The following is a 72089-nucleotide window of genomic DNA, read 5'->3' on the forward strand; positions in this document are numbered from 1 at the left end:
GCTCTCCTACATTAATCTTGCTTTTTTGTCCCCTAGTGATACCTTTAGGCCTGGTTGTTATGTCACTTGTCTTTGGGGTTTCATTAGATTGTTACCTGGCTGAGCGGTACCATAGTTAGCGAAGAACTCTATTAGGGTTCAGTAAGGTCTGTAGAATCAAGCAATACAGGCTGACTTAGGGGAAGTTGAGGCTCTAGTGACAGTCTTCGCTCCGTAAGAACGATTTCATGGATAAGGGCTGACTCTGCCCATAACAGAAAGGCATCCAATGTCCCCACCCCTCCCTGGCCTGTTAATGATTTTCGTTTGCTCAATATTTACTGTGCCATTTTCCCATATTGGCGTAGCAGTAACAGTCTATGACAAAATTTGACAATATGTACCAGCACAATTAAGATTAGACCCTCGGGCCCCTGTACCTTGGTCCCAGTTTTCTAAATGTACGTCCATGTAAGTCTGTAACACAAGATGGAAATAATATGGCCCTCTTCCGGTCTTGGACGGGCTCTGTTTCTATATGATTCAATATTGCCACTTCAAGTCAACTCAAGTACATGTCTATTAAAACTATGACATACAACAGTACACTTGTACTCAGCTGTAGTGGTTCCATGACATAGGCAATATCTTCCCATAACCACACGGTAAAGTTTTCTTCATCAAGGGTTATCTTCCAGTTCTCATCATTTACAATACAATCCTTACAATTTTGACCCATCTTTTTAACTTGTAAGTAAAGGCCCAGCAAACAATATTAATTTCTGAGTCTTTCTTTATTCTTACAATAAACAACATGACCTTCGTGTGCTCTTTCGATCAACCTTTCACATATAGGGGAAGATGAGCACTCCTTTCTCAGAAACTCCTGCAATGTCAAATATTTTCCTGTGTCCTTGATCAGTTCCTCATCCTTTGTTAAAACTTGAAACATCATACACCATGAAATTATTAAAGTCTCCATCATCACCTATACCACTATCCTCTACAGCTTCTTCAGTTTTTCTCTGAATCAACCTACGACAACATGCAACCTGATGCTTTGCCCCTGGCATATCCTCAAATTCTTAGTCTCATTCTTGTAATGCTACCACCCATTTAAAGATTTGTGAACATCGCCTTCAATTTATGATCAGTCTTCCCTTAGAACCTGTTGTCTCATATAACCATCTTCAATATTGTTACTGCCCCATAAAAATGCTATCGCCTCTTTCTCTATGACAGAGTGATTATTTCCTTAACCCTTCCAACACTTTGAATTGAAGGCTATAGTTCTTAATTTTTGAAGCAAAGTGACTTCTTCATGCTGGCATCTGATATGATATGGAATATTTCATTGGGATCGAACCTCTTCAACCTCTGGGCACATTTTTTACGTTATTATATTTTTCTATTTAATTTTAATTAAATATTATTATTGATAATATTATTATTCTTTTTATTATTATTCAACCTCTGGGCAAATTTTTTACATTATTATTTTTACTATGTTTTATTATTGTATTTTTTATTATTATTATTATTTTTTACATTATTATCTTTTACCTTTTTTACATTCTTAAATTCCTCATTACAGACGTCATTCCAATTGAACATAGCTCCTGTCCTTAACAGATTTCCCCTCTCTGCTTCTATCACCAAATTTTCAGCATAGATGTACCGTAAAATTCAGCCATACCTAAATACTTTATTAATTCTTCCTAATTCTCTGGTATGGGTATGTTGTAATGCTAATACTCTCTCTGTTTCAATAACTTCACGTCAGTCTATGACCCAATTAATCTATTTCACTCAAGCAGCCACATTTAAATATACACGTTTCCACTTTCAGGACCAGCCTTCTTTCATAAAGCCTAATCTGAAAGAAACACGTTAGTTCGATTCCTTACCTTAGAATATCCCCAGGCGTCGGGCTCGATCCGGAATGATTTTTCGTCAGCAATACCCTTGTGCGTCGCTAGGCGTCGGCTGCGGCTCCGCGTCCGTCGTCGGTGTCGTGATCGCCAGGATGATGTCGTCGGAGTACTTAGACGCCACTCTCGCGCGCTGACGTCAGTTCTTCTTTTTTCCGCGCCAGCAAGCGCAGATCCGGGAAGAGCATACCCTTTAGTCACTTTTTGACTAAACTTTTTGGACTTTTTTGGTCTCTTTTTTCGAGTCGACCACGGTGCCGGTAGGGATGCCCGGTTTCTAGCCGTGCGACGCCTGTAACCGACTGATGTCGGTTACGATCACCACCGTCGGTGTCTCTACTGCCTTGGGGCCAAACATGATGACCAGTCGTATCCTGACTGCCGGGCCTTGACCCTCGAAGGCTAGGCGGGAGCAGTCCCGCAAGCTCGTCGAGCTCCAGCAGTCAGCTCGGCGCCGCTCGAGGTCCCGGTTGAGGAGGAGATCGAGGGACCGGTCGTGGAGCCGCAGTCATCACCGCTCGTCGGGTTCGAAGTCCTCGCATTCAGGTAAGTCGAGGCACAGTAAGAAGAAGTCGAAGAAGCGACATCGCTCTTCTGACTCCCCTCGCCGGTCGCATGACTCGGCTAAGGATTCGGGTGGCACCACCCGCGCAGCTCTGTCGGAGCAGCAGGAGTCGCATCCAGCCCCATACCCTCCGGTCCCTGGGCCTAATGTGACTTCGGGCGAGATTCAGGACTTCCTCGTGGACATGAGGAGTCTCATTCTGCTGTCGAGGCCTGCCGGCGTGCCTTCGAGCCCCGCAGGCCCGACTGGGAGGCCTAGCGAGCCGGCAGCTTCGGCCCCTGCGCCGTCACCGACTTCGGTCCCGACTCGCAGGCCCCCGTGGGATCCAGGCTTGGATCCCGGTCGACCCCCATGGTGCCGCCCCCGGCACCATCTTCGGACGACGTTGTCCCCAGTTTTAGCCCTGGTCCAGGTCAGGCATCGGAGCGGCGCCGATGGATGAGCATTTCATCTACCGCCCGGCTCTGTCCTTTCTACCTGTCTACCAGGAGACGGATGACGGGGACGACTGGGAGGGGTCTGAGGACCCTCTGGCACAGCAGTGCCAGTTTAGTCAGGACTGGGCAGATGAGCTGGGGGATGCCAGTGGTCTTGACACCTCGCCTGACACTGGCTTCATCTCTCCTCCCTCTGTGGCTACGGAGGAGGGTGCAACCTATTCTGTGGGGCTGCGCAGGGCTGGCGAAGCCCTTCACCTGGATCTCCCTGCAGCGGCCGTGAGGACTAACCTCCTCACTGAAGTGCTTCAACCGCCAGTAAGCTCTTTGGAGCCTCTACTGCAGTTCAATGAGGCACTCACTGACGTTCTGATGGGCACCTGGTCCAAGCCCTCCACAGTCACTCCTGTGGACCGGAACGTGGCCCGGCGCCACCGCCCTGCTCCAGGCAACCCCAGATTTCTGTCAGCGCACCCCAACCCTGAGAGTCTGGTTATCCAGGCCTCTACGTTCCAGACCGCCTTCCTGTCCACTCCTCCGGATCGGGAATCCAAAAGGTTGGACCAGTTTGGGAAGAAACTGTTTTCCTCCCTCAATTTGGGGTTGCGGTCCATTAATACCGCGTGCCTTTTGGACCGTTACACCCACTCCTTGTGGGATACGGTGGCGGACGTGCTGCCCCAATGTCCGGAGGAGGCCCGGACACGGCTCGCCCAGGCTCTTACTGAGGGGCGGGATGCAGCACGGTACTCCATTCGATGTGGGCTTGACACCACGGACTCGCTAGGTAGGGCGATTGCAACGACGGTGGCGATTCGTCGCCATGCCTGGCTGAGATCCACGAATTTCTCCGGGGATGTCCAGAGCACACACATGGACATGCCCTTCGATGGCCGTCGCCTTTTTGGCGACAAAGCGGATAGTGCGCCGGAGCGCTTTAAGGACTCCAGGGCTATGGCCAAGTCCTTGGGCCTCTCGGCCTGCGCCTGCAAACTTCTGCTTTTTGCCCCTTTCGTAGCCAAGGAAGGGGTGCCCCCGCACGTCCGTCTAGCCACAGGCCGCAGAACCAGCCTCAACGCAGTCGCGAACGTGGATTCCGTCGAGGCGGAGCAGGGGGACAGAGAGCCGGTTAGCCCACATCTGCTCCCGCAGCATCTGCCTCAAAGCCTTCCTAGTCCGACCTTTCAGGCACATTCCACCCCAGTGGGAGGCAGAGTTCGCCATCACCTGTTCCACTGGTGTACCATCATGCCGGACAGGTGGGTGCTGCAAATCGTCCGAAGGGGCTACTCCCTCCCCTTCGAGGCAACCCCTCCAGCCATGCCACCGCAGTACCACCGCATGTCGGGGGATCACTTGCAACTTCTGCAGGAGGAAGTCACGGCCCTCTTGGCCAAGGGGGCCATCGAGCACGTTCCTGGCCCAGAAGTAGGTCGGGGTTGTTACTATCACTACTTTCTGGTTCCCAAGAAGGCCAAAGGGGGCCTATGCCCTATCTTGGACCACAGGAGCGTCAATGCTTTCCTCCGGACGGAGAAGTTCAAGATGCTCACCTTATCTCAGGTTCTGACTGCCCTGGACCCTGAAGACTGGATGGAAGCGTTGGACTTGCAGGACGCGTATTTCCACATCCCCGTCCTGCCTGCCCACCGGCGTTACCTGCGGTTCACGGTAGGCCAAGAGCACTTTCAGTTTACCGTGCTCCCCTTCGGCCTCACCTGTGCCCCTCGGGTGTTCACGAAAGTGCCAGTGGTCGCAGCTCATCTGCGCAGATTAGGGGTTCCAGTCTTCCTCTATCTCGACGACTGGTTGTTGAAGGCGGGCTCGTCCCAGTCAGTCGTCTCCCACCTCCAGACTACGGCCGACCTCCTGCATTTGCTGGGGTTCTCCATCGACGTGCCGAAGTCGCATCTGAGTCCCTCCCAGAAGCTTCTTTTCATTCGAGTTCTGGACTCGGCGCTGTTTCGGGTCTATCCTCCAGAACAGCGGGTTCGGGATATTCAGGCTCTGATTCCGATCTTTCAGCCTTTGTCTCGAGTTTCGGTCAGGATGCTCCTGTGGCTGCTGGGTCTAATGGCCTCCTGCATCCTGCTGGTACATCACGCCAGGTGGCGGATGCGGGCTCTGCAGTGGGACCTGAAGTTCCAGTGGGCTCAACATCGAGGCAACCTGTCCGACAACGTCCTGATCTCGGAGGGCACTGCAAGACAGTTGCAGTGGTGGCTCACGGACCGCAATTGGGTCAGTGGCAGATCCCTCTCCCTACCCCAACCGGAGCACATAGTGGTGACGGATGCGTCCCTCCTGGGATGGGGGGCCACATGGGAGAGACAAAGATCAGAGGCCTCTGGTCTCCGGAGGAGTCCCGGCTCCATATCAACCTTTTGGAGCTGCGGGCGTTCCAGCATGCACTGAAGGCATTCCTTCCCTCTGTACAGGGAAGTGTAGTGCAGGTGTTCACGGACAACACCATTGCCATGTGGTATTGCAACAAACAGGGTGGGGTGGGGTGGGGTCGTGGACCCTTTGTCAGGAGGCTCTGCGCCTCTGGACATGGCTGGAACATCAGGGCATCACCCTGGTGTTTCAACACCTGGCGGGCTTTCTGAACGCCAGGGCGGACAAACTCAGCCGCCGGTGCATGATGGATCACGGATGGCATCTGAACTCGGACATGGCGCAAGGCCTCTTTCAGCGATGGGGAGACCCTTGGTTAGATCTATTCACCACCAACGAGAACGCGCAACGTCATCAGTTCTGCGCGTTGGAGTTTCCAAGGCGGCGCTCACTCGGAGAAGCTTTTCGTCGCGAGTGGAGTTGCGGTCTGTTGTACGCCTTTCCGCCTATACCACTTCTGCCCAGAGTGCTGAAGAAGATCAGGTGCGACCGGGCCCAAGTCATCCTTGTAACTCCGGATTGGGCACGAAGATACTGGTATCCCGAGTTACTCAGTCTGTCAATCGATCCCCTGATTCGACTGCCTCTTCAGGAGGACCTTCTGTCGCAGCAGCAGGGGACGGTCCTCCACCCGAATCTGTCCAGCCTCCACCTCCATGCGTGGAGATTGAGCGGCGACAGTTGATGCCATTTGACTTGCCTCCTGAAGTCTGTGATGTCATTCTGGCAGCCAGGCATCCCTCCACTAAAACGGTATACGCCTGCAGGTGGAACAAATTTGTGGCATGGTGTACAGCAAAGGCTGTGGATCCCCTTTCCGCCCCTCTTTCTGAAGTTCTCCTCTTTCTTCTTTCCCTGGCCCAACAGGGCTCTGCTCTGGGCGCCCTCAAGGGATATCTTTCGGCTGTTTCTGCCTTCTTACGGCTTCCTGATCAGCCTTCTCTTTTCAAGTCCCCTATTGTTGCTAGATTCTTTAAAGGCATTACTCGCATGTTTCCTCCTGTCCCTTTCGTAATGCCTCAGTGGGACTTGAACCTGGTGTTAACCTATCTGATGTGCGCTCCTTTTGAGCCACTTCATAATTGTCCTCTTCTTCTTCTGACTCTTTAGACTGCTTTCCTGGTTGTCATCACCTCTGCCAGAAGAGTGATTGAGCTCCAGGCTCTTTCTTCTAAACCTCCTTCCCTCTCTGTCCCTCCGGACAAGGTTGTTCTCAGGACTCGTCCTTCCTTTCTCCCTAAGGTGGTTACTGCCTTTCACATCGGACAGTCTGTTACATTGCCCACCTTCTTTCTGCCTCCGCATCCCTCGAAAGAGGAAGAGAGGCTCCACCGTCTGGACCCAAAACGTGCTCTCTCCTTCTATCTGGACCGCACAAAACAGTTCCGGGTGGATGACCAACTCTTCGTCGTCTACGTGGGCGCTAAGAAGGGGCGGGTGGTGCACAAGCGAACCATCTCTCGGTGGGTCGTTTTGTGCATTAAGGCCTGTTATTCCTTGGCTAAGAAGGAACCTCCAGTAGGGCTGAGGGCCCATTCCACTCGGGCCACAGCGGCTACTACTGCCCTGGGACGGGGAGTCCCTCTGCAGGACATTTGTCAGGCAGCAAAGTGGGCCTCGCTGCACACGTTTACCAAGCATTACTGCCTGGAAAGCCAAGTCTGGAGAGACGGCTTCTTTGGCCGTTCCGTTCTCTAGGACTTCCTAGTGTGATCTTGGTTTGCAGACCCACCACTGTGGTGGTATTGCTAGAGTATCTATTCTAAGGTAAGGAATCTAACTAACGTGTTTCTTTCAGATGAACAAGTTACTTACCTTCGGTAACGATATATCTGTAAGAAACATTAGTTAGTTAGATTCCTTACCGCCCCACCCATCCTCCCCGTTCTGCGAACTGATATCTAGGGTTAAGGTCATCCCTATCAGGCCCTTAGATTCATGGCACCAGTGTCGGTTTCTTGCATGGCTCTGCGTTCCTGGTGCGGAAAGCTATGTACAAGAACTGACGTCAGCGCGCGAGAGCGGCGTCTAAGTACTTCGACGACGTCATGCCGACGATGCCGATGACGGACGCGGAGCCGCAGACGACGCCTAGCGACGCGCAAGGGTATTGCTGACTAAAAATCTTTCTGGATCCAGCCTGACGCCTGGGGATATTCTAAGGTAAGGAATCTAAATAACTAATGTTTCTTACATTGTTCTTTAATACCTGTCATGCCCTCTCATTGTGTTCCCTCGCAGTACTTCCATAAATAAACCTATCATTTTGGTAGATCCTCACTCCCATCATGCCCCTCAGTACAATCTCCATAGCCCTCTGGATAATCCATGTGGCTGAATACAATCCAAATGGCATCCTCAAGAATCTAAAGGTGCTGAAGGCAGTCACTAATGCATTAAATCTCTACAATCTTTATGTAATCTCACAGATGATACAACAATGCCAAGTCAAGCATCTGTATCATCTCTATTATATTTAGTAGGGGATACTTATCCACAAGCACATATTTATCTAATACAGGCAGATCAATGATTAACATTGCATTCTCATTGACCTTCCGTGCCATGACCACAGAGGCCAACCACTCCATTTCCGCAAAATTCCATTATCCCCGCTTCCATCAATATTGCAAACTCTCTAATAATTGCTTTTCAACAGTAGTTGGTAGATTTCTAACTTTACTTATTTTTTGAAGTAACCCTTCCTTTATCTTGATCAGATATACATACTTTTAAACAACCTAATTGATCACGATCTTCAGAGAATTCATTTTCAAATTAGTCCTTCCCATTATTACTGTTAGAAATCAGTTTCACTTCTTTGCCATTCCTTAATCTTATCAGAGGTATTGAGACATGGCTGTTTCCTGAGGCTTTATTGTTTATATTCTACATCACCTATATAATATCCTAGGAGTTTTATTGGTTTCCACAACCCATGGGGGTTGTGTTTGGTTTAAATAGTTTACTTTTCCTTTTATTTATGTATCATGCATTTCCTTGGAAATAAATATCAGCTTTAAACTCATCTCTTTAACCATTTTCTCTCCTTTCACACTCCTACAAATTGTGGTATAGAGCCTCTGGCATCCACACATTATGCATATGACTTTACATTCAAGACAATCCTTTTTTTTATATATATTTTTTTTATTGAGCACTGCATATAGTATACAGGTGTACACAGTAAGTTATAAGCTTTTTGAAAACATTGTAAAAGAGCAATTTGGCATGAATCTTGTCCACATGTTGCAACCAAGCATACATGAAGTGATAGGACTTTACAGAAAGTACAATTCAAGACAATCCTTATTTTTGGCTATGTGACCTTATGTCCCACGGCAAAAACATTTTCCTGTACATTTTTGTATTACCGGTTAAGATGCTTTAGGGCTGCTTTAGATTTTGGCAGAAGGGCTACTCCTTCACAACAGTGATGAATATCCCGTCCACTGGCATCTAAATGCCATTATGCCCTATGGGATTTAGATTTTGGTGAACAAGATCTCCATCCGTCACTGTTGTGACAGAGAAACCCGTCCGCAGAAATGTAAATAAGGCCCCTAGTTTTCATTTATGGAACGTTCTCCAAATGCATATTGTATTTTTTTTATCTCCTCCACAAAGGCTTGTTCAAGATTCTTTGCAATCAATAATATTTCACTGATCATTGGATTGACCCTCTGCCATAACTCATTTCTTGCCTCTTTCGGATTGCACCCCACTGTGAAATGATTATTTCTTCTATGCTTTTTCCAAACTGGCAACAAAAACTTGTAACATGTACCACTCTTATCCCGTTGTCCTTTACCAATGCAATAGCAAAATGAGCACTTGTTCAAAAGTCCTGAAAGTAACTCACATTCAGCTTCAGTAATTCAGAAGTTCAAAATGTACCTTACACTCGGCTGCAGCAATAGTTATTTCATCTACTTATTGGATAGCGTAAATCATTTGCAAAGCATCTAAAGTGGCTCTAGTATTTGCATTTCTTGCTTTTTGGTTTGAGGCCTTGTTTCCATTGTCAAATTTTGGTTGTAGAAGCTTGTAGTGTCCATCACTGGTACTTAACACCAGTGTAAAAACGGTTGTAAATGATCCATTCCAACAGGAAGATAATTCATAGATGATATAGATATTACCACTAGTACAATAACTCAGCCACTAGCTTCTGCCTTTTCCTAGGGATCACCCTAGCATTAGAAAGATGCTTCTCTAACATTCTACTGACACCGTTGCATTCCCTAAGTGGGCATTATAAATTTAAAATCAACGTGAGATACCACAGTTTCCATGCTTGAAGATCTTGTTGCCATACGGAGGGATTGAGCGGGCATGGGCCAGAGAGCTTGGCAGGAATTACAGCTAGTGTCTTTATATTCGCAACTCCAACAACTTTGCTCTGTGTCTTTGTCAGGGAAGGGAGTGGGGGTGTCTGGTATCTGTATGGCACACTCATAACTGACTGCATAGCCATAGAGCCTTCACCCTGTCAGCTTGCTGTGTGCTAAGGAATCACGTCAGCAGTGTGGGTGAGAGCAGAACTGGTCACCTGCTTCCGACTGCCACCTTCACTAGGAACATGCTAAAAGTGACGAGTGTGACGTAGGAAGAACTGTTTTTTGATTGTGATGCGTGGAAGAGGTGTGGCGCAGCAGCGGCCAGGACAACTGACGCCGGAACCGGGGGCTCACGGTTCGATCCCCGGTGCCAGTGGCAGATCAGCCCAGCACCATGTGACTTTGGGCAATAGCAAAAGTGCTTAATCTTTCCGAGGGCACCCAGCGCCTTGACACCTTCGGGTAATTGTTCCCGCTTTACAAATACTGGACATTTGGATTTGGACATTTGGATTAAATGCAAAATTAAATATTTACTAACTGATTTTACTCTTCAGACGTATATTAGTTCTACATGCATTCTAACGGAAGAGAAGGACACTAACACCACCAATAAATAAAACACTCCTGTTGGATTAGCCAAGATTTGATTGATAAGGTTTCAAGCCAGTGGTTGTAGATTTTTGGGCCAAAAAAAGTATTAGCTGATGGAGACTGACCAGAAGTCTCCTACAATACAATATTTTTTCAGTAATTGTTAAAGCACTGTTACACAAAAAAGAAATTCCCAAACAGAAATTTTAAACCAATGGTAAAATAACATTAACAAGAAAAACAAAGTGCATAAAACAAGCATTTGGACCAATGCAAATAAAACTGAAAAGAACTAAACAAAATAATAGGCTAAATAATCACATCTAAACTATTCTTGAAACAAATGAACTCCCCGAACACATTCTTTTAAGCGGGTTAGCCCTACCTCACCATTCAGCAACACGAAAGTAGGAAGTTAAAAGCGTTTAAAGGGAGCCCTTAATCTCATCACAAACAGCATGAGTGAGATTTAGGAATTATGATTGTGTCACGAACAATGTGAGATTTCGAGGAGATCCGCAGGGACGAAAGTAACTGACAACGACAGGCCCCATCTGAATTATGAGAACTCTGCAGATTTCTTAACTTTTAATCCAAATATTTTGGCTGATAAAAGCAGCCAAAACCCTGGGCCAAAGTCTGCCCAAAATGTCGAATTATGGTGGGCGTCAAACCCAGAATTACCGGCTTCCCCAATAATTCCTCATGTATAAGTGAATCCACACTCTTAATGGGCGGCATTATACCCACCCCTGGAGTTACCAGTACCCTCAGAATTGGCACTCTGGCCCGTTTACAGGGGGGACTCATAATGAGGGCCTGAATAGCACCCACTAACCTGGAAAAGGCCCATGTATATTTGTGGGTACATTTCTGAGAGACTCGCGTAGCCATACTTGTGATTAACAAAATTAAACTAAATATTTAAGACATCCCCTGAAAACATGGGAAATATTTAAACATGTTTATAATAAAACCAACCTTGTTTAGCACATACTTATGCTGAAAAACGAGAGTATGTGCCATTGTGCAGCTACTGCTGTGTCACAACCAGTGAGCATTTTAACGAATGAAGTGTAAAATGCAACTCCATTTCAGTTACAAACATGTATTACATTTTAAAGTTGTTTTGCTGTATTAAAGCCTCTAGAAAAATGCATGTTGTGTAGTTCAAGAGAGTAAAGTCTTTTATTTTATTATATGAGGCTCTGGAATCTACAGGGACTCTGATTTTGGCAGCATTATATGCTCATTTTCAGAAGAAATGCAATTTAATTTGGTAGCTGAGAATAGGATTACGTCCCAGCTGTGAATTGTACAATAATTCTGTTTACAAGGCAACACTTACTGTAGGTCAAATAGAATATGATCATTTAAAAGTCTCCAGGGGTTAGAAACAAATAATATTATCACTGACATTTTTATTAGTTATTTCTTCCCCAAGCCTCCACTCAGCTAAGGTGTGAAGTAATACAGAGGAATAGGCTGTTTGTCTCCCTGCTGGTACTGCTTTGCAAGGGTCAATGGGAATACTCATCTCAAATGAAATCAGCATTCATGTGATGTGCTTTTAAACTTATGGGCATTTTGTTAAAGGCCAAAGGTAGTCATTCAACAATATGAATGTCTTTTACAGATTAATGTCTACAAGAGACATGATCATCCCATCTAAATTAGTGGAGATGGTCCTCATTACTCCCTGAGTCAAACCCCTCTTCTCTATATCACACCTTGAGATCATGTAATAGGAATTTCTCTCTTCATGTTTGTACTTCAGGGGTCATATCATGATGCTGTTTCTGCGCCAGCACAGAGGGGGTCTACGCAATTTTTATGCGTATTGTGCGCAAATGTTAACTTAAAAATCTCCAAATGAACATATTTTGATAATGGCAGAGTTAAGAAATGCATGGCAGTTTTTGATGTTTTGCTCTTCCGAGATTTGCTGTCAGCAAAACATTAACTCGCTGATATTGCCCCAAGTCAGAGGGCTTTTTGCTCATCCCTAATTTGTGTAACCTTCTTTAGGAGTGCGATACCTTGTGTAGAACAGTAGTTCATAATCTCTCAATTTTTGTGGACCCCCACTAAATCACTTCTGGAATATGGAGACCCTGAACTAAGCAATTTCTACATTTTGAACCCAGGGTTGGGTTGGTCTAAAGGGCAATTAGTCAGTGTCCAATGTGCTGGTCTAACAGATCAGTGTGTGGGCAGTTTTATTTAGTAGTTTTGGAGAGGTTTTATGGCTATGGTCATTTATAGTTATAATAATAATAATACTTTATTCGAGTTCAAGATTCATGAAGTCATAAAAGTAACATGTTCATACATAGACAAAAGTAAACCACAATAAAAATATTATTAAGCAGTACCTAGATAAATTACCTAAAAATTGATTAAACTTTTCCTTTTTCTTAAAATACTTTTTAAAAAGCCCAGCATTATTGACACACAGTATTCATCCTGTAAAGATACTAAGAACAATAAAGCGGGCCGGCAGTGTCTCCATGAACCATGTTTTTTTAAAAATGGCTTAATCCATCTAGATCTTTCCATCGAATAAAATTTACAGAAACAGATTACATGCACAGTTGATTGGGTAGACAGATTGTCACACGGGCAATTACATAGTTTTCTTGCCCAATCATTAACTGCGGGGAAGGATACTAGACGGAAGAAGACGTCGAACCTTAGCCTAGTTAGCAAAAAACAATCAAAGCCCACCTGACACCATGTTAAATAGGGCTGAATGTTATAAGAAACCAGTATACGTTGATGTTGCAATACGTGGTTCTTATTAAATTCAACACCTAGTCTGAGTGATTCAACATGAGACCAACATAGCTCCTTCAAATCCTTTCTTGTTAAGCCGCACATGGACTCTGGTTGAAAGTAAAACTCGGGTCTACCAAGATCCCTTGTGAATTGACAAATATACTTCAACCAGGGTATCCTAAGTGCCCTATCCAATCCCATGCAATCCTTGAGGATATATAGTTTTATGACCAGGTGGGCTGTTTTTGCTGTTTATATCCCATATACTACCACTTTTGGTTAACAATATGGTCTGTTAATGTGGGCCACTTTTATTTTGGGGACCGACATTGTGTGATCCAGTCCGACGCTGTTTGAACCTGAAAGTAATACACAAATATACCCAAACAAATACAGAGAAATTATGGAATGATATTTAATTACAGATGAAAAAATATACAAAATGTGAATTTTTATTTTAATGTGATGATTTTAGCTTTTAAAAATACGTTTTTATTTTTTAAGAAGTTGACATTATATTCTTGATGCTACCACTTTGCTTGTACTTTGTTCGCTTTATTTGTTTTTGTCTTTGTTGTTTTTTTTTACAATAACTATAATTCACCACTCTACCTTTCACTGTGTTCTCAGAAATGATGGGAATTGAGATGTCATAAGTGTTGTTATAAATGTTATGATTACAGATGGTATAAGTGATGTTATATGAAAGGGTATAAGTAGTGCCATGGTAGATTGCAGAGTTATAGTTACTGTTGTAAGCTTAGCAACCTGAAAACAGTATGTATGGAGGAGCGTTAGTTATATCGATGTCAAGGTGATGCATAAATTATAAATTTAGGTATAACTGTAACTCTTGAATATTTAGGTGCCAATTACGATCCGGTAAAAAAATTCCCCGTGCGACTCGTATCCGGTCTTTTTACCGTACGAATCGTACAAGTGCCGTACGAACTGGCAATCACGATTCGCATGGTAAAAAGTCCATACGAACCGCATCGGGAATGATTTCCCACACGTCCTCGGGTCGGAAAATGTGTCCGACACGTCCTCGGACGATGTACCGTACAAATGTGAAAGGTGAAGTCCGACCGAGGAATCACGATCCATCCCGTGCGTCCGATGTTACAACCGTATGGAAAAAACACCGTCCGCACCGAACTCCCATAGCAACCATGGAGACATGTGCCCGCATACGTGCCCAACACTCCCCCCCACCCCCGTACGTCCGAGACGTACCCCCTGTGTATGTACACCCCCACCCGTGTATGTACACCCCTGTACGTCCGAGTCGTACCCCCACCCCTGTACGTGTCGTACCACCGTCTATGTACACCCCAGTACGTTCGAGTCGTACCCCCACCCCTGTACGTGTCGTACCACCGTCTATGTACACCCCAGTACGTTCGAGTCGTACCCCCACCCCTGTACGTGTCGTACCACCGTCTATGTACACCCCCCCACCCCTGTACGTGTCGTACCCCCGTCTATGTACACCCCAGTACGTTCGAGTCGTACCCCCACCCCTGTACGTGTCGTACCACCGTCTATGTACACCCCCCCACCCCTGTACGTGTCGTACCACCGTCTATGTACACCCCAGTACGTTCGAGTCGTACCCCCACCCCTGTACGTGTCGTACCACCGTCAATGTACACCACAGTACGTTCGAGTCGTACCCCCACCCCTGTACGTGTCGTACCACTGTCTATGTACACCCCAGTACGTTCGAGTCGTACCCCCACCCCTGTACGTGTCGTTCCACCGTCTATGTACACCCCAGTACGTTCGAGTCATACCCCCACCCCTGTACGTGTCGTACCACCGTCAATGTACACCCCAGTACGTTCCAGTCGCGCCCCCACCCCTGTACGTGTCGTACCACCGTCAATGTACACCCCAGTACGTTCCAGTCGCACCCCCAACACAACCTCCTAAGTACGGAGCGCACCCCAGGCCCCAACATCACAACCGCATGTACGAGTCGTACCAAGCCACACACAAGAACAGCACCGTACAACCAAATGGCCCATGTACACACCGTACACACGCTCAAAACGCACGTACACAACCAGGACAAAACAAAACAACACAAGAATACACTATTCGAATGGCACAAAGCCACTAAACATGGCCAACAAACACTAAAAAAACACATTCACTGACCTGCAACTGCCAAAAACAAACAGAGGCCCTAAACACCACCACTCCTTATAACACACTCACCCAAACTTCAAACACAGCCACACCCACCAATTGACCAATAAAAAGGGCCCACACACACAAACCATGAGCCTTTGCAACAGACTCACTGCTGCCAGACACCACAGGACCATACTACAAGCTTCACCACACGTTACACTTGCACACCTTCACACAATCACCTTCACAAACACCCCCTCATCACATTCACACACACACCTGCACAACCACACCCACACACCCACAACCATCCACACACCCCCCCACCATCCACACACCCCCCCCCACCATCCACACCCACACCCCTCACCATGCCCACTACCAAGAATCCAAAGTTCAGTAACCGAGAGTTGGAGGTCCTTGTCGATGAAATCCTCAGAGTCGAGCCACAGCTCTTTGGAACATTGGTCAGAAACACCAGCATGGCAGCAAAAACAGCCATGTGGCAGACCATCATCGATGCTGTGAATGCTGTTGCGGACACCAGAAGGACCAGGCAGGAATGCCAAGCCAGGTGGTACGATCTGCGGAGGAGGGTCCGAGCCAAGATGCTGGAGGAACACAACCAGGCCAACGCCACTGGAGGAGGGCCCTGCCGCAGACCCGTACACTACCAGCCCTGGGAGGAGAGGGTGATGGCCATACAGCCGGTGGAGGCAGTCGAAGGATTAGGAGGACTCCGAGACCCGGGTGAGTACACAAACAACGCACCTCACATGGGGGGAACGTCATCCACAACCAAAATCACTAACAGACACGCAACCACCCCAAGCTATCGCATGACTCAACCACACTCCATGAACACGCACATGCCACTGGCGCCACCATGCCCCATGCACCCAGCTGGACAATGTCAAGTCACAGGCCACAGAAGACACCAACACATGACACGGTAACCCGGATGGCGGGAGGGTGGGCCCCAAAATTCACATAGTGCAACTCAGTAGCAGATAACAATGCCCTCTGCCCATATGGCCTAGGTCACAGCCAGACAAACAGTGTGTCCCCACACAGGAAAGACTTGCCAGCAAATGGCGGACACCTTGCATCAACACATGGGGGTGAAGGCACTGTTTTGCACATGACAGCAGCTAATGAACAGCTAACATTGTGAAAGAGTGGCAGCACACACCACCACAGCAGCAGCGCACACACAGACACTACACCCAATGGGTGCCTGGAGATCAGAAACAAACTCACATCAACAAGCCAAGGGCCATTCAAAGATCTGCTAACAGTGTGTGCCCAGGAAGCTGGCCTGAGGTGACAGAGGGTGACACACAGAGGGAGGGAGAGGGGGACACAGAGGGAGGGAGAGGGGGACAGAGAGGGTGGGAGACACAGGGACACGGACAGAGGGAGGAGGCTGACACACGGAGGGAGGGAGAGGGGGACAGAGAGGGAGGGAGACACAGGGACACGGACAGAGGGAGGAGGCTGACACACGGAGGGAGGGAGAAGGGGACAGAGAGGGAGGGAGACACAGGGACACGGACAGAGGGAGGAGGCTGACACACGGAGGGAGGGAGAGGGGGACAGAGAGGGAGGGAGACACAGGGAGAGCAAATCAGCCGTGTGGTGTGTGGGAATGTCTGCTCGTCAGCAGGTAGACTGCGTGCATGTAGCCAAGGGTGGCCAGTGCCAGAACCCCCCCTCTTCTCCATGGCAAAACACAGGGCCATGTCACAACCTGTGCACGAGCACAACGACAGCTACCTGCATTATATAAGTGTGTGGATCCACTCCATGTGCACATGTACAGTGCTACACGGAAGGCGCCAATGCATGGCTCGCCACACCTGCCCACTCCACTGCTGACTGCAGTCACACTTGACGCAGCAAGTAAGACTGTGCCACACATAGTTAAAGGGGCCAAAGTGGTGCCCAAGGGACACACCCATGCACAAGTGCACTGTGAGTGGAATGCAAGACAGATCCTAATTCCAAGAGGAAAAGTGCCAACTTTGAAACTGATGAAACATGGATGTTGCATGGACCAAAATTAACATTGTCTCTCTCACACACAGGTCAACGTCGTGGTTCACCCCCCAACACTGGGGGGGAAGACTCACAGGACCCGGATCTGCGGGAGCCCGATCCCACCGGCAGCGACGACTCTCACCACTCTGTGGACGACCCCGACCGACCTGGCCCCTCTGGTGTCCAACCACCTGCAGCACCTGCGTCAGGTACAACTGTGCCAACCACCACCCCCACTCCTGCCACATCCCAGGAGACACCCAGGATCCCTGCCCCACCACCACAATGCAGCCAGGCTGGCCAGGAGGGACACGGTGTCCCGGGCACCCAGGAGGAGGCAGGCGACAACGCCAATGCCACCCCTCAGGGGTCCCGGAGACCCGATGTACCCACAAGGGCAGGCCAGGTGCAAGTGGGCAGGGGTGGTGGGAGTGGAGGACGGCGAGCCTGACCAGTTGGCTGGGGAACCGGTATTTGCCCATGTCCGTAACATCATGGACACATACCGGCAGGACACCACGGGCATGGCCCAGGTTGTGTCCACCCTCAATGAGATCAAGGGGACCCTCGATGAGATAAAGACCCAGCAGGCCCAGCAACATGCGGAGCAACATGCCTGTCTACTGCAACACCAACGGAGGATGGAGGACAGACAGGCTGAGCAAGTGACGGTGTTCCAGGGGATTCATGATACACTCCGTCGGATGGCCGACAACATGGGCAACCCTCCCTGTGTCAGACGGCGTAGAACATCACCACCCACAGGGAGGGATCAGGAGGAGGAGGAGACATCCGACGGAGCATCCCAAACATCGTCACGGCCTGCTGCTGAGGGTCCCCGCAGGAGGCCGGGTCGTCCACGGAAAGGACCGTGAGGGTCGGCGCTACATCACCATCTCCCAGGACACCTGGCCTGGCACCTAGCCCACTGGAGCAACAGCATCACAGCATCAAGAGACATTCACTGCCACATGGCCCTGCTGGTCACTGTCTGACCAATGTTGACAAAGACTGTGGCATGGACTATGAGGATTTCCAATGGCAAGGACACCAACTCCCCTACTGAACTTTGGATTCCAAACTCCCGGAAAGCCCCTCACTTTATCCCCCCCCCCCCAAAATAAAAAATCACACCATGAAGAGAAGATGCCTGCTGGTTGCATTATTACCTTACATGTGTGTTGTAAAGTCTAAACATGCCTGAGTTCTCTTTTGACTTCAACCATCCACACCCTGGGGCCTGAGTCTGGCACAGGACACACGGGTCACAGTGTATTAGGCAAGACAGACATGGAGCACCATACACACCCGTGATGGGCCCAACCAGCTGAGGGGGTGGCCGCACAACCGTGCTGACAGACACATTGAGTACAGCAACAGTCATGCGCAGAGGTCAGGGATCCTGTGGAGTGTCCTGGGGGGCACCCAGGTATGTGTAGACAGGTGGCAGAACCATGTCCTGCAAGCCTGAGTCCGGTGGATGCAGAGAATGGGGGCCTGGCCAACGTTGGATGCATGGGGATGGCACATGTCACAATACCCACACAGTCATGGACATCATGCCCAATACACAGTCTCAGCCCACACACACAGCTTGCATCTTGCTACTCGACACATTGACACATAGCCACTATCAGGGAAAACCATGCCAGACATGCTGGATGCACCGTGGCAACACACCAGCATTGACTGAGAAGAGGCACCTTGGAGGCATAGGGACACCTTTATTAGTCATGTTTTCGGGATTGCAGAGGCAACTTGAAGTACACATGAACACATCTTGTGGAGTAACATGTGGGTCCAACACTGGCACCCCCCTTCTGCAGCACAAATGTGTGTTAGCCATGGAACTGGCACACAATTGTCGGCTAACAGCTAAACACCCACAGCTGCTCACGGAGAGCCTGCCATACACCATAGATCCGCTGATGTGGAAGTCCCACACCATGTCAAGCCAATGCTAACCGTATGTGTCCGAGGGCAGTGTCACACACATTGATGCCATCATCACAATCCACTATCCCATCACTGATGACTGTCAATCAGCCAGACCATCTATTCAGGTGTACACAGCTGCATGTCTTGTCCCATGGTGATGCTACATGGCTGCAGAGGAACCAAACATCGACAGGGGCAGTGTGCATACATCGTGAACAACTGCAACACCCAATACACCCCTGATGCATCCCTTACCCTATGGAGACTTCCAAACGTGTCCGTGCCTGTAACGCTGAGTCAGCCCACGATGACGTGTCCATGAGGAATAGCAGTGCCACAACAATGCAACCAGCAGACGGCATGCGCAAGTACCTGGGGAAGAGAGACACACAAGAAGTCAGCCACAAAAAGCACAGCCACTTGCATGTGCATTTACTCGACACATGTATGGATGACAACATGCTAGGTCACAATTATGACTGGGGAAATACAACCATCACTGCCACCATCACTCCAGTGACACACCCACACACACCTCTGACTCACGCATGCAGGTGGAGACACACATCACAACACATGCCACACGGAGACCAATGCGTGCACACTCAGACACTGGTACTCACCACTAAGCAAAGAAGTCGCGTATGAGCCGAGTCCGGATGTCCTCTTGCGGCTCCACATCCTCCACATCACTAGCCCCATTGCCAAGCCCTTTGTCCTCCACGGGTGGATGGTCATCGTCATGTTGATCCAGGATGAGTGGCACAGCTTTCTCAACTGCCATGTTGTGCAGCATGCAGCAGACCATGAAGATTTTGCAGACCTTCGCAGGGGCATATGGGAGCGCGCCGCCGGTCTTGTGGAGGCACCGAAATCGGCTCTTCAGCAGGCCAAACGTCCTCTCTATCACTCGCCTTGTCCGGCCATGGGCGGTGTTGTAGCAGAGCTGGGCCGGCGTGATGGGGTTGCGGAGAGGTGTGAGCAGCCAAGGCATGTTGGGATAGCCAGCGTCCCCTACATGGGAAGCACATGGACATCGTTAGAACTGGTGAAGCGGTCGTGCTGGTAGGCTATGCAAAATACTGGACAGACAGACTGTACCCACCAACAACACATGCTCTTTTGTTGCGCAGCTGCATCATCATTTCAGGCATCCTGCTACACCTCATGATGTAGGCATCGTGTGCTGATCCTGGAAAACGAGCACAGACATGTGAAATCACCATGTTGGACTGACACACCACAAGGGCATTGATGGAGTGGTAGTGCTTCCGATTGTGGTACGCTACCTCCCGTGCGTGTGGTGGTACCAAAGCTACATGTGTCCCATCTATGGACCCAATGACATGGGGCATCCCTCCCAGGGCATAGAATCCACGTTGACCGCAGTCAACTGTTCAGGGGTTGGGAACTTGATGAAGTCATCCAGGTGAATCAACATGGCCTCTAAGAAATCATGCAGCACACGGCAGAACATGCTCTGGGACATGCCACCAACATGAGCTATGGTATATTGAAAGGTACCCGTGGCAAGAAAATGTAGGGCAGCCATTACCTTCAGCTGGGGTGTCAGTGCCGTAGGATACCTGTGCTGCGGTTGCAGGTGTGGTGCCAGTCTCGCCGTCAACTCCAGAATCAACGGTTGGGGGAAGCGGTAGCAACGGACACTGTCATTCTCCCGCATGGCAGCCAAGTCCGGAATTGGTCGGGCAAGAGGCGGCGCTCTGCAGTAATTAGGAAGTGACAAGGAAGAGTGAGTGCACTACGACAACAATTCATATGTACTGAGCACATGTTAATCTGTCAATACACATATGCTACATAGGGAGTCAGGTATGTGCTACATGCCCAGGACACGTATGGCTGCCAGGTGACACTCCTACCAAGACCCAGCTACACACGGAGATTGAGAACCTCCCCATGCCATGCCATGGGAATAGCTGTGTCCCAGTGCAAGTGAACAGCCAGACGCAAGACAGGAGTGACATACGCCCACACATCAGCAGAAGTAGGATGCCAATTGCAGAGACTGGTAGCGGAACACTAGAGCCACAGGTCACATGACATTACACTAGGACAGCCCACACACCTTGCCATGAAGGTGCACATGTCGTGACTCACCACACATTCATTGTGAGGATGCAGACATGTCCTTGTCACGTTACTCCGTGTCCCATGCATACATGTGCACCTCACATCCGATACCACATGTGGCATGGTGTGCGGAACAGTGTGCAATGTCAATCTACACACAGACACATGTTGGTTGCTGCAACAGCTGCAGCTTTTGAGGGTGCTCCAACATCAACCTGATGGGAAGCCCCCACACATACATGACATTGTCACATTGTGCACCGTGGGTAGTGACAAGGCAGGTGTGGTAACCCCTGTACCGGGCATCAGGGGACACTTCCGTGTGTTGGTGTCCGTGCCATGCCAGTGACGCTCACCCCAAGTGTGCAGTACGACATGCACACATGTCAAAGGAGTCAAGGGCATGCCTGGCACACATTGCACCGTCACACAGTACATCTGTACACATCTCATCATACATCTGGTGCCTTCTCCACTCAGGAGTAATGTTCCACATCACAGCCTGTCACACCTGTGCCCCACACATGTAGTAATGCACAGACGATGCCTTGATGTCCATTCATGGACAAGTATGTCCATTCATGGACAAGTATGTCCATTCATGGACAAGTATGTCCATCCATGGACAAGTATGTCCATCCATGGACAAGTATGTCCGCCCTATTCCTACCTGTGTGCCGCCTATCACCACTGTGATGTGTGAAAACCGCCGTACTGGTGCTAAGAGGGCCTGTGTACGTTCCCATATCACTATGGGAGTGCTGCCGTATGTGTACCCATCGTGATGGCGAGCGTACAGGCATTTGTACGGTCCGTACCACTACGAGTACGCATACGCAAGAACACCCATAGTGGTAGGGCCGTACGCACGCCTGTACGCTCCCTATCACTATGGGTGTCCTCGCGTATGCGTACTCGTAGTGGTACAGGCCGTACACACGCCTGTACGCTCCCTATCACTATGGGTGTCCTCGCATATGCGTACTCGTAGTGATAGTGAGCGTACATGCGTGTGTACGGCCCGTACCACTACGAGTACGCATACGCGAGGACACCCATAGTGATAGGGAGCGTACAGGCGTGTGTACGGCCCGTACCACTACGAGTACGCATACGCGAGGACACCCATAGTGATAGTGAACGTAAGCACGCGTTTACGGGCCGTTGCAATGCATTTGGGGTGCCCTAGGGCCCCGGAACGCACCGTACCTGTGTGTGAAGCTCCAAATTACATAGGGGACACATGAGGGACAAGTATTAAGGCCTACATGCATGCTGGTTGTCATGGAGACCAAGTTCAAATTTCGAATTTGTTCTGGAAGGTGCACAGCAGAAGTCAGTTGGAATTCTTCTACTTTGTTGCAATGTGTTTGTGTGGCTGACATCATGCAGGAGAATGAAACCGATAGAGAACCCACAGACTGCTAGGTTTGAAGGGATTGGAGGAAACATAGGATGCAAATGTGAGTGACCAATCACTCTGTACTCCTGTGCATGAGATGGGCCAGCAAGGCAGATATAAGGCAGCCAGGTCCCATGAGGGAGCACTTGCCTGCACATCTCTGTATTCCACGACCCAGCTGCTGCTACTGATTCCCTGGAACCATGTCAAGGGCTGTGGAGAGGTCACAGCCATTCACCCTGGAGGAGAACATGGCTTTGGTGGATGTGATCCTCCCACGGTACCCCATGCTGTATGGGCGACCAGGTTATCAGGTGAGTGCAGTGTCCACTGCCACAGACTGTGTCCCTTTTTTGTGACTGTGACTTCTGCCATTGTGTCCAGGTGTGACACACATGCTATGTACTGTAGGGGGGCCCCATGGGGGGAATGCCTGATGTCTCCCAGCAGTGCCCTGAGACAGGAGGGGTGGGGGCCTATCACTCCCAGCAGTGCCCTGAGACAGGAGGGGTGGGTGCCTATCACTCCCAGCAGTGCCCAGTCACAGGAGGGGTGGGGGCCTATCACTCCCAGCAGTGCCCTGAGACAGGAGGGGTGGGTGCAGAGTCCTCCCAGCAGTGCCCTGAGACAGGAGGGGTGGGGGCCTATCACTCCCAGCAGTGCCCTGAGACAGAAGGGGTGGGTGCCTATCACTCCCAGCAGTGCCCAGTCACAGGAGGGGTGGGGGCCTATCACTCCCAGCAGTGCCCAGTCACAGGAGGGGTGGGGGCCTATCACTCCCAGCAGTGCCCTGAGACAGGAGGGGTGGGTTCAGAGTCCTCCCAGCAGTGCCCAGAGGCAGGAGGGGTGTGTGCAGAGTCCTCCCAGCAGTGCCCTGAGACAGGAGGGGTGGGGGCCTATCACTCCCAGCAGTGCCCTGAGACAGGAGGGGTGGGTGCAGAGTCCTCCCAGCAGTGCCCTGAGACAGGAGGGGTGGGGGCCTATCACTCCCAGCAGTGCCCTGAGACAGGAGGGGTGGGTGCAGAGTCCTCCCAGCAGTGCCCTGAGACAGGAGGGGTGGGGGCCTATCACTCCCAGCAGTGCCCTGAGACAGGAGGGGTGGGTGCAGAGTCCTCCCAGCAGTGCCCAGAGACAGGAGGGGTGTGTGCAGAGTACTCCCAGCAGTGCCCAGAGGCAGGAGGGGTGGGTGCAGAGTCCTCCCAGCAGTGCCCTGAGACAGGAGGGGTGGGTGCAGAGTCCTCCCAGCAGTGCCCTGAGACAGGAGGGGTGGGTGTGATGCACAGTGTGAGCCTGGCTCATTGATTGTGTAGTTGCCCTCATTCCACCTGTGTCCTTTCAATGGCACGTACTGCTTTTGGCCTTCCTCCACAGGATCATGTCCCTATGACAAAGTTGCAATGCGTTGGATGCACACTATGCCTTGTTGTAAACAGCAAATGTGTTCTAATCTGTGTCCCCGTGACATGTGCAAGGTGTATTGATGTAGTGTCACTTGTTCATCCTCACAGGTAGATGCCTCTGCCAGGGAGCAGATATGGCTGGACGCCGTCAGCACCGTGAGGAGTGCGGATGGTCGGAAGCGGCGCCTGTCCCAGGTGAGGAAACGCTGGCAAGATATCCGGTGCTGGACGCGGAGGATCGCACGGGTCCTGCTGGGGGACTCACCTGAGAGCCACAAGAACCGCGGGCGCCGCCGTCTCTCCCACATCCAGAAACGTGTGCTGGCGGTGGTCTTTCCTGACTTGGACAGGCGTCTACAGGACATGCAGCAGCCGGAAGGGGGTAGGTACATGTGTGTGTTTGTTGTGTTTCACCAGCATTTGTAAGTGCACTGTTCCATGGATACACTTCCAGGATTTATGGTGCTGTGCAGATCCTGTTCCCCACAGTATTGCAGTGCTCTCCTGCCTCCCTTCCCCTCCTTGCAATGTGTTCCCTGGTCTGTGTGTAGTCACTCCATCACAAGGTTATGTAGCCTGACACCTTCTACAAGTGTACAATGCTTGCAGCATCATGTGTGGGGGTGGTGTGTAACAGGTTTTGTGACCTTGCCTGTGCCCTGTCCAGTTCTGGACTTGTGGGTTCCATGTCAGTTGGCACTAATGCTGAGCCCAGACATGGGAGTTAATCTCTCGAGTGCCAGGCCTTCCAGCAGGCATGTCCCATGTGGTGGCCTGTGACATGATGTGCATGAGTGTGCGTTAGGCATAGTGCAGGGATGTTAGCGTGTGTTGCAGTCATTCCCATTCAGGAGCATGGAGTTGTGTGGCCACTACTGTCCCCAGGGGCATATTTTCCTAGGTATCATGTGTATAATCCGAGAATGTCGACACTCTCTGTGTCTACAGCATAGGTTGTGCTCTGTGCCATTGTCCCCTGGCACCATGTTTCTTGACGTGAGATGTATTACAAGTGTCCACTGTCCAGCCTGACCTGATTTTCAAAGAACATACTCACGGTGGCCATTGCCTGTGTGTCTTGTTGCAATCATCTGATGATGCCCATTTGTAGATTATTATTAGGACAGGCGCACCTTGGGTATTTGGTGTGCAATCTTGAATTGTTGCATCCCATGTGTATTTCACCCAGACTAAGAGATGTAAGTGCTTCCTGTGTCTCCACAGATTTGTCTCATGTAGGGGGTGGGTGGGGCGGCCATTGCCTACATGTCAAGACCTGTCATCTCCTTGCTCGGACTGGCCAGTGTGTGATGTTTGTCTGGACATACACTCAAGGTGCAGCGTGCCAGTCAGGGTGGGCATGTTCTCAGTATTACCTATGCTGCATGTGCCTCTAGTTCCTGGATTTGGTCCCTGCTCATCCCAATTTCCTGCCACCCTGTGTGGTGCAGATGCAGTGCTGTATTGTCCCCAGGGCCTTGCTCCTCAGTCAGAATACCATGTCATCTCATTTGCTATTGTGTCATGCTCTCCATAGTTTTTCCATGGCATGGTGGGTCACACAACTGTGTCTTGCAGGGCCTACGTATGTACCTCGTTTTGTAGTTGTAACTCATCCTTTGTTTCAGGCTATGCACTGTAACCTACGTAGATTTGACTCATGTGACATATGTATACAGGTGTATGATTAATTTCTGTCTCTTCACCCTGCCCACAGCATCGTCGGGGGACACGGAGGGAGACATGGACACAGACGGCGCGGAGGGACCGAGCACCAGTGCCAGCGGTGACATCGGGGCTGGCACTTCGAGTGGGACTGAGGCGGAGGAGAGTGAACCCGGGGACCTGTCGACTGGCACAACAGAGTATGAAGCTGACGGGTCCGAGGATGATCTCTCCGAGTGGGCGGTGGCTGCACCACCATCTGACAGCAGCCCTACATCTGGCACCGCCCCCTCCATTGGCATCAGCCGCCTCCCACGTGCTCGTGTCCCTTCCCAACGTGCCCGGTCACCACATGTCTCCTTCCTGCCAGGCACCGCACCCCCTGCCCCTGCCTCCACTGCTGCCGCCAATGCTGAGTCTGTGGACATCCAGCGGCAGTTGCAGATTGGTCAGACTGCAATCCTTAATGTCCTCCATGGCCACAGCCAGGTCCTCAACAACATGGAGGCATACTTGGAGGGCATTCATTCATCGCAGGCTGACCAACGCAACTTGCTGAGGTCCATAGACTCCACACTGACTGCAGCAGTGGGTCTCCTGCAGCGCTACGTCCCACCCCCTACCCCTGCTCCTTCCACAATTCCCACTCCCATGCCTGTCCCACATACACCCAGACGTAAGCATGCACCCACCACAACAGACACAGGTACCACACCAGCAGGGAAGGTCCACCGCACACCTCCTGACACGCACACACAGGGTGCAGTAGGCACACCCACTGGGTCGGGGGGCAAACGTGTGACACGCAGCCAGAGTGGGAGTCCCCATTCCACCCAATCCACTCCCTCCAAATCCCCTCCCCTCAGCTCTCCTGGCCACATCTCCCCCAAAGACTCCTTCATGGCCGCTCTGTCCCTGAGCCCCACAGTGACGCCACCACGCAAGCGGTCAAGGAAGTCCTCGGTCAGGGTGGTTGAGTCCCCCCCCTGTCCACACCCTCCCCCAGTGGCCCTGCGACCCATCCCTCTGACCCCCCCCCCCCTCCTTGGGGCCTGTGGTTCCTTCGGGTGCAGGGGAGTCCCTGGAGGACCTTGCTAAGGTGTGCAGCGGGATCCTGGCCTCCGCCTTTGGCCCTGCCCCACCCCCTGTGGTGGAGTCCTCCATCCCTGCACCCACGACGCCTACCCTTCACCCTCCTGTCCCTGCGGTGCCATTTTCTTCCCCCCCACATGATGCCCTCACCCCTGTGGAAGACAACGGATTGTAACTGTGCAGGCAAGCTAGGGGACACGCATCCCACTGTGTCCCCCATCCAGCTGGGACTCCTGGACTGCCCTATGGCCTTTGTTAATATTGGACTTACGTCATACTAGTTTTTTGCTCATGCTGAATAAAGCTATTTATTTTTTACCCTTGGAACACTCCTGCATTGCTGGCATTGCTGTTGGTGGGGCTGCTACATGGTTGTGGGTGTTGGTCATGTGTTGGGTGTGTGGGAAATGTAGTAGTGTGCTGCTCATAGGGGGGACCCTGGGATCTGTGTGCCTCACACGGTGTTAGCTACCTTTCTCCATTCATGTAAGCAGTTGCTGCATGTTGCAATTGTCCCAAGGTGTATTCCTTCCTCTGTGTACCCTGACTTCTTCTCTGCAGGGTGTCCCCTGACTTTAGCACAGAGCTGTGTGTCCATTAGCTGGGTGTGTGACCTAGTCCTTCACCTTTGCACATGCATGCTGAGCGATGTCTCCACCTGCATCATTCGTGGCATCCTTGGTAGTCATTGTACTTGTGTATGTGGCCTATTGACATGACTTCATGTGTACATGTTTTCTTTTCTGCGCTATGCATGCGTATACTCCCAGCCTCGCACACATGTGGTACATGTACTGCAGGGTCTTTGTGCACCTGACTGACATTTGTGGGCATGGTATCTGTGACTACTCCACCCTTTGCGTTCCATGGGCACTGCTGGGAGTGATGGGCACCCACCCCTCCTGTCTCTGGGCACTGCTGGGAGGACTCTGCACAGACCCCTCCTGTCTGGGCACTGCTGGGAGGACTCTGCACCCACCCCTCCTGCCTCTGGGCACTGCTGGGAGTACTCTGCACACACCCCTCCTGTCTCTGGGCACTGCTGGGAGGACTCTGCACCCACCCCTCCTGTGTCTGGGCACTGCTGGGAGGTCTCTGCACACACCCCTCCTGTCTCAGGGCACTGCTGGGAGGACTCTGCACCCACCCCTCCTGTCTCAGGGCTCTGCTGGGAGGACTCTGCACACACCCCTCCTGTCTCAGGGCACTGCTGGGAGGACTCTGCACCCACCCCTCCTGTGACTGGGCACTGCTGGGAGTGATAGGCACCCACCCCTCCTGTCTCAGGGCACTGCTGGGAGGACTCTGCACCCACCCCTCCTGTCTCAGGGCTCTGCTGGGAGGACTCTGCACACACCCCTCCTGTCTCAGGGCACTGCTGGGAGGACTCTGCACCCACCCCTCCTGTGTCTGGGCACTGCTGGGAGGTCTCTGCACACACCCCTCCTGTCTCAGGGCACTGCTGGGAGGACTCTGCACCCACCCCTCCTGTCTCAGGGCACTGCTGGGAGGACTCTGCACCCACCCCTCCTGTCTCAGGGCACTGCTGGCAGGACTCTGCACACACCACTCCTGTCTGGGCACTGCTGGGAGGACTCTGCACCCACCCCTCCTGCCTCTGGGCACTGCTGGGAGTACTCTGCACACACCCCTCCTGTCTCTGGGCACTGTTGGGAGGACTCTGCACCCACCCCTCCTGTGTCTGGGCACTGCTGGGAGGTCTCTGCACACACCCCTCCAGTCTCAGGGCACTGCTGGGAGGACTCTGCACCCACCCCTCCTGTCTCAGGGCTCTGCTGGGAGGACTCTGCACACACCCCTCCTGTCTCAGGGCACTGCTGGGAGGACTCTGCACCCACCCCTCCTGTGACTGGGCACTGCTGGGAGTGATAGGCACCCACCCCTCCTGTCTCAGGGCACTGCTGGGAGGACTCTGCACCCACCCCTCCTGTCTCAGGGCTCTGCTGGGAGGACTCTGCACACACCCCTCCTGTCTCAGGGCACTGCTGGGAGGACTCTGCACCCACCCCTCCTGTGTCTGGGCACTGCTGGGAGGTCTCTGCACACACCCCTCCTGTCTCAGGGCACTGCTGGGAGGACTCTGCACCCACCCCTCCTGTCTCAGGGCTCTGCTGGGAGGACTCTGCACACACCCCTCCTGTCTCAGGGCACTGCTGGGAGGACTCTGCACCCACCCCTCCTGTGACTGGGCACTGCTGGGAGTGATAGGCACCCACCCCTCCTGTCTCAGGGCACTGCTGGGAGGACTCTGCACCCACCCCTCCTGTCTCAGGGCTCTGCTGGGAGGACTCTGCACACACCCCTCCTGTCTCAGGGCACTGCTGGGAGGACTCTGCACCCACCCCTCCTGTGTCTGGGCACTGCTGGGAGGTCTCTGCACACACCCCTCCTGTCTCAGGGCACTGCTGGGAGGACTCTGCACCCACCCCTCCTGTCTCAGGGCACTGCTGGGAGGACTCTGCACCCACCCCTCCTGTCTCAGGGCACTGCTGGGAGGACTCTGCACACACCACTCCTGTCTGGGCACTGCTGGGAGGACTCTGCACCCACCCCTCCTGCCTCTGGGCACTGCTGGGAGTACTCTGCACACACCCCTCCTGTCTCTGGGCACTGTTGGGAGGACTCTGCACCCACCCCTCCTGTGTCTGGGCACTGCTGGGAGGTCTCTGCACACACCCCTCCAGTCTCAGGGCACTGCTGGGAGGACTCTGCACCCACCCCTCCTGTCTCAGGGCTCTGCTGGGAGGACTCTGCACACACCCCTCCTGTCTCAGGGCACTGCTGGGAGGACTCTGCACCCACCCCTCCTGTGACTGGGCACTGCTGGGAGTGATAGGCACCCACCCCTCCTGTCTCAGGGCACTGCTGGGAGGACTCTGCACCCACCCCTCCTGTCTCAGGGCTCTGCTGGGAGGACTCTGCACACACCCCTCCTGTCTCAGGGCACTGCTGGGAGGACTCTGCACCCACCCCTCCTGTGTCTGGGCACTGCTGGGAGGTCTCTGCACACACCCCTCCTGTCTCAGGGCACTGCTGGGAGGACTCTGCACCCACCCCTCCTGTCTCAGGGCACTGCTGGGAGGACTCTGCACCCACCTCTCCAATTTCACAATATGTACGCTCATGACATGCACGGTGTGGGTACGCTCCATGCATTTGAGGTGGGGGTACGTGTCGTACTTACACTGTTGGGGTCGGGGTACGCTCCATGCATTCGAGGTGGGGGTACGTGTCGTACTTACACTGTTGGGGTGGGGGTACGCTCCATGCATTCGAGGTGAGGGTACGGGTCGTACTTACACTGTTGGGGTGGGGGTAAGCTCCATACGTACGCGGGTGGGGGTACGGGTCGTACTTACACTGTTGGGGTGGGGGTACGCTCCATGCATTCGAGGTGAGGGTACGTGTCTTACTTACACTGTTGGGGTGGGGGTACGCTCCATACGTACGCGGGTGGGGGTACGGGTCGTACTTACACTGTTGGGGTGGGGGTACGCTCCATGCATTCGAGGTGGGGGACATTAGCCGAAGCCCTATCATTCACCACTCACCTGATTTCCAGGGTCCAGCAAGCCATAGCCAACGGGGTGCAAACGCTGCATGTTTCTTCCACCAGGCCCACGACCACGGCCGTAGCAGGGGGAACTACAGCTCCCGTGAGCCCCTGCGTTGCTGCACACTTCCGGACAACAGCGCGCCCGGAGGCGCTATAAAAGCATTGGCTCCCTCGGTGGAGCGGGGGACATTAGCCGAAGCCCTATCACTCACCACTCACCTGATTTCCAGGGTCCAGCAAGCCACAGCCAACGGGGTGCAAACGCTGCATGTTTCTTCCGCCAGGCCCACGACCACGGCCGTAGCAGGGGGAACTACAGCTCCCGTGAGCCCCTGCGTTGCTGCACACTTCCGGACAACAGCGCGCCCGGAGGCGCTATAAAAGCATTGGCTCCCTCGGTGGAGCGGGGGACATTAGCCGAAGCCCTATCACTCACCACTCACCTGATTTCCAGGGTCCAGCAAGCCACAGCCAACGGGGTGCAAACGCTGCATGTTTCTTCCGCCAGGCCCACGACCACGGCCGTAGCAGGGGGAACTACAGCTCCCGTGAGCCCCTGCGTTGCTGCACACTTCCGGACAACAGCGCGCCCGGAGGCGCTATAAAAGCATTGGCTCCCACCGCGCCGCGGGACGCGCGCGGGCGGCGCCGGGCTGAGCCCGGGCAGAGGGCGGGCTGTCTGTGGCCGTCCGGGGCCAGAGGAGGCCGGGACGGGCCATATCCTTAACATCCGGCATTACCCTTTCCACACGAGGGTTACAAGGTACTGTGGGGAACTATTATTGCGTTCTTTTATTGATTTGGGAGTCTGGGTGTGAAACGATACATCATGCCATCCAAACCTGTACTTAAAAAGCGTGTCCAAGGGGCACGTGCATGTGCCCCAAAACAACAAGCCATTTCAGGAGTCTCTGGGGTTAAACTCCCAACTGCAATTGACTTAATGCTCCAGAAAGCAATTGGTGTGGTCACCTCGGAAATCGAATCAACTGAGCGTCGCCTTTCCCTAACGCCTGACCTCTCAGTTTTGGGGTCGCCTGTCCACCAAACTGCCCAAGATCTGAACGAAACATTCATTAGCCAGGCTTGCTCTCCATCGATTGTAACCATGCAAGACCAAATAAATTCACCGATGGCTAGTGAAGATTCTATACCTAGACCATCGAAAACTAAAGGGAAAAGGAAAGCTACTAATGTTGGTAAAAAGCTTAGGAAGACCAAGGGGAGTCCCTGTAGGGAAACTACATATCCTACCAACCATATCCCTGACACTACCATCCCACCACCACCCTCTCAGGATATACCATACCCCGCCTGGGTGCATTTAGTGGTGACTAATATTATTGACCAATGCAGGACTATTATAAAGGAAGAAATGACCCCTATTCTAAAACTAGTCCAAAGTCTTTCGAAAGCACATACCGACCCTCCCTGTAATTCAAAGCCAAGTACATCCACTATGCAAAATACCGTTCCACTAACACCCCAGCCACTACCACTAGACCCAGTGGTTGTTCAACGTAAGACTGGGCAATTAAAGGCAACACAACCCCCCCCACTACCAGAGGGACCCCCTTCAACTACTGGTACTAGAAAAACCCCTTCCCATGCTTGTCACGTACAAGACTTGTGCCCCAATAACCAAAATCCTGCATTACAGACTACTAATACGAATGAGCCCCTAGTCACTCCCACCACAACCCGAAGAAAATCTATGGAAAACAAGCCTGCAACTACTGCTACTAATCCTCCTACGATTAATCTTCCTCCAGCTGCATCTCCGTATGTGACCATACTGACCGGGGTCCCCGAACTTGGAGTAGGTACTAGAGAAAACCATCTTGATTTGCGTAATAAAGTCCTTTTCTGGTTGGCAAGATACAAACAGTTTCCCTACGAGATGGCTAATGAGATCCTGATGGTGAGAAGGGTTGCATGGATAGGACATACGGGAAAAAGTCTTAGGGGGGATTGCGTGGTTATCAATTTTAGACGTCCGCAGACCAATCAATCGATCCTTGGGCATCCAATATTATCCTTTGGTCATCCTACTTCAATTAATGCACTCCCCCTTGAATTTTTCTATCCCCAGGTACCCAGGACTTCAGTCCCCTATCGTATCGACTCTATTTTTTCAGATAATGGGCAACCCCAAAATGTACCATATAGAACTAATTTGAATAACCAACAATTTGGAGTTCCCGTACACAACCGATTTGCTCCGGTAGAGGACGTCGATTGACTGGAAGATTTAACCGATCTTGATTCAACAAACATAGGTTCGCTCTGCCCCCCGACAAGCGACATCAATGCTTACCCCACCCCTCAAAACAATACCGCTCCCACTGAATCCATCCCCCTCAGACCCACATCAAGAGAGGTGATAACTCACTCTCCTCTTTCTTCGCCTATTGTCTCACGACCTGAAAGAAGGAACCTCCACTTAAAAAACCAATTAAAAGTACTATCTTGGAACGTCGCGGGCATTGTAAATAAACTTCTCTGCCCCGACTGGAATTCCTTTATTAACCAGCATGATGTTTGTCTCCTGCAGGAGACCTGGGCAAAAGAAGATTTTATAAAAATGGGCTTTTTTACAGCTAATACTTTAGCCCTTGCGGGTCCTAGAGGAAGACCATCGGGAGGGCTGTCTACGTTTATAGGGTCGCATTTGGGTTGTGTAATTTCTGAAATTGCTACGCATTCACTTGATCTCCAATGTTTACAGCTTATGTTTCCCTCAGGCTCTGTTATTATTTTGGTTAATGTTTACTCCCGCCCTACTAAGTCAGGCAGTGAATCGCCTACACTAGACCTACTGGACAAACTTATTCAATCAGTAAAAGATAAGGGCACTTTGATTGTTGCTGGCGATTTCAATTGCCAATTCGAGCCTCTACCGGGGCTTATTGACCCAATTACTAGGGAGGAAGATGAACAATGGTCCATACCGGCCCTTCAAATTCCACCTGTCAAGGCTTGGACATCACTAGCCCTGCAAATTAACTCCCTAACATTAGCTAACTCACTTAGAGCTTGCAATGGGCGCTCTCTGTCAGATCTTGAGGGTAAACATACTTTTAATCGTCCTGGCCAGACTTCGCGTATTGATTACATTTTGGTTGAGGCCAAGACATGGATGAGGGTTCTGGATTTTACGATCCACCCTCGCCATGATAGCGACCACAATGCGCTGACCCTTGACCTGACTGTAGTGATGGAAAATAGCCCCACGCAAAATAGCTGTAGGCCTCAACCCTTATATCTCTCTGGCGACAGAAGACGCCTTAAGTGGACGCTGATTCTAAAATCTCCTGACAAAATCAGCCTTATCTACTCGGCCACATGTAATGCCCTTGCACAAATGTGTCAAACCTTAGACCAGGACACTGATACCAGGAAAAATCACGTCTCTGAAATTCATACTGGGCTAGTTACCATATTGGAAAACTATCTAAATCCCTTGATTCCTAGAAAAAAGAAAACCACGATGGTACTCTCCTGGTTTAACTATGAATGCAGGAAGGCAAAATCAGCCCTACTGGCCACACTAAAATCTGGCGACAGGAATGCGGTCGCTATGAGTAGAATCAAATACAAGCAGACTGTAAAAGTGGCCAAGCAGAACTGGGAATACGAAAAATGGGAGGACATCAAAAGAGCTCTTATCAAAAAGGACATGAGAGAATTCTGGGCAATTGTTAGATCAGAATCAAAGGAAGGCTGCATAGCCGATGACCCCAATATTGCATCGAGTCAATGGGTTGACCATTTTCAGAGTTTGTATGCTCCCTCCGCCCCCACCACTGAGGCCCCTTCCCCCCCTGATGCGATTAATGAAGTTATCGATAGTATATCCTACAGGGAGGTAGAAAAGGCTGTAAATAGACTTCCAGTAGGCAAGGCACCAGGCCTTGACAAGATTCCAGGGGACCTATACAGGCATAAACCAGAGGTCTGGATACCATATCTCTGTTTACTCTTCAATGCCATCCTCCATGGTGCCCCCATTCCGAATACCTGGGCTGGTGCCGAGATAGTCCCGGTATTTAAAAAGGGCTCCCCTCTCTTGCCCAGTAACTACCGCCCAATTAGCCTAATCGACGTTAGTCAGAAGCTCTTTGCACGTATTATCCTAGATCGAGTGCAAGCCTGGATGGATGAAAAACGAATACTAACTCCTTACCAGGCTGGCTTTAGAGAGAAGACATCCACGGTGGACCAACTTTTCCGACTACAACTTCTTTATTGGAAAACCGTGAGGGTAGAGGGTGGCAGCCTCTACCTTATCTTCGTCGATCTCAAAGCAGCTTTTGACTTAGTCCCTCGGCAAACTTTGTGGGCGGTTCTGGCTGAGATGGGGATGCCTGCCTGCCTTTTGGGGATTATAAAACGGCTCCATAATGATAATTTTGCCCAAGTTAGGTGCGGTAAGTGGGGCAATCTGACCCCAAAGTTCCCTGTTAACCGTGGAGTTAGACAGGGATGTGTCCTGGCCCCAACCCTATTTTCTCTCTACACCAATGCATTAGTGTCCCACCTGAGGGGAGTCAAGGACATCGATGCCCCCAAACTTAACAACGAGCAGGTGGTCGCACTAATGTTTGCTGATGATACCCTTCTGGTGTCTAAATCCCCTATGGGGATTCAACGTGCCCTCGATAGTTTCTCTGAATTTTGTTCCCAGAGAGGCCTTGAGGTTAACTCCTCAAAAACAAAATTCATGATATGCAACCCGCCCAAAAAAAATGGTCCTAACCCTACTCTAAATGGTGTTACTCTGGATAGGGTTTCAGTCTTTGAATATCTCGGTGTCACCCTTTCGGATAGGATGGAATGGGGTCCCCAGCTATCAAAACGTAAATTACGACTCACGCAGACTTGCGGTGGGATCCTTAAACTATACAGAGCTTCCATCTCAAAACCGATAGCCCCCATCATTGAGATATATAAAGTACAAGCACGGGCTGCATCTCTGTATGGGGTTGAACTATGGGGGCACTGTCTAACCAGAGACATTGGCAGATCTGAGAACCAGTTCTTAAGGTCGCTATTGTCCTTACCATCCAGCACTCCCCTTATACCACTCAGAATGGACTTGGGAGTGAGGTATATTGAAGACGAAATTGCTTTAAGGCCACTATTGTATTGGCGCAGGCTGTGGGCAACTCCAGAGTTAGAGGATTATCAAAATGACTTAAAATCGCTATTGACCCCCCGTGGTATAGACAATATACCGTGGTTACTTTATATAAAGAGAGAGCTTTTCAGATTAGGCTTTCCTGCTCTATGGCACCATCCTGAAATAAACGCCCCTATACTCTCTAGAGCTGAATTGGCAAACGCCTTTTGGTTAAATAACAAAAACATGATGCTAACCAATAACAAGCTAGGCTCACTGACCATGGACTTCTTTAATATTAAAGAAGACTTCAAAATAGAGTCAGTTTTAGATTTGATGGAGCCTAACGCCTCTAGGAAATTATATATGCAATTCAGGTATGGAACATTGCCCCTGAGAGCATTCACAGGAAAATGGTTGATAAATAATCCTTCTGACTGCCCAACCTGTGGAGCTTCTAGTGAAAGTGACCTACATGTCCTCTTTTTTTGCCCCACATATAAACTTATCAGAAAACGTTGGCTTCTTCAACTCTGTAGGAATTTGGGGACTACACATTGTAAAGTTGCCTACAGAATCCTGAAGACAGACACTGCATTACCTATAGTTTTTTCGGTATCACGTTTCTGGTATGCTGTGTGGCGCAGGAGAAGTTCCCTTTTATTGTCTAATCCCCTGGAACAAACTAACACTCATTGATGCCATTTTCTTACTGTTTTTATGACATTTTAATCTTTTAATCTCTTTTTTACTGTTTTAATGAATTACTGTCAATTAATCTAATCTTTATTGTACTTACTGTTTATGAATTGCAATTCCCATTTCTTTTTTCGGTATAATTGTATGTTGTTATGGATTGCTTATCTTTTATGGTCTACGACCGAAATAAAGATTATTTTGATTTGAATGTGTCTTACTTACACTGTTGGGGTGGGGGTACGCTCCATACGTACGCGGGTGGGGGTACGGGTCGTACTTACACTGTAGGGGTGGGGGTACGCTCCATACGTACGCGGGTGTGGGTACGGGTCGTACTTACACTGTTGTGGTGGGGGTACGCTCCATACGTACGCGGGTGGGGGTAGGGGTCGTACTTACACTGTTGGGGTGGGGGTACGCTCCATACGTACGCGGGTGGGGGTAGGGGTCGTACTTACACTGTTGGGGTGGGGGTACGCTCCATACGTACGTGGGTGTGGGTACGGGTCGTACTTACACTGTTGTGGTGGGGGTACGCTCCATACGTACGCCGGTGGGGGTAGGGGTCGTACTTACACTGTTGGGGTGGGGGTACGCCCCATACGTACGCGGGTGGGGGTACGGGTCGTACTTACACTGTTGGGGTGGGGGTACGCTCCATACGTACGCGGGTGGGGGTACGGGTCGTACTTACACTGTTGGGGTGGGGGTACGCTCCATACGTACGCGGGTGGGGGTAGGGGTCGTACTTACACTGTTGGGGTGGGGGTACGCTCCATACGTACGCGGGTGGGGGTACGGGTCGTACTTACACTGTTGGGGTGGGGGGACGCTCCATACGTACGCGGGTGGGGTAGGGGTCGTACTTACACTGTTGGGGTGGGGGTACGCTCCATACGTACGCGGGTGGGGGTACGGGTCGTACTTACACTGTTGGGGTGGGGGTACGCTCCATGCATACGGGGTGGGGGTAGGGTCCGTACATATCTGTCCCCACGCTATGTGATGCTTGTGCGGCCCGTACCCAGGCCTTTGCCACGTGGGTACGAGCCGTCCCGCCATTGTTGGGGTGACATGGGTGTGGGCGTGGTACGACTCGTACCCACGCTCTTCAGGCGCGGGTACAGGACGTACATGTCTGGTTGTGTTGCCGGTTCGCGTCGTGACGGACTTCCGTTGTGGCGGTCGCTGGCTTAGCTGGACACGCCCCCACCCCCTCGTAGTGACCAGGGCATGGGAGTCAGGTATGTCCAGGGCATGGGTGCTGTGTGACTTTGGTGGGGGGTTTGTGGCCTGCCCTGGTCCTGCCACCCCCACCCCACCCCACTTTCCCCCCTCCATTAGTTGTTCTGACCTTCTGCGGCGTCTGCGTCCGAACCTGTAGAGGAGGTCGACTGCTATGAGGGCCGGGATGACACGTAGGTTCGGGTCCATGTCTGTCCGTCGCGTACGGGTCTTCCTTGTTCGCGTCGTCCTGTCTGTCCGTCGCGTACTGGTCCTCCTTGTTTGCGTCGTCCTGTCTGTCCGTCGCGTACTGGTAGTCCTTGTTCGCGTCGTCCTGATTTCCCGGCAGTTTTTGGCAGCCGGAAAATAATCACCGTGCGGGATGACGTCGGTGCGAATCGTAATTCCTGGTTCGTGAATGGCAGGCTGCGAGCGTCCCGACGTCAGGTCGGCGCTTTCCCGGATCGCATTTGTAGGTTTATTTTGTTCGGTCGGGGTTTTGTACGATTCGTACGGAAATGGTGTTCCCGTATGAATCGTAATTCCATGTTTGTATATTTTTACGACCGGGTACGCGTCGGACGGAGAATATGCTCCGTCCGACGGTTCGTACCCGGTTTTTACCGGATCGTGATCGGCACCTCAATATTTTTGGGGGCATGGCTTGGCACCAGCCAAGATGGCTGCGTAGAGAAAGAGCTGTGCCGGGGCTGATTCAGAAGCTCGTAAAATCCACATATGTTATGTTATGTTAAGTGCATTTATTACAGATACTCCGAGGAGTGTCCCGGCGCGGCCCAAGAGAAGACAAACTATAACCAAGCCTTAAGAGAAGAGGTGCGTTTTAAGCAGTTTTTTAAAGACACCAATGTCTTCCACAGTACGGAGCGAAAGGGGGAGCGCATTCCAAGCGCGGCTCGCAAAAACGGCCAGAGAAGCGCCCCCTAACCGATGACGCTGGAAGTCAGGAATCTTCATCAGCCTAAGGGATGAGGACCGCAAGGTTCTCCCCGGCACATAAAACAAGAAGCGTTTATGCAAATAGCCGGGGCCTTGCCCGTGTAGAGCGCGATGGGCTATGGTAAGAGATTTGAATGCCACACGTGCTTTGACCGGGAGCCAATGAAGGGAGCGACGGTAGCCATGCATGCTCTGCCTGGGACCCAGCACACCCAGCAAGCGGGCAGACGCATTCTGGGTCACTTGAAGCTTGAACATATCATCCTGCAGCTGTAGCACCAAAAGCGCACAGAGGGTGCCAGAAAGCCGTTCGGTCGCGCTAAAGCGAAAATAAGACTCGGAGAAGTGCATCCTGATGTGGGACGGCGCAGGGCCTCCAGACCAACAGTCCGAAGACAGTAACGGCGAGGTTGGGCGGAGTCATGTTGTTGGGACGCCCGGATTCAGAGCGCGTGGCCCGGCCTTAGGTTCGGAAGAGAGCGCGGTGCGGGACTCGCTGTCGGAGCCCGACCACAAGGAGAGACCCAGTTTCGGAGGCCGTGGACAGACAACCCTGTACGCACCCGTAACAGCAACTGTACCAAAGTGAGACCCTCGAAACGTCAGCCGGCACCGCAGTGGAGGAGCCAGAGCTGGCAGCAAGCAGATGAGCGCACCGAGCGGTAAGACGCTGCTTTGACCCCATGGGAGCGCATGGGAGCCAGAATATATCCGGCTGAGGGCCCCTAGCGCAAAGTGGGTGCTGACCCAGGGAATAAGTGCGCCAGGCCGACCAGCGAGGGAGGTGTGTCCCCGATGCGCTAAACCGGGGGGAAGATACTGTTTGCGTTAGCGGGGCATCGTGGGCTCTGCCAGCAGACAGAATTCTTAGCCCCAGCCAGCAGGAAAGATAGAGCGAGCTGCGGGCTGTGCTGATGAGCTGGTGACAAAGACTGAGTGAAAACCCGTGATGGGCCCCTGAAGCGTGGTCCCTGCTGGGCAGAGGGACATACACCCCTGGAAAGAAGCCAAACACTTGTTTAGTGTCAGGGGAAAGGCAGCGTATTATCTACAAGGGTATAGTCCCACGGGCCCACTGCATGATTAGAGTGGGAGCCCAGCAAAAGTGTTGCCCCCGGTACACTAACTCCCACCGAAGAGAAAAACCGAAGGGTTCACGCAGCCGGACTATATCACGAGAGGCCAAACATCGCGATCGGGAAGATTGATCAGTCCAGCTTCCACCATGACGGAGCCAAAGGGTAGCCCACCCTTAGTACAATCCAATAAATTAGACAAGTACGTAGTTCTGCGACGGTTGGCACCTGATGACAACGCCTGAGGCAACAAGGGGGCGGCGGAGGAACCTTCCCTAGGGTCTATTGTGGCAGCCATCCAGGCTCTGGGCACGACCCTGGAAACAAAAATAGACAAAGCCACAATTGAACTGAATTTGATGCAAGCGGACATGCACAAGACTAGGGGTGGGCGGAATTTGCGAAAGTGACTTTCGCAAATTATCGCGAAAATGTTAAAAATCTCCGCAAACATGCGGAAATATCGCGAAGATGCAGAAGTTTTTTTCCCGCCCGTTCGCACTGCGTGGTCGCAGCTCACCAACTTACCCATGCGGTTGCTCGCGGGCGCGGCCTTCTTGCTTTCACTCTTCTCGCGGTGCATGATCGCGAGAAGAAAGACGTGATCGCGCGACCAATGACATTACTGCGGGCGCGAACTGTCGCGAGACAGCGCAAATGGCTACCAACAATCCAACATCTCGTGGAGAACGTGACCGGATCGGGAAAACTTGTCGGCGAACGCGGGGATTCAGGTAAGGCGATCGCGCGCTCGCGAGAATGTATTATTTTACAGCGCGAGCAAGAAACAAATTATCGCTAAGCTGCGGAATGCGGAAATTTTTACATTGTCGCGCTCTCCGCGGAACGCGAAAATGTCAAATTATCGCAATTTCCGTGAGCGGAACGGAAATTTAGCTCAGGCCTACACAAGACCACAGCATGGGTCACCACGGCAGAAACAAACATCTCTGAGCTCCAAACCAAAACACGCAAGCTGGAAGAATGTGTACAACAACTGTTATGTTATGTTATGTTAGGGGCATTTGTATTGCGCACAGCTGCCCCAGCTAAGGGGCATCCTGGCGCATGACAAGATAAACTTAGCCGCACCTAACAGAACAGAGGGAATAACACACAAACAGCACAGAAATGAAATGGTTAAAATAGCACAGTCTTTACAGCTTTACGGAATAGAAAGAGATCGTCCAAAAGGCGAATCTCCAATGGGAGAGAATTCCACAAGATAGTTGCTTTCACCCGAAAAGACCGACCTCCCATACGACTCAACTTGAATCTCGGGACCACTGCCAACGCTTGGCCCAACGATCTCAAAGGGCGAGACGGTACATAAAAAGACAGAAGGTTAAAGAGGATCCGAGGAGCTAGACCCTTCAGGATCTTGAATGCCAGACAAAGCACTTTAAAGTGAATTCTAGCTTTCACCGGGAGCCAGTGAAGAGATCGGAGAGTGCTGGACACAGAGCAGGACCTAGGCAGGCCCACTATGGCCCTAGCTGCTGCGTTTTGGACCCGTTGGAGGCGGTTAATTTCAGCCAAGTTAGCCCCTACCAGGAGTGAACTGGCGTAATCTAATCGAGAGATTATGGTTGCCTGAACAACCAACTGCCTCGTAGAGGAGTCAAAAAACTTCAAGATGGATCTTAAGCCTCGAAGAACTCCGAAACAACAGGCCGCAGTTTTCTTGGAGTGCCCCACGAAACTGAGAGCGGGTTCCAGCCATACTCCCAGGTTTCTCAGCTCCGTAACCGGAGTTGGAACTGGCCCAAGCTCCGGTGGCCACCATCTATCTCCCCACAGGTCACGTCCCTTCCCGACAACCATAACCTCAGTCTTCTTCGCGTTGAGCTGGAGGCAGTTGGCATTCATCCAGCTCGCCACCGCTCTCAGTCCACTCTGGAACCTGGGGGCATCACACTCAGCGTCCCCGCTGATAGTGACCGCTAGCTGAGTGTCGTCAGCATACGAGACCATCGTCATGCCCCACTGTCTGACGACATCAGCCAGCGGCCTCACGTAAAGATTGAACAACGTGGGACTCAGCGAGGATCCCTGAGGCACCCCCAGGCCCAGGGGATAGAAATTGGACTGATGAGGAGGTATGGCAACGCAGAAGGAACGGTCCTCAAGGAAGGAGCGGAACCACTGTAAGGCGGCACCACCAATGCCCATCTCCTCCAGGCGACCCAAAAGGATAGGAAGTGAGACAGTATCAAAGGCGGCGCTTAGGTCTAATAATATTAGCGCCGCCGTCTGTCCCAAATCCACCAGCCCACGAAGATGGTCAACCATAACCAGAAGAGCTGTCTCCGTACTATGCCCAGCACGGTTAACATGGGCCTCCATAACTTTTGCCGGCCAGGGAAGTAAGGAAATAGGCCGGTAATTCTCCGGCCTCGAAGGATCCAATGAAGGCTTCTTCAAAATAGGAGAAACCACTGCCTGCTTCCATTTGACTGGAACCATGCCCGTCATCAGTGAAGTGTTAATGAAAGATCGCAATAGAGGGCGTCCTACAAAGCACTGATCTCTAAAGACGACAGGCTTTAATGGGTCCAAAGGTGAACCAGACTTAATTTTTAGGGTCACCCTATCAAATTCCTCAGAGGAAAGCAGAGGTAGCGACTCCATAGTAGGACGGCCCGGTATCGTCACCAGAGGCCCCAATGGTGGTCTCAGAGCAGAAAACGACCGGTAAATGGCTTGCACCTTCTCCAAAAAGAAGGATGCCAAAGCCTCACAATGTGTAGTGGAGGCCAATACCAGGGAAGAATTCCTTTTGGCCAAAAGATCTTTAAGGGCCTTGAATATTGATTTCGATGGATTAGGGCTGTTGCGGAATTCTTCTGAGTAGAACGCTGCACGAGTTCTACAAATGGCTCGATGGTACGCCTTGACGGAGGTCAGATACAGCGATTTCTTGGCCGCATCATAGTGTCTCCGCCACTCTCTCTCAGCCCGCCTACAAGTGCCCTTTAACGCCCGCAGGGCGTTATCATACCAAGGGCTCGATTCTCTAAGACGAGACCTACTTGCCCTAATAGGGATCAAGAGATCGAGCGCCCCAGTAATCCACTTACAGAACCGGTCATAACCCAGTTCCATACCATCGAAGGGTCCCAGTGGATCTACCGCCAAGGCCTCATGGAGGTCCTCTAGTCTAAGTTTATTCCAATGCCTTTTGAGAATAGGTCTCGAAGGAGGGATAAAGGGAGTAACAGGCAACGGAACTCGAATAGCCACTAAAAAATGATCCGACCACCCCACAGGTGTTATGGAAGAGATGGTGGCTTCAGGGAGGTTAGTGAAAAAAGGGTCAAGTGTATGCCCTCCCACATGAGTGGGTTGAGCTACCTTTTGAACCAGTTGGAGGGCCTCGAGGTCGGCTAAGATATTATTAACAGCCGGCAGACTCCTGTTCTCAAAGTGGAGATTGAGGTCTCCCAAGATGGAAAAATTCGCACAGCCCATAGACAAGGAACTGACGGCATCAGGGAAAGCTTCTCTAAATGCCACGTCACTGCCTGGGGGCCGGTAGACCATCATCCCCGAGATAGAAAACTGGGGGCTGATCGAGATATTAAAAGAGGCACTCTCACATCCAACGATGTTTAAGACCTTCCAACTGCAAGGTAGACTTGATTTGACCGCAAGGGCAATACCTCCTCCTCTAGATAACCGATTAAGGTTGAAAACAGAATATTCAGGGGGGAAAGCCAAGTTAATGATGGCAGTATCGTGTTCCTGCAGCCACGTTTCCGTGATCACAACTATATCAGGAGACTCCTCCTGAATTAGGTCAAAAAAGGCTAGATGATGTTGGACCAAAGACCTGACATTTAGGTTCAATAAACGAAGACACGATGTTGAACCACAGCCTCGTGAGGCTGAGGGGGGTGTCCCCTTACAGCTGCGGACAGGGGAACTGAGAGCCCATCTCTTACAGGCACACCGAAAAGGGCCGCTTAGCGGATGTATCCGTGCCTGATCGCACTTCAGAAGAGAATATCTGATAGACCGTAAGGCGATGCTCGTATAGGTAAGCATTTCGATGCTCCCGACCCGAGTACCCGAGACAATCCCCCCAGCGCCCTCGGCGTCTTCAGCGCGGACGGGCGCAGACGGGCAGGACTCAGGCACGACTCCGGCTAAGCGACGGCATCCCACTGCGCGATCCCGCTGCGCGGGAAAAGCGACTTTAAATAGGTGTCCCGCGAGGTTTGTCCAGCCGCGTGACCGCTCGCAATGGCGCCCGCCGGGATAGAGCAACACCAACCCAACCAAAGATGGCGCCCGAAATACAACTATGGACCCACCCGTGACCCGGACCCACCAAACGGCGGTGCTTGGAATATTTTAAGTGCGGTAAGAGGGAGGGTAAACCACTACCTAATCCCAGACTAAAATCAGGGGTAATGAAAATGAAAATAAAGCAAATACAAAAACAGGAGAATTAAAACAGACAGCAGCGCAAGCGCGACTGACGTAATACCTTGTCTGGTAGCCAAAAAGGAAGGACCGCCTTAAGTAGGTGTCCCGCGAGGTTTGTCCAGCCGCGTGACCGCTCGCAATGGCGCCCGCCGGGATAGAGCAACACCAACCCAACCAAAGATGGCGCCCGAAATACAACTATGGACCCACCCGTGACCCGGACCCACCAAACGGCGGTGCTTGGAATATTTTAAGTGCGGTAAGAGGGAGGGGAAACCACTACCTAATCCCAGACTAAAATCAGGGGTAATGAAAATGATAATAAAGCAAATACAAAAACAGGAGAATTAAAACAGACAGCAGCGCAAGCGCGACTGACGTAATACCTTGTCTGGAAGCCAAAAAGGAAGGACCGCCTTAAGTAGGTGTCCCGCGAGGTTTGTCCAGCCGTGTGACCGCTCGCAATGGCGCCCGCCGGGATAGAGCAACACCAACCCAACCAAAGATGGCGCCCGAAATACAACTATGGACCCACCCGTGACCCGGACCCACCAAACGGCGGTGCTTGGAATATTTTAAGTGCGGTAAGAGGGAGGGGAAACCACTACCTAATCCCAGACTAAAATCAGGGGTAATGAAAATGAAAATAAAGCAAATACAAAAACAGGAGAATTAAAACAGACAGCAGCGCAAGCGCGACTGACGTAATACCTTGTCACACCAGCACAAGCAAATGACACCGAAGTTGGAGGATCAGGAAGGGACAGCCAGCGCAACAATGTTAGAGTTGTGGGGGTCCCGGAGGGGACGAAGGGCCCGAGTGTGGACCTCTTCCTTGAGGACATTATACTTAATCATCTCAAGCCGAAAAAACTCTCAACCTACTTTACAGAGGAGAGGGCACATAGAGCACCGCTACCTCCACCAAGGCCGGGGGACCCCCTCAAACTATCATAGCAAGGATCCTTAATTATAGGGACTGGGATGCCATACTGCAGGCGACTGGGCTGCTGGGTGACCTCTCATATGAGAACTCGTCATAAGATTTTTCCCAGACTTTACCCTGCTGGTGCAACAGGAACAACAAACATTCGACGGGGTGAAGCGTGCCCTGAGAGAGCAAGGAATAAATTATATGGTGCTCTTCCCAGCCAAACTCAGGGTAATAATGCACGACAAATCCTGGTATTTTGCCGCGCCTGTGGAAGTCCAACAATGGCTGGAGGAGGGATGTCCGTAGAAACGTGGTCGCCGCCGGGAGGAGAGTGGGAGAAGAACTTGAAACCACAACCAGGTCTCCATGTCCAGAAGCGCGGAGGGCTCGAGCCCGGAGGCCCGGGCAAGAAGGTCATGGTCAAATAGCCCACCCACCGGAGCAGCATAACGTGGGCAGATGCGGACACTGGCAGACTTCTAGAGACTGGACATGATATCAATGTGATACTGAAGGTATAGTCATGCCTATTTGGGGCGGGAAGACGCAGGCCAACTTAGAAAGGCCAATATGACACACTCTCATGTAGAACTATTGACTTGAGCACTACAGCAATGCTAAATGCTGAGGGGCTGGATCAGTGCTCCGGGCAGGGAGTATTAAGTGGCAGTGTCAGCTAGCCCTACGCCGTTGGATTGTAAGTGAGCGACAGGTGCTCTGCTAGTTGGGATGTGGGTAGTTGTAGACCTACAAGGCAGGGTAGCAGGGAGGGGGGTAGTTCTTACTGGGGGGGGATTTACTGTTTTTATGTTGAGATGGGTTGGTTATGCTTCAGAGACACCTTGCCGACAACAGTGGACTGCGACCAGAAATCCAACGCTGCATATTGCTGCTATCAGGTGGGAGGGCCTGGTGGGTGGGAAGCGTGGAAGTGGGAAATGTGGCCTGAGGGAATTTACAGATGGCTGCGTGACAAGGTACAAATCTAAAGATCCTCTCCTGGACCATTAACGGGCTAGGAGATAAAATAAAACGCACCATGGTGCTGCAATACTTACGCAGACATTCCCAGGCATAGTGCGCCTGCAGGAGACACACCTTCAAGGCAATAATTACTTAGCACTGAACCGCTACGTTTACACACTCCGGGTGCATGCAGGATTCAACATGGGTTCCAGAGGTGCTGCTATACTAAGTAAGAATTAAGTTCCACTGGTGGTGAAACAAACATGGTACGATCCGATCGGACGCTATGCTGCTCTGTTTGGGATTTGGGAGGGGCGAGTCATAAAGTATGCTCGGTGTACGTGCCCCCTCGGCTACATGGTCTTACGCTACCTGATCTGAGTAAGTTTATACTTGATATGACACAGGGCACATTAATTCTGGGAGGGGACATAAATGACATGATGGCTCCAGAGCTAGACAGGGATTTCCCGCCTCAGGACGCCCAGTTTCCCCGACCATTGAATACAGTTGCGGGTGCGATGGGACTGACAGATCTTTGGAGATGCCATAACCCCATATTGAAACAATACACACACATCGTGGCTGCTCCCAGGAGTGGTTCTCGACTAGACTATATCTTCACACAAACTAAGTCTATAGGACACTTCCAAGGGGGGTGCCATAAGGCACGAGGGATCTCGGACCACTCGCCAGTGGAGATACAGATGCATGGGCCAGTAAAGGATTGGTCTCACCCACCGAGACAAGATCCATTCATGTTCAGGGATCAGGAGTTTTGGGAGCGTTTTGAGGAACGCACGGAACAGTATTTCACTTAGAATGCGGGCTCTGAGCGATCAGACTGTATACTTTGGGATGCATACAAGACGGTGGCCAGGGAATTTGTACAGGCAACCTGTGGGATTAAGCGCAAAGAAATACACGCACAATTTGACAGTATAGAGCACGAGATACGAAATCTAGAGATAAAACAGAGCACTGACCAAGGGGACGATTCTCGACACAAACATAGACTTAGACTTAAGCAAAAGAAACTCAGAGACCTAGAAGAAAACACCGCCCGTGCCCATGCATTTGCCACACAACGGAAAATGTATGATGTGGGCGACAAGGCCAACAAGCTGATTGCATTGCTAGAAAGGAGGGATGGAACCAGAAATTGGGTTTCTGAAATTAGAACAGAAGAGGGTCTGCAGAGTGCGTCAGGTACAGAATTAGCAGATATATTTGCTAGATACTCTGAAAATATCTACCAGACGCAGACAGAGCGGGGGGTGGAAGACTGCGATGCATTATTAAAAGACATGACATTACCAACGGTGGGAACAGACGCTAGAGTGTTATTGGACTCCAACATCAATATAGAGGAAGTGGAAGGTGCGATATGGAACTTGCAATCTGGGAAGGTGGCGGGCTGAACGGGCTCCCCACAGAATTGTTTAAGTGTGTGGTGGGGAAAGTTGCCCCACACATGCTTAATATGTTTTTAGGGGTCACAGAAGAGGGCCAACTCCCTGAAGATGTACGAAAGGCAACAATAGTATTCATTCATAAGAAAGGAAAACCCCATGACCTCTGTAGCTCCTACAGAACTATCTCATTGCTAAACTTTGAAGCCAAAGTTTTGGCTAAGATTATCGCTAACAGGTTGAGTCCAATCATGCAGTCATTAATTCATCCAGATCAGTCTGGGTTTATGCCACAAAGGAGCACTCGGCTCAATTTGCGATGACTCTATGGCATAATGTACATTACCCAACAACAGCCAGAAATACCTGCCACTCTCCTCTCACTAGAGGCAAGGATGGCATTCGATAGTATTGAATGGAATTACTCATTTGCAGTTTTAAATAAGATGGGACTGGGCACGAACATACAGAGGTGGATACAGTTGTTATACACCGCCCGCTGGCATATGTCAGAGTTGTTGGGACCACATCCAGATCTTTCATACTCCATAGGGGCACGCGACAAGGGTGCCCGCTCTCACCGATGCTCTTTGCACTGGCACTGGAACTAATAGCAGTCTGGGTACAGGGTGACCTGATGGTGAGGTGTATCGATATAGGTTGGGGCTGGGAGGACTGTATTTCTTTGTATGCGGACGATATCCTGCTGTATACCAATAGACCCAGACGTTCCATAGATTGGTCCATATAATATGTTTCTTTGGCACATATTTGGATACTGTATTAATTAGGATAAATCCCTGGTTTTCTCTCTAGCGGGAGAGCTACCAACCTTGACATCTGTTTGTTCCGAGTTAGCAAGGAAAGAGACGTTTAAATATTTGGGCATATGGATTATGAGGTCTGAGAGCGAGTTCCTACGACTGAACCTCTATGCACAACTAGACAGGCTGAGGGAAGACACAGCGCATTGGAGGCGACTACCTGTCTTCCTTATGGGAAGAGCAGTTCTTTTTAAAATGATGGCACTCCCACGCATATTGTATGTGGTTCAAAACACTCCATATCTAATACAGGAGAAAGTCTTTCGGGCGATAGAGGCTTAGCAGAGACTGCTGTTAAGGGGGGGTGGTAATCCCAGAATTGCACTTAAGCAATTGCAGAAAGGTGTGTACGACGGGGGTTTAGCCGTTCCGGATCTGCGAAAATACTACTGGGGCTCACAGCTTATAAACATTAATGGCTGTGTGTTTTCTCCGCTTGAGGAACTGGCTTACAGGGTTGCCCGATAAGCAATGAGCTCGGGTAGCTACCTGTCAGAGCTATACCGGAAAAGAAGAAAATGTAGACACCTCCCAGCACACACATGCACGGTGGTCGAAATATGGTATAAGGCTACTAGAATGACGGGCTGGGAGAATAAACTTACGGAACAGACACCTCTGTGGGTGGGGAACCAACTGAAAGAGCTGATGCACCTTGAGGGCTTCCGGAAATGGAGCCTGATAAGATAGATAAGATAATTGTTTATTTGTACATGATTAATTAAAATCTTTACAAATACTGTAAAACATCAAAAGAGAGAAAAAAGGTTTAAAAAGTCATTAATACATTACTTTAAAAGATTATCTAAGATCAGTTAGAAAGGTTTTTTAGTTGTCATCAAGTCTCTTGAGTCTTTTTCCCGTTAGATCAAAGAACTTTATAACCTGTCAATTCAGTTTAATGTGCTTCGGGTTAAAACACAGTTTTACAGCTTGTCTGCAAGTCCGCACGCCATGCTGGTTGAAGAATGGACGTAGTAGATGACGCCTTAAATCATTTAGTTTGGTGCAGATGCAGATTACGTGGACAATGTCCTCCTTGCCAGTTTTGCACAGTCGACACTGCTCTAAGGAGTTCTTCCTCTCCCAGGGTGGCAAGTGTGGGAGTATAGGAATTACTCCAAGACGTAATTTCAGAAACCTTTCTTTAGTTTTTATTTTCATGCCAGTATTGAGGTATGCTTGTGGTTGTACTGGCCCATAATCACCCAGCGTTGTCCAGCCATGGGCTCTTTTCGCTAGATCATTCTTGTCTTCAATTGCTAAAATGATTTGTGCCGATTTCTTTACGATTTTTTTAAAGGAAAGATGATCAGTTGAAGTTTCCCATAAGTCAATCAGGCCCAAGACTTGAAGTGATTCGAGTAGATAGTCTCTGGCCAAAGATTTTTGATGTCTAAATAGCTCCCCCCATACATTGGAGCTTATGGTGCCAGTCTCAGCAGTGCGAATCTTGTGCCAAGTCCCTACATACGCACTCCTCCTTCCTATTGTCTGTTTGGTTATACCAAATTACAACCGGATCTGAGCAGGAGAAACGTATTTGGGGAGATTGAAGATGGCCCTGTAGGATCTCTGACATATTATCGAAAGACACATTATCGAACTACACAAATATCGCATCAAATATATCGACATCAAAAATATCGACATTGTATACTTATTTAAAAAACTACACTAATATTGACACTACAATATCGTAATACAATTATATCGATCACACAAAAATCGCACACATAAATATCGCAATACTAAATATCGACATAAGTAAATAAATATGACACATGTCACAAATATCGATAACCAAAATATAGACATCAATAATATCATTTTTTTAAATATATCGACAATTCTAATACTAATAAAACCAATACTTTAAACAACATAAAGACAATATTTTGCGAAAACATACATTTTCAAATGAGATTCTACTTAAACATAACATTTATAACGATCTCAATATTTAACAACATAATAAAAAAACACTGAAATAATTATCACATTGGCATTTCGAACACATTTAAAAAAAATTACAACACATTATAAACAATCTTTTTATATATAATTATTTAAAACTCTCCTCCTTTAAAACTAAATATACTCTTACTTAGCATTTTCCATAAAAGGAAACCAATTAACTAAAAAAAATTCAAACCATCCAATAGAAAGGCCACATACAGAAAACAACCAATAACATTCAAGAAACAATTTAAAACCACTATATAAACCAATTAAAACAAGTCTTCTACTGTGCCTTAAACCAAAGCATTGAACGAAGAAGAAACTCTGCTAAACAGAAGAAACCTACATCCTACTACTATTCTAAAAACGTAAGTGAATATTCTTTTCTAACTAAACTGCCAAATTAAACTAAAACACTAATTTATCTTTACTCAAATAAATAACTAACTTATATATTCCATCTCTTTATGTTTCCACTACAGATATTACTCCAAGTATACTATCAAAATACTTTATAAAATATTAATTAAATCCTACTCCAACCCCAAAACATCCTAAACCCCTAAACAAATCCATGTTCTCTTTTTTAAGTTTTAAAAAACCTGTATAAATTAACACCTATAGTCTATACCACTGGGCATGAGGGAAGGCTCTGTTTGCTTAGGGAGAGGTTGGGCTCCTGCATCTTATTTATTAGGGAGGAGGGGCACATAGTAAGAGGGGTAGGGGACGGGGGTACATTGACATGTGGTGGGGGAGGGGGGGGTAGAGAACTGGGTGGGAAGGTTGTTCCTTCTCCTGAATAATTGGTCTTGATGATAAATGTGTGGTACTTCCGGGACAGGTGAAGGCGGGGGAATGTTTGTTGAGTTGTTGATTTGTAAAACAATAAAATACGTTTCAACAAAAAAAATATAGTCTATACCAAACAGCAATACCACCCCACTTAAAAACCCTAAACCAACCATAACAATATATGTTCTTTAACTTTCAGAGACTACATCAACTAAACAGCATTTTGTCTACAAACAACATCTTCATTCAAATACAATCAAAAACACTTGGGGGCAGATTTATGACGACTGGCGCATCCCTGCATATCAGCAGGGATGCGCCAGTTATTATGCGCCACATTTATAATGCGGCGCACCATGGGGCAAAAACGGCACAGATGCGTGACGCATCTGTGCCGAAAAGTGGCGCATTGCTGGAGTTGCGTCGCAAGCGCGACGCAGCTCCAGCAATGATCTGGGGGGCCCTATCTGTACAATGCTGCGTCAATCCTTACGCCTGCTTCAAGCAGGCGCAGGGTTTTGACGCAGCATGGGCCTAAAAGTGACTGAGTGAAATCTTGTAGATTTCACTCAGCCACTTTTAGGAGGCGTTCCTGCGCCGGAACGCCCCCACCTGCCCTGGAACGCCTACATGTGGCGCAGGGCTTTACAACGTGACGCATCTGGGAGATGCGTCACGTTTGTAAATGCCCCGCACCATGGCGCAGGATTTGCGCCACTGCTGCGTCACAAAAGTGACGCAACGGCGGCGCAAAAGTGGCGCAAGTGCAACATAAATCTGCCCCTTGGTAAGTATATATAAAAAAGTAGTTTGTTTCCTATTTTTATAGAAATATATAAAGTACTATTGCATATATTTTCATATACATTTTTTGCAGATTTCTAACACATCACGATGACAGAAGAAACCCAATTTATAACTTCGCAGAAAGGAAAATTCCTATTGTGTTACATGGGTTACACATACACCCAAGAAAAGCAGACGGACCGAAAAGTGAACTGGAAGTGTTCTAAATATTATTCGAACAAATGCTACGGACGAGCAACAACAAGAGAAACAACTGTACTATATACAAGAGAGCATAACCATCCACCCAATCTCTCTGAAATTGAAGTCAGATCAACCCTCGAAAATATCAAAGAATTAAGCACTGGTTCACAAACTGCTACAAGTGTAATCCTAAAAGAACTATTACCTAGAGTGCCCAAAGAAGCAAGAGGCCAATTACCATCAATTGCTTCTATAAAAAGAACTATTGCTAGGACCAAAAAAGCAACCACGACAACTATACCATCCCCTAAAACTTTTCAAGATATCATCATTCCACCAGAATTAACTATGACCCACAATAATGAACCTTTTATTTTTTTTGATAACAAAAGCACAGAAAAAAGAATCATAATGTTTGCTACTGCAAACAATATAACTAAACTCCAACAATGCCAAACATGGATGATGGATGGCACATTTACAATATGCCCTAAACCATTCTACCAGCTTTACACAATACACGGTCAATATCACACCACTTCCATACCTTTAATTTATGCACTATTACCTAACAAACAAAACACAACATATAATGAAATGCTAGGAAAACTAAAACAAGAATCAAATGATTTTTACCCTCAAAGAATTATCATAGATTTTGAGCAAGCCATGATAAATTGCATTCTAAAACTGTACCCCCATACAGCTAACCAAGGATGTTACTTCCATCTAAACCAATGTATATGGAGACATTTACAAAAATCTTCACTAAGTGTAGAATATGCCACTAACATAAGTTTTGCACATCAAATAAAACTTCTAACAGCCCTAGCTTATGTACCAACCACAGATGTTGCAGAACATTACAATCTTTTATTAGAAAGTCCATTCTACAAACAAAATGAAGTAGAGTTATCTCCCCTATTAGATTATTTTGAGGATACCTGGGTGGGGAGACTACACAGATCAGGCCATAGACGTCAGCCCAAGTTCCAAATACCTTGGTGGAATGTATATGTAAGTACACTCAACCAACAAGCCAAAACTAACAACGCCGTCGAGGGCTGGCATAATGCATTCCTAACTTCTACTGGGAGAACAACTCCAACACTACAAAAACTCCTAATTGCCATACAAAAGTAACAAAGTTTCCAAGAATTAAGAATGCAACAATCTGTCCTACAATTAAAACCAAAACAATCTAGACAAACTACTCAAATGTATAATTACCTACAACAACAGGTACAGCTATTCCCATCCACAAGAGGACTTGAGTACTTAAATATAATAGCTCAAACTCTCTTCTAAACCCTTTCCTAAATATTAACCCACAATTCTACTAAAACAACTATCACAACATAAATAAACCACTTTATTATATCACATATTTAATTATGTTGTCTAAAATATATAAATAATTTATATCGACATATATTTAGACAACATAATTAAACAAACCAAGTACACAACAACAATATTAAATATATAAGATTTGGCCACCAACAATAAAAATATTTAAATAAACTTACCTGTGTAGTTGCTCCAATGGGATAATAACATTCCTTCCAAATAAATCCAGGTAGTTCAAAATCCATAGGTATCAAAAAGAAATCCAAATAAAATGTAAAAATACAACTGTTTATCGAAAACAACGTCTACGCAAAAAAACGACTATCCATTAACCATAAAAATCCCGAAAAATATTAAAAAGGTAAATAACCGCTCCTGGAAACCCGAACAATAAAGGAAGTGTAAAATAAAGATTAGTAAACACAACTAATACACACTTCCTTTAAAAAAAATAAGGTGTTTGAAACCGACGAAAATATCTTCTCCGTAAAACCTACAAAAGAAACAAACATTCCCACCCACACACAAACACACATAAGGCACCTAAAAACATCACTACAAACATTATTCAAACACTATAAAACTTTAACACACCGAAATAACAAAACACTAACAAAGCCACAAACACGGAACACAACGTAAATACTAAAACCGTATACAAACTATTACTAACACCCTAACTTCTCAAACATCAATCCATACACACTTATTACAACATTACTACTTCCACAAAACACTTAAAACTATTTAATAATAAAGAAAATAACTCTTACCTTCTCAAACGCGAAACAGCTCCCGACCGCGACCTGGATTCGACCAAAATAACCCAAAACAACAGCGAGCGGTTACAAAATAAAAGACCCAAACAAACATAACAACTAAAAAAATACCAATAAATGCCCTAACTATTTATTTAACATTACACATTACTTTAAAAATTAGTAAAACATTAGAATAAAATACTCAAAAAGAATACCTATTTTTTTATCTATGTGAATTTTTTTTAACGTATACAAATAAATATAATAAATAAAAAATATTTATTATTATAATAATAAAACTGTATATATTACCAAAATAAATTGATGAACATGATATAATTAATATATTGTATCTACAACATACCAAAAATAAAAATATATATTCTAAAATGTAAACAATTTCAATATTAATTATCTAATATAAATATTAATAATTAAAATATATTTATCATATATTTCAAAACATACAATTTCTTATAAATTAAAATAAAGTCTAAAAATATTGAGAGTACACAATATAAATTTTAAAATATTAAACAGGTATAAAAATCTGATTTTTTTATTTTTAATTATTTTGTGTGTTCATATATTCATGTCCAAAATATACATTAAACAAATATATATCCATTATAAAAAAATTATGACAATAATACAAATGTTAAATATTAATTATTTTATTACATGTTTATTTCAATGATTTAATTATTAGAATATGCGTAATAATAAACAATATTTTCTCTCTAATTAATATACATTCCAACAACTATAAAACAAATTTTATTTTCCTTTCTACTATTTTATAAAAAAAATTGGAATTTGCATTCTGATATAACTTCTATCTTTTATCCAACCTAAACTAAAATCTACAGATTTTTTGTTAATTAAAACAAATTAATTTAACTATTCCTATTCAACTCTATATTTAATTCTAATATTTGCTATTTACCAAACTTAATTAACATACTACTCCCACTACATACTGAACTTAATTAATTTACTATTCTCACTCCAACCTATATTAAATTAGAGTAGGTGCTGGACACTGAACTAAATTAATTTACTATTCCCACTCCAGTCTATATTTAATTAAGATAAGTGCTGGACACTGAACTTAATTAATGTACTATTCTCACTCCAACCTATATTAAATTAGAGTAGCTGCTGGACACTGAACTTAATTAATTTACTATTCCCACTCCAGTCTATATTTAATTAAGATAAGTGCTGGACACTGAACTTAATTAATTTACTATTCTCACTCCAAACTATATTACATTAGAGTAGGTGCTGGACACTGAACTTAATTAATTTACTATTCCCACTCCAATCTATATTTAATTAAGATAAGTGCTGGACACTGAACTTAATTAATTTACTATTCTCACTCCAATCTATATTTAATTAGGGTAGTTGCTGGACACTGAACTTAATTAATTTACTATTCCCACTCCAGTCTATATTTAATTAAAATAAGTGCAGGACACTGAACATAATTAATTAACTATTCTCACTCCAACCTATATTAAATTAGAGTAGGTGCTGGACACTTAACTTAATAAACTTACTATTCTCACTCCAAACTATATAAAATTAGAGTAGCTGCTAAACACTGAACTTAATTAATTTACTATTCCCACTCCAGTCTATATTTAATTAAGATAAGTGCTGGACACTGAACTTAATTAATTTACAATTCTCACTCCAACCTATATTAAACTAGAGTAGCTGCTGGGCACTGAACTTAATTAATTTACTATTCCCACTCCAGTCTATATTAAATTAAGATAACTGCTGGACACTGAACTTAATAAATTTACTATTCTCACTCCAACCTATATTTAATTAGAGTATATGCTGGACACTGAACTGAATTAATTAATAATTTCCACTTCAGTCTATATTTAATTAAGATAAGTGCTGGACACTAAACTTAATTAATTTACTATTCTCACTCCAACCTATATTACATTAGAGTAGGTGCTGGACACTGAACTTAATTAATTAACTATTCCCACTCCAGTCTATATTTAATTAACATAAGTGCTGGACACTGAACTTAATTAATTTACTATTCTCACTCCAACCTATATTTAATTAGAGTATGTGCTGGACACTGAACTTAATTAATTTACTATTCCCACTCCAGTCTATATTTAATTAAGATAACTGCTGGACACAGAACTTAATTAATTTACTATTCTCACTCCAACCTATATTAAATTAGAGTAGCTGCTGGACACTGAACGTAAATAATTTACTATTCCCACTCCAGTCTATATTAAATTAAGATAAGTGCTGGACACTGAACTTAATACATTCACTATTCTCACTCCAACCTATATTTAATTAAGATAAGTGCTGGACACTGAACTTAAATAATTTACTATTCTCACTCCAACCTATATTACATTAGAGTAGGTGCTGGACACTGAACTGAATTAATTAACTATTCCCACTCCTGTCTATATTTAATTAAGATAAGTGCTGGACACTAAACTTAATTAATTTACTATTCTCACTCCAACCTATATTTAATTAGAGTATGTGCTGGACACAGAACTTAATTAATGTACTAGTCCCACTCCAATCTATATTTAATTAAGATAAGTGCTGGACACTGAACTTAATTAATTTACTATTCTCACTCCAATCTATATTTAATTAGGGTAGATGCTGGACACTGAACTAAATTAATTTACTATTCCCACTCTAGTCTATATTTAATTAAGATAAGTACTGGACACTGAACATAATTAATTTACTATTCTCACGCCAACCTATATTAAATTAGAGTAGGTGCTGGACACTGAACTTAATTAATTTACTATTCCCACTCCAGTCTATATTTAATTAGGATAACTGCTGGACACTGAACTTAATTAATTTACTATTCTCACTCCAACCTATATAAAATTAGGGTAGGTGCTGGACACTGAACTAAATTAATTTACTATTCCCACTCCAGTCTATATTAAATTAAGATAAGTGCTGGACATTGAACTTAATTAATTTCCTATTCTCACTCCAACCTATATTTAATTATAGTATGTGCTGGACACTGAACTGAATTAATTTACTATTCCCACTCCAGTCTATATTTAATTTAGATAAGTGCTGGACACTGAACTTAATTAATTTACTATTCTCACTCCAAACTATATTAAATTACAGTAGGTGCTGGACAATGAACTTAATTAATTTACTATTCCCACTCCAGTCTATATTTAATTAAGATAAGTGCTGGACACTGACATTAATTAATTTACTATTCTGACTCAAATCTATATTTAATTATGGTATTTGTTGAATTCTAAATTATATTTAAATTTTCTAAATAAATATTTTTTTAAATTTAAAAATATATAAACATTTTTAAATAACTTTCCACCCTTATCCCCTATAACCCAACATCCCGCTCCTAAAATGATTTGTAAAATTCAAAATTTAATTTACAATTTCTAAATATTTTTTTTTAAAAATTAACAAATATATAAACATTTTTAAAACACTTCCCACCCTTATCCCCTATAAACCAACATCCCGCTCCTAAAATTATTTGTAAAAATCTAAATTTAATTTACAATTTATAAATAATTTTTTTTTAAAATTAAACAATATATAAACATTTTTAAAACACTTCCCACCCTTATCCCCTATAAACCAACATCCCGCTCCTAAAAATATTTGTAAAATTCTAAATTTAATTTACAATTTCGAAATAATTATTTTTAAAAATTAACAATTATATAAACATTTTTAAAACACTTCCCACCCTTATCCCCTATAAACCAACATCCCGCTCCTAAAATTATTTGTAAAATTCTAAATTTAATTTACAATTTCTAAATATTTTTTTTAAAATATTACAAAATATATAAACATTTTTAAAACACTTCCCACCCTTATCCCCTATAAACCAACATCCCGCGCCTAAAATTATTTGTAAAATTCTAAATTTAATTTATAATTTCTAAATAATTTTTTTTTAAAATTACTAAATATACAAACATTTTTAAAACACTTCCCACCCTTATCCCCTATAAACCAACATCCCGCTCCTAAAATTAAATATACATTTTAAATTTTAAATAAAATTTACTAATTAAATTTTACAATATATTAAAAAAATAAATTAACTTTTTTAAAACACTCCCCACCCTTATCCCCTATAACCCAACATCCCGCCCCTAAAACAATATAAATATTTCTCATATTATATACATTTTAACTATTTATACAAACAACTTCAAAATATTTACTAAACACACAATAACGATATTTTCACATGTCGATATTATTACTAACGATATTACTTACATCGACATATAAGTAAAAAAAAAAACGATATTTTTCACATCGATATTATCTATTTCGATATTTTGTACATTCAATATTTTTGACTCGATATTTATGTCCCTCGATATTAAAAAGTCGATATATAGACTGCTCACCGGCCCTGTATGCTTTGGCCATAACTATGTCCAAAAGAGTGGCGTCCTTCCCATGTAGGGATTCGCTTCCGTAAGTGAGGGTCAGCTGTAATTTTGCGCGTAGTATTTGAAGGAGAGGTTGAAGTGTTAGGTCAGGAAGTTTGGCCTTTAATGATTTGATGGCCAGATGGATCATAGTCGCCTTCCCTCGTGGGGATTCAAGTTGTGGCTTAGACATGTTTTTTGCGTCCAGGATTACTCCCAGATATTTGTAAGTATTTACCAGGTCTATTTTCTCTCCGTTCAGGTACCAACGAGCTTCCCTTTTTTTTCTGTAATTCACAGCCATAGCCTTGGTCTTTTTAAAGTTTATTTGAAGGGCGTTTCTTTCAGAAAAAATATATGCGACGTCCAGGAGATGTTGAAAGCCCATTGGGGTTCGACTTATTAACACTAAGTCGTCTGCATATAATAAGTTGGAAAGGGTGATTTACCCCAGTTTGGGCGCATGGTTGGAAGATTTGTCTAGTTCCCCCGGTAGGTCAGCTAGAAAGAGATTAAATAGGAAGGGGGCCAGTACACACCCTTGTTTTAATCCTTTCGTTGTCTTGATAGGCTTCGAAAGGTGTGTTCCTGTGCCAAGTTTAATTTTGATCCATGTATTGGAATGAAGTAATATTAGAACGTCTAAAAGATGTTTCGGTATTCCCCAATGGCTTAATTTCTGCCAAAGTTTGTTGCGATCTATATGGTCAAAAGCGGCTGTGTAGTCGATGAACGTAAGATATAAGGGTGACTTGGTCTCTTTGGCTTGTCCCATCAACAGGGACAATGCCATGATGTTAGTTGTGGTACCTTGGCCTCTGCAGAATCCTGTTTGAGTAATCGGGATAATAGATTTTTCAGCTGCCCATGTTGTTAACTCTTCCAAGATTATGCCTGCAAAGTATTTAGCCTCTACGTCTAGTAATGCAATTAGCCGGTAGTTGTTTGGGTGCTTCTTGCTACCATGTTTATAAATTGGGCTAATTACTGACCCATGCCAGGACTCAGGGAGTGTCTGGGTGAAAATTAGAGTGTTAAATAAGGGTGCCAATGATTTGCTCAAAAATTCCGCGTCTTCCTTGTACAACATGGGAGGAATACCATTTGGGCCCGGTGCTCCCGCAGGTCGTCCTCTTGTTATTTGTCGTTTTATGTCGGCTGGGATAATTAGATTTTGCAATTGTTCGACACTTGTCAACACTTCTGCCGTTGGTACTGGTTTATCAAGTTTTGGTGAGATTGTATGCCCATTGTTGTACTTTTCGTGGGTCCTTGTGGGTGCATGACTAATTCCTTTGCCTTCAATTTTGGGCCATATGATTTCGGAACGAGGTTTGTGTGTTACGGCACCCACTGTGGTGTCCTCATTGCTAAAATGTTTTAACAGATATTTTGTCCAAACCTCCTCTGGTATATGGGAATTTTGACCCCGATGGTCTGGGTTATTTATTTTTTTAACCATTTGCCAAAACTTCAAGCTGTTTTTCTGCTTCCCTTCGTAATGGAGTTTAGCCCATAGTGCTTCATTCTGTTCCTTCCTTTTTCCCCATTTCATCCATTTTAGATATTTTTTTGCTGTCTGTAGGACTATGCGCAAGCTGCAATTTGTTTGATCCTTTTGCAACAGCCTTAATGTTTGATTTATTAACCGTTTTTGAGTCTTCATTTCCAAAGTTACTAGATTTTTATTTGGGGCTCCCTTCCCCTGACATAACAGATTAGGCAAATTTTTTATCAGTTTCTCACTAACTTTTGTAATGAAGTTTTGCCAGTTGTCCGACGCTTGGTGTGAGTGATTCACTATTTGAGTAAAAAGATCTTTAGCTATCGTGCTTACTGACCCGATGTTGTCAGGGTTACATCGTAGCCGCCGTAAATTAGACGTGACTTCCAAGCAAGGGCCTTTGTATGATTCTTTTCCATATTTAGAATTGACTCTTATTGTGGTTTCTAGGGGTAGGTGGTCACTCATCCCTACTCTAAAAGTTTTAGTCCAGCTAAACATATTTAAAGATATGAACATGTAATCGAGATGGGAAGATTGTTTATTGGAGTGAAAGGTTGAGACTGGTGGGTCGTCGTCGACATAACGCCCATTCAAGGCCCTTAAGTTAAGATGTTCCAAATTTCGGAGTAAATTTTTTGAGTTATTAGTTAATTTACTATTTTTTATCAAGCCTTGTGTGGGTACGCCCAATGCAGCATTCAGATCTTGAATAAGGTCGTCATCTTGGTCCTCGCTGATTAAAGGCATGTTGAAATCCCCGGCCATGATGATTAAGTCGGTGTCCTGTTCTTCCCTTATTTTCTCCAAGGCTGCTCCCAGATCTTTTGCAGCCTTTTGCTTGTGTTTTAGATGTATGTATGTGTTAATTATGATAACTTCTTGAGGCAGGTTCTGTAACCAAAGTGAGATCTTTACCACCTGTATTGCACTCGGAGGGGATATGTAAGAATCTATTTCTTTAATTTCGCCTATTGATTGTAAGGAGGCAAAAAGCATGAGTCCACCTGACCTCCGTCCAAAGATGGAGTTTTTATTGGCCGGGATGCAGCATGATGAAAACCCTAATAGGTCAAATGCTTTTTCTTCCCAAGTTTCTTGAAGTAATAGGAGCTCAAATCTGTTCAAATATTGAAGGAATTCGGAATCATTGCTTTTGCTGGCTAAGCCATTGATGTTCCATGAGCAGATTCTGATTTCCCTGAACTTGTTTGAGAGATTAGCTAGTTCTTGCCCTTTTTGTCAAATTGCACCAGTCGTTGTACTAATTGTGCATTGGATTAACTTCCAATTGGGGTTATGGTCCTGCGAGAAGTAACTACTTTGATTTAATCCTATTTGTGATTTTCTGTTATCTTTGGAGAATGCCCTCGGGGAATTACTTCTGGCACCCCTTAGAACTGAATTGGTATTTTTAGGGGCTAAAGACCTATTAGATGATAAAAAGGGCGTTGGATAGCGGGGAAGCTGTTCTAATCTCAACTCTATCCCCCATTGTTGGAATGTTGTTACTTCTTCCATGGTTTTACTTGCTATTTCAATGGAGTTCCAGGTTGCTTTCGTTATTTCCGAGCGATGAGGCTCAGTATTTGGCTGAAACTCTATTTGTACAAGTTCTGGAGAACTAATGTTTTCTAGGGTAGTGACTGAATGCAAGAGTCTTAAGATGTTACCCCTATTCAATATGTCATCCCTGCCTCGGGAGACATATTCGGGAATGAAGAGGATTGATGCTTGACTATGTAAATGGTGAGGTGCTATTGGATTTACTGGGAGTCCCACATTATCTTGACGGATTGGTCGGGGAGAACGTGCTATGCGTGTTGTGTCTAAATGGTTTAGTTCCTCCATTGGAATGTTATCTGCCTTTTGAGGCCTTGTGTTGCTGTTCGCATTCCTTTTTGGATGAAGCGGAAGTGCTACTTTGGTGACTGCAGCATTGTCTGCACTTTTTGTTATTCGAGTGTGTTCGACAGATGTTGACTCAACCTTGTGAGCGTTGTATACCGCTTGTTTTGATTTGATTTGAGGACCTTCCTGTTCGAGTTCTTTGAGAACAAGTTCCTGAGTTGAGCTGATTATCAGTTTGTCACAGGATTCTGAAGATGATGAGGTGCTACCAGTGGTCATATGCGAGGGTGATAATTGCTCTTTGTGTTTTATTCGTCGTCCACGGGTCACTTTTGAAACGGGTAGATACAGTTGTGTCTCTTTGTTATGCCTTCTGTGCGTTGACAACCTATTTCTTCCTTTCCTTTTTTCCTTTCTGCAGGTTTTATTCAAAACTTGGTTGTTTGTTGGAGTTGAATTATCTGTGGATGTAGGAACAATCGTGGGAGCAATAACCAACGAGTCAAAAGGAGGTGTTTGTTTTGGAGGTAAATTGGTTGTTAAACTCTGCTCAGCAGACGGCTCGGTCTCTCGGCTTGTGTGTATCAATAAGGACTCAGACGGTGGGTCCGAAGTTTGTGGGATCGGGGTTTGTAAAGTTGTCAATTTCAGGTAATTTATTAAATCTCCCAGCATTGCTGGTAGCGATGATAATTTGTCCAAAATCGGGTCATAAGTATGCAATTGTTGAGAATTTATTTGGGACTCGTAGACTGTGCCTTGTCCTCTTTTTATGAGGCCATTTAATTCTGAAATCTTCCGGTCAATTCCTGAAATTGTGTCCGCCATTGTCTGCAAAACTATGAGTTGCAGATCCATCTTTTGGGATTAAAATTCTAAAGCCGTGGTCGAATGTTGCAAAGTTTCCAGAATTGTTGCCCATATTGCATCGTGGCCCAGATTGTCATTTTTATCGGTTTTGTCCAATCTTGGTGATGCGTCGATGGATGGGCTGCATCCAGCTGATTTCTGATTATAAGTTGCAACTAGTTCCTCCCATTCCTGCGCTGCTATGGAGGATACGTCATTGTTTGTGTAGTTATCTGTAAGTTGGAAGTCGTTGTGCTGTGATGAAGTGCAACGTTGCGGTGAAGTATGTATTACTGACCTGTCATTTGATACAGTTATTCCTATATTGCTATTTAAATTTGTTTGAGATGTCTGTTTTTGGATCAGCGAGATGTTAACCGATTGATGGTGCTGGGTACCCTTTCCTTGTTTAATTATTTTGGCTTGGTGTAATGTTTGCATCTCTTCGAAGTCCAGGATTGCCTTCTTTGATTTCTTTGATTTTGGTGAACTACTTAATGGTTGGAGACAGTTTGGGCCTTCCCTTTCCTCCTCTTTATGAGTCGGGGTGTCAAAGTCCTTATTCTCAACCTGTCTTACTGGATATTGGTATTGGTGGATTACTGCCTCTGTGGATTCAACTTTCTTTGGTAAACTCCAATTTTTAATAGCGGATTTGTTGGTCAGCTCTTTTCCCGAATTGATATAGTTGGAGTTTGCTTGGACTGCCAAGGTTGCTAAGTGGGTAAGTGAATCCACTTTCCTATTGTTTTCCTTTCATAGAATTGGTGCTAATCTTGCTTCAGCTACCTCAATGTTAGATATATTCAAAGGGCCAGCTTGCCCGAACGGGCCTGTTGGATTACTGTCGAAATTTTTTATGCAGCTTTGATTATGGTCACTTGGTAGGAGCGGTGCGTGGAGGCCCTTGATGCTCCCTGTTATAGAAAAGATTGCTGATCCTGGATCTTTTAAGAAAGAAAACTTTGTATATATCTTCGGTTGGTAAAAATGTATCTTTTTCTTCACTGGCGTTCCATCAATGGTTATAAGGTTGTTTGAAACCATTGTTGGCAATTTTAATGCCCGGGGCAGAAGCACCTGGGATAGTTCCTGTGATTGCTGCAGTCGTTATGGAGCTGCCTCTAGGCAGGGTAATACAGTAGATGCGTTATAGCTTTCATGGCACTTTATGTTTAAGGTTTTGTGTAAATCCGAAGTGAGAGTTAGTTTGTGACTAGTTTTTAGTTATTCGTTGATGGTTGACATCGTATCTTCGCTGGTTTCCACAGGTTGGCTTCCTCCGCTTTTGTTGGAACTTAAATATATTGGTGGAGATGCTGACTCTAATTTCCTTTTCCGAGATTTGGATATAGAGTTGATTTTAGAGTTTGATTTTTTATTCGGTGAATTTGAAGGTGGCTGCCTCACTCTGCCTAATCTCATTTTTTTCCGTTTTATACACAGTTAATGTATTTAATATTTACTTATGTTCCGTTATGATACGTAGGCACAGTATGTAGTTTGTTACTAGTTCGGCTCTTGCGTTGTTTAAATGATGATGAACTGCGACTTAGAATACAACAGAGATTATGGCAGTTTGAAGCAGATTCCTACAGTTTTCGGCAATTTTCGACGGTATAACAACCCATTAATTTGAGCCCCCTTGTTCCCCCCTTTTTCCTTGTTGTTTATTGTGTTTTTTCAGTAGGCGCAATAATAACTGCAGGTTGCTGCTTACATGCTGACAGTGGGGGTAGGATAGGAGGGAAGAGGAGCTAGGCGACGAGCGGTGCTCACGGAGGGGACCTCGAACTGACTGGCCCTAGCCAAGCCGCATTCCAGTCGACCCACCGGGCTCTTACTTTGCGACTGCCTCTAACAGCAGCCGCGCTCGTGCGTCGTCTCTACTTTGCCCCCAGCAGCTCTACTCAGCCTTGCCTCGCCACACCTCGTTGAGTAACTCCCACGCTCCCCCCTCCTGAGGGTAATACAGACAGTGGTGGATGATAGATCGCTGTTCCCCCCCAAGCGGGGCTGAAGAGAGTGTAGCTCCCCCGATTACTTCCTATCAGGTCTGGTCAAAGCAGGGCTGGGTTTGGGCCCGGGCCACTATAGCCCGTGAGTCCCCGAGTAAGCTGGCTGGAACTCTAAAAAGTCTAAACAGTATAATCAGGCAGCCACTGCTCCACACCCCCAGCCTCACCTCTCAATGCTGGCCCTGGTGGGCGTGGTGTACTGTATTGCTGCTGCTTGGCTTCGTTTGGCTTCGCTCCCCAGATGCGCTGTGTACCTTTCTCACTGCACAGCGTTTCTTACTTCACAGCGTTTTGACCGCTGTTTCCGCAGTTGATTCCGGGATTTACTAGGTTGTGACAGCTCGGTTTTCGGCTCGTTCCCAGCCGACGCGCAAGGCACAAGGCGCAGAGTACAAAGCACAAGTTTTCCGGTTCGCCTGTAGCACAAGTTTTTTCCGCTTCTCCTGTAGCTCATGGTACGCGATTCCCACTGCTCTCGCGTCAGCAGCGTCAGACTAGTGAAAGCAGCCCCCTGCATAGACCGGCAACTACAGAAAGCGTGACCGCAGTGTCCGAGCTGATGGGGGAACAGACGAACAGCACTGGGCAGCCCACCTTCACCTGCAGAGCGACTCGGCTCTGTAGGCTCGTGGGTCGCGGCGGTGACTCTCGGCGGCTCTCAGTTGCTCCTGTTTCACGCCCCCCTCTCCCCTCCACTCTGTATTGTGTTCCGTTCCCACTTAATGCTTAATGTGCGGTTTGAAAGACCCTGCGAGGAGCAACTTTCTCCCGCAGCTGCTGGGAGCAGAGACTGGGGCCGGAGGAGAGAACAGAGGGCTGGGAGCCTGGCGAGCCTAGAGAGGGAGGCAACAGGTGGAGCTCGGAACTTGATGTTCGGCGTCCTCGCGCTGCGTCTCTCCCTGATTGCTGTGGCTCAGTCTGACGGGCAGCGTGGAAAAGACAGACTGGATCAAGCACGAGAGTTGTGATCAGAATTGACTCACTGGGAGACGTTTGGAAGGGAGGCAAAATGGTTGAGTTCAATAGATTGCGGCAGGAGTTTCAGATGGGTGCAGGGGAATATCTCCACTATCACCAGCTAAAACATGCACTACACTGTCACCTCACAGAAGGAACCTCGATACCGGAGTACTCACCGCTCGAGGACAGACTTCTCTTAGATCCTATGATTGATAAGGCAATATCCCTCACATACCGGAAGCTAGTTAATAATTCTCCGGAATATATGGGACCTCTGAGCAAAGCCTGGGAATCTGGTATTGGTCTCTTCGAAGAGGATGACTGGAGGGATGCCTTAGAGAGCCCCGGGGAAATAGCTATCAGGGCACGCTTCCGCCTGGTCCAACTCTGCATTCTCCATCCATCCTACACCTCACGATTGGTCCAATTCTGTATTGGAAATTGTAAGTCTGAGGAGTGTGCGAGGGGATGTAGAGAGAAGGGAACATTCTTCCACATTTTGTGGTACTGCCCCATAATCCAAAACTACTGGGAGAGCTTGTCCCGAGTAATGGCTGAAGTAGTGGGAGAACCAGTATTGACGGAGCCCGAGTGGCATATTTTAGGAGTCACTGGGGAGACAACATGGCCGCAATGGGCTAAGACCTGGCTTGCACTGGCAAGGGGGGTGGCCAAACAAAACATTGCCCGTGCATGGGGGTCGGGTGATGTCCCATCAGTTAAAGCTTGGAAAAAAGATATGGATTGATGCTACAGGGCAGAGCAATCAGTTTACCAAAGCAGGGGCTGCCCACACAAATGTCAGAAGATATGGGGTGCATGGGCACACTACAGGAGCCTATGGGAAGAGGAGTGAGGGCCACGTACAAGCCTCCTTAGACCAAAAGGCTGAGCGATGCCCCGTGAGACAGCATTGTCGGCAGCCGCAACACTGTGAAGGACACTGTATGATGTAACATGATACATAGGTAACACATGTACACTTAAGCGACTGTATAATGTCGGTATGATGTTTATCTGAAGATTGGTACTTTTCAATAAAAATTATTAAAATATATATATATATATTTAATATTTATGTACTTTGATTTGTAAAGAAAGAAGTAATAAAGTTATAGTAATTTAAATGTGTTACGTACATTAGAAATTTATGGTATAACTAGCTTTAGAATTTCTAATTTTTGTGTTGTTTAAGTTTGGTTTGAATAGAAATACTAAATTAAGTTTTCCTAACTATATCTAAGTTTTAACCTTTGGTTTTTTCATTGAATTTCAACGTTTTTACAAATAAGTGTGTTTCAAATCATAGAATCCAGTGTCATCTTCTGGAGTGATGTAAATGGAATGTCATACAGTTAAGTGGAGGACAGTGTGTAGTATCCACGTTATACCTGTATATGTTTAACCTGTTATGTGGTTGTAACCATGGCACTGGAATGTAGTACGGTCATATGGAATATGGAAGGGAAGGCTGTGAGACAGAGGCTGGTACAGCAGTTGATGAGGATGGGTGGGACATTCTATCAACAATAAACTTAAACCTTACTTCAACCTCCCGTGTCTGGACTCATTAAACTGTCCACTTGTCACACTGGGGACAAGGATGGGATTAGGATATTCAGAGGAGACAAGGCCATAACCAGAAGGTCTCAACAACCGCTGTGCACAGAGATTTCCTGTTATGACAGAACACCTGTGTTGTGAGTGCTCCTGTCAACTGGAGGTATCCACAAATCCTTTAGATGGTTGGTGGATCCAGCCATATTTTGCAGTTCATGAGGAGAAAACAATCTGAATGTATCAAGCATGCAAGACTGCTGTCTGCTGAGTCTGAGTCATTTATGAGGTGCACTTGGCTTCAGCGCTAAGCACTGTAGAAATATCAGCAAAAAAAAAGAAATCTGAACTGTGACTTTATTCATGAACAAGTACGTTTTATCTTTTGCGATGCTGCATTTTTCAAAGCTTTCCTCTTACCATTGGGCCACGCTCAAGCCTGCTGCTCTCAATTCATCTTTCTAGTTGGCACTAGTGTCCTCCCATATTGCACGGCCAGTGCTCAAGCCCGTGGGTCAGGGGTCCCGCCAGTCAAATAGTGGAAATGGCAAAAGGTGTTTGAGAGGTTTGCCAAGGTTTGTGGAGCTTCTTTGAGCTCAGAGAGAAACAATGCTTTGCTATTAAACTGTTTGGGCCCAGAACGCAAGACGCCCTTCCAGATGTCATTGGTGAAGACCTAAATGAATATAAAGCCTGTATAGTGAAATTGGACAAGCCTTACCCAACAAAACTCAGAACCATTTTAGAACAATGTCATTTTGGGAGGAGTAGTCAGACGGAAGGGTAAATGGTAGAAAATTATGTCACCGTTCAAGGAAGCTAATTACATCCTGTAAGTTTGGTCCTTTGCTAGAAGAAAGGATAAGAGACCAATGTATGTTAGGCTGCAACATTGAGAAGGTGAGGGAAGAACTGTGACAGAAGGTCAAGCCGTCTTTCGATGAGATTCTAATAAATGCTAAAAACAAATTGAACATTCTATTAAATGTTTGGAGGTTATTAAAAAGGAAGAGGGCAAGGGAGACACTGTTAATGTAATTAAGAGTGGCTCTGAAGAGGCAAGAAGAGAGAAAACTAAGTAATTTCAAGGTAGAAAAGAGGAATGCCTTCCAGGGAAAATGTTTTCGGTAAGGGAAACCTGGTAATATGGCCAATGACAAGGGGTGCCCTGCAAGTAAAAGGACATGCAGCGGCTGCAAGAAGAAAGGGCATTTCGCTAATGTGTTCAGAATGAAAGGTTTCAAAGCAAAGGTGTTCGAGATTGAGGATGAATCTAATTATGAAAGTGATAGAGATACAGACTTCGAGTTTGGGCATATTGTTTTGCAGCTGAATGTATTAAGGGTACTTGCCCTTTCGATGAGGTGATTGTGGAAGATGGAGGAAGAAAGGATCTCTTTGATTATGGAGCCAAGATCACAATTGTGTCTAAGGAATTTTATCTAAAGAAATTCAAGGACAAAATTAAAGTGTTTAGGCCAGACATCAAGCCATGTGGCTAAGGAGGAGAACCAATTAAATTGTATAGATATTTTTGGGGTTTGATCGAGTACTAACAAAAGTACGTTAATGGGAAAATGTATGTGTCACAGTAAAGGGACAGCATTTTAAGCTGGTTCCATCAAAGGGACTTGTGTGTGATACTTGATCCCAACAGTTGTCAGCACATTAGAATAACAGAGGATTTAGATGTAAGGGAGGTAGATATGCAGAGTACGTCTGGTGATGCATTTGTAGAGGAATTAAAAGCAAGCTTTCCTCAGGTGTTCCAATGAAAGCTTGGTTGTTTTTGTCACTATATACATCACATATGTTTGGTGGATGGAGCTAGTCCAGTGAGAGGGAAGGTTCAGAATGTATTGGTGGCTGTATGAAAGGAAATGAGGTTAGAACTGGAAAACCTGAAGAATGATAGTATAATTGAGGAGGTGGAAGGTACATAGTGGCTGGATCCGGGAGGCGCAGCCAGGAAGGCTAATGGAAGTTTATGCTTATGCGTAGATTTGAGAGAATTGAATAAGCATGTGATTGTGGACAGGTACCCATTGCCAGGAATCTGAGATATGCGGATACTGTTGGAAGGAGCTAAGGTTTTATATATCCATTGACCTTACATCGGCATATCATCAAATCAGACCAACCTTGCTGAAGCATCCAGAGACCTCACGGCGTTCATTTCACCCTTTAGGACATTTTGATATGCTAGGCTGCCTTTTGGATTAGTGTCAGTAGCCTCTGTGTTCCAAATAGGCCTAGAGAGGGTGATGAAGGGTCTTGAAAGAATAACGGTCTATCAAGATGATGTACTGGTCTTTGGAATGGAGAATTTTGAGCATGGTGAGAGAGTGAAACAGGTGTTGGGAAGGTTGGGTAAGTTTAACCTGGCTATCAAAATGGAGAAATGAAAGTTTCATAAGAATTCTATAGATTATTTTGGCCATACCATCACAGGAGAAGGTATTATGCTCAAAGAGTATTTACTTGATCCTATAAAGAAGCTTAAGTCCCTGTCTAATAAAGAGGAGTTGATGAGATTTATTGGAATATTGGAAATTTGCTTTAGCATGAGAAATCTGCTTCTCAAAGGAGTTTCATTTTTGTTGTTTGATGAATGTGAAGCAGAGTTTAGAGCGATAAAAGAAAAGTTGGGTATAGCTCCTAAATTGAGAAATGTTGATCCCAGATGAAAGTCCATGCTAACTACTGACACCAGTATGAAGGGCTTAGGGGCAGTCCTGCAGTAAGGTAGTTGCAATTCTGAAAAGGTTATTTTATTCTTGTTACGAGCCCTCAAAAGTGCTAAGCTGCAATACTGTTTTATAGAAATGGAGGAGATGACAGTACATTGGGCTGTAAAGAAATTAAAGAATCTCTTGTAGGGAAGTTGCTTTGAGATACGCATGGATCACAAACCACTGTATGTGTTTTTCAAAAAGAAAGGGATTGATGTGGAGTCCAGCAGGATTATAAAATGGGTGGTTGCTCTACAGGAGTTTAATTCTGAAGTGAAATACATACCAGGTGTGGAGAACAGAGTGCAGACACTTTGCCTAGATTGGTGCAGGTGGATGACAGTGATCAGTCTGAGGTGAGTAATGTTGATAATGAAATGGTGTGTGAGATGGAGGGCAGCACCATCACAATGGCGAACTGAGCTTAACTCTGACCAGAGAAAACAGAAACAGGAGTAAATCCGTTATCCCAGCTGAGACCGGGTAAGTATTACAACAATAAAACAATGTCTCAACTGGTATATCAGGCAGGGGGACTGTGTATCAATCGCAAAGGAAAGGGAGAAGGGAGACCAAGTAAGAGTGAAAAGGTTGTTATTTGCATATAGAAGCACAAAATACGACTAAATTGCAGTTACCTCTACAACGCCATTTGCGGCAGTCAAAGGGTCATGCACAAATAATAAAATTATGTTTGCGATTGTAAATACTTTTGTTTGACCCCCCACTGATTATTATTTTTTCGCTGCCTCACGTTGTTTTTTAATCACTTGTGTCACTGTGTTGTTTACTCACTACAACACTCCCAGTGCACATCTGGTTGTTTTGGTTACTGCAATTTAGTTGTATTTTGTGCTTCTATATGCAAATAACAACCTTTCCACTCTTACTTGGTATCCCTTCTCCCTTTCCTGTGCTATGTGATTGATACACGTTTTTGAACAGTCCCCCTACTTGATATACCAGTTAACTCTGACCAGGGCATGTTAGAAGATTTAGCTTTGATCAAGGATGGATGGGGTGCCAGGATGAAATGAAGTAGTGATGTTAAGGATGAGTTGTCAGAGAAACATGGCCTGTTGTTCAGGGGTACAAAGATAGCTTCATCAGCTGTTTTAAGAGAAAAACCTATAGCTCTTGCACACTGTGGTCATCAAGGGATGTTGAAAACCAAAGAAAAGCTTAGATTGAAATACTGGTGGCCGGGTATGAACAGTCAACTGGAGAGGGTGATAAGGAAGTGAATGTAGTGTGCCATGAGTGAGAAAGCTGTCAAACCAAAGGTGCAACCACTGGTGATCAGTGACCGTCCCACACACCCTTGGGAAGAGGGCTAGCCCGGCCCCCTTACCGAGACCGATATTACCCAGGGGACCCCATCCCCCAGGGCATTGCCACAATGTTGGGGATTGCAGGGAAGCCTCAAGGCCACTGGGCTCCCTGCCGGCTTCCTGCTACCTGCAAGGTGCCGGCATTACTTTTGGGCAGTTGCAGCTCCTTCTTCCCAAAAGCAATTCTTCTCCGCTTCATGGAGGCAAGAGCAATTTTCCTGCTCTCGCTTCCATGAAGCGGACCATCAAACTGCACAGTCCCGGGGTGGGCACCCTGGGACATTGCTAGAGCCGACCCAGGGGGTGGCGGTCCCCAGTGCCATTGAGGGGTCCTGGATGGGGCAGGGTGGCCCCATCCAACAATAGTAAAGCCCCGGGGAAGAGGTGGTGCCTGGGACTGTGTCGGGGGGGTTGAGCCCCACCCCGCACATTATTTGAGTATAGCCCCTGGGAGGTGGTGGTCCCCAGGGCTGTTTGGGGAGGCCAGGAGCATTTCTTTTTTTTAATAGCCCTGGGGAGATGGTGGTTCCTGGGGCTGCATGGGTCCCGCATGGCTCCCCCGCACTTAATAAACATGGCCTCGGGAGGTGGCAGTCCCCAGGGCTGTGGGGGCCCCTGTGGGCCCCATATATCTAATTACAATTGCCCCGGGGACTTGAACCACCCGGGGCTTAAAAGAAACGTAGCATGGGAGAACGCTCTACATTTAAAAAAAAAAAATCGGCGGCATTCACGGACCTTACGTGACTCACTGCCAATTTTGTTCATTAAAAAAATGCTGGTTTTGGCCCTGGGGGCCAGGGTGTTTCTATCCTGACCCCTTTCCTTGTTTTTTTTCATTATTTTACCTTTTGTTTTGTGACTCGGTTCAACCAAGTCACAAGATCGCTGCCAACACTTCCAGGTCTGAAGTGCTGGCAGCCAAACAGATCGCAGGC

This window comes from Triturus cristatus, chromosome 12 (genome assembly GCF_964204655.1).
Source record: "Triturus cristatus chromosome 12, aTriCri1.1, whole genome shotgun sequence".
NCBI lineage: Eukaryota > Metazoa > Chordata > Amphibia > Caudata > Salamandridae > Triturus > Triturus cristatus.